Below are 62,157 nucleotides of genomic sequence, written 5' to 3'. Positions count from 1 at the left end.
CAATTTTGCATTTGTTTATTTTTTTCTATTTTTTCATAAGTTCAATAGTTCATAACTATATGTTAATGTCAATATAACATAAATTTCAAATAATATTTCAGCCTTTTCAGGTGCAAACTTTTGAAGTGCAGAGTCTGACCGGGGACCTGTGGTGTTGTATCTGTATGCTGTGTGACTAAAGAGTGAAGACTGAAATCCGAATCTATGTGGTGCAAGTGTGAGAATTCAGTCAATTGACTCAATTCAATATGGTACTTATTTAGTTATTTAACTTATTTAACAATTATGAATTAACATCATCTCTTGCTTATCTAAGTTATCTTGTTAGTTGCTGTCTGCTGCCTTATGCCATGTTTTGTTGCCTATATGATTAAATCTATCAGATTATCACTAATATGATTTTTCATTTTTTAATATTTTGTATGTCGTGTCCAAGTACCCGTGTCCGAATTTTGGACACTTTTATTCCGTGTCCCCATGTCTTATAATTGAATAGATTGGTGGATCCGACCTCTAGACACGTACCCAAGTCCAGGTAACATAGATGTGAACTAGCACCACGGTCAACACACACAACTTTGGTCAATTAAACAAAAACTCGTCTTTAAAACCATAATCACAAAATAGCCTAAAAATAATTGCAAGTAGGTCCCTCCTTTAAATATCTTGCAAACTTAATTACAAAGTGGTCCTCAAGACAAAAATAAGTACTTTAAGTAATTACACAAAAACTCCAAAAATCAATAATGTTTCTAAGAAACCATGCATTCATACCATTTTTACGAAAGAGTAAGTAACTAGCATACTTTTCTACAAAAGTAAAAATACACATAGCACGGAATTTAAATATTGTGGGTGCATGCAAAACTGGAATCAAATCCGAACACGAAAAGTGAGGTTGTGCCAACAAAGTGACAAACGGGAAAAAAACGAAAAGTGAATAGTGTCCAAAAAATAAAAATGTGGAAAAGACTCGGTCCTTAAAGGAAGTTGTCAATCCAAAGGAAAGAGTCTCAGAAATCATTTCTGAATACTCGAGACAACACCAAGTGACAAAAAACCAAACGCCGAAAAGAAAAGACAACGGAAAAACAAATATCCGTAAAAATCTAAGAAAAAGGAAATGAAGAAAAATGACCGGGTCATTACAACCTTTCCACCTTAAAGGGATTTCATCCCCGAAATCCAGCCCAACAAAACAAAAGGCAAAACCAGGATAACTATGGAGTACATCTCCGAGTATCCCATACAACATGCTACGAAAGCAATCCCAAAACTGAAAGACAACGTACAAACCAATGTCATTCGTACCCACGTATTCACAACAGGACAGCCTATGATACCCCTCGATTCTAGAGCCACGGGTGATCAAGTCCGAGCACAGATCCGAAGGTTACCAACTGTTAATATGTAAGCAAGCAGGAATACAAAACAAAATAATAAAAAATAAATAATAAGCTGAGTAGAAATCTAAATACGAAAATCTCCAAATAAAAGTTTAATAAAATTTAAACCTTTAATTCCGTACAACTCGGGAATCCAACTAGTGGACCCCTAATAATCCCAAATGATAAAACTTTACAAAATTAAAATCCAAAACTAAAGTCAGAAAGAAAATTCTATTTAGTCGGAAGAGTGAGTGACTGTATCTGCATCCCCATGAACAAGCTTTAAACCTGGTACTGTTAAACACCTGAAAAATAAGGGTGGGTCAGGCCCACATGCAAGTTTCATGCTACTACAATCCATATATAAACCCGATACGCAGATATATCATAGATAGCTCAACAATAGCTAAAGTAGTCCATATAGATACAAGTACACACTATAGGACGTTCACCAACCCACATAATCCGCCTCAACCCAGTAGAACAACAAGGGAAACATCATCAGGCCTGGTTATCAATCCTAGGCGATATACGCACCATAACCATGATCAGGAGACTCAAGCTCGTATCACGGCACCATAAGTATATATTTAAATCCTTCCTAATACAGAAATATAAAGCAACTATCCATTATATCGTTCAACTGTTTTAGTTGACAGGACATGCATCCATGTAGGAGTTAACTGTTTTAGTTAATCCATTCCATATGTATGAAGGGGTAGGACTTAGCTTTTTGTTCTAATCCATCCCTGATATGTCACCGTCCCATACCGGTACATATAATGCAAATGATCCATAAATGATGCACACTCAATTGAATATCAAATACATCCAAAGACAAACATAATAGAAATCAGATATTTGTATGAGTCTATTATACATCTAGTATATGATTAATATCACGAACATTCGTTCAAATTGCTAGAATAATGATAAACAATTTAAACCATCCATTACCCATATAATTGATAGAACAGGAAGTATATTAGTTCAGCAATTAACATCCATAACATGATATAATGATTTTCAGAATTCTAAACTGACCACATTATATTAAAATTCCCAACCGATATTTCCATACTAGCCCGTTTGAATTACTGAAACAAAGGCTAGTAAACACACCCTCCTATCTCCTTGACGGCATGCATGTTAATCTTTAAATCTCATGACGTCATGTAACCCTCAAATATAACTCCAGAGCATAATATATTGATACACAGAAGTATAAACTGAACACATTATATTTGAATGCCAAAACCACCTCCATACTAGTCCGTTTAGTTTTCTAAAGCGAAACTAGCAATTACAACTTCCACTCTTCCTGACAACATATAATTTAGTATCTAAATTTCATGATGTCTATAACTATAGTAGGAACCAACATTCCTGTGACTTAATAATGTTATATAAGTTATTGATATAAAATCCCATAATTACCTTTCAATTCAGTCTACTTAATTTATTAAAACAACTAGCAATTTAAATCTTCCTCCTTCTTTGACAGCATGCATATTATTTTTCTATATTTCATCATGTCTATTCCCATAGCCTACACCAATAATCCTAGGTCTTTAAGGTGTTATAAACATCATTTAAGAACCCCCATCCAAGTTTAAACTAGCCTTTTAACCCCTGGAGTAACAAAAATCCACGTACTGGGCACTTTATAAAATTGGAGCCGCCTCAACATCTTGTGGAGCCGGCTCTACTTCAATGGAGCAGCCTCCATTGAAGGGTGGAGCCGCCTCCATTTTCCCAGCCTCCGTTTTTCCTTCTCTGCTTCCTCTGTTCTTCGTCTTTGTTTCCGGCGAAAACTCCAACTGTCTGTTCTAAGTTTCTTAAGGATTTTAAGGGTTCACTTTAAGCCCTAATACTCCTAAAAACTCCTTTGTTTCCACTACCAATTATTTGTCAAAAACTAAAAACAAGAACAGAACAATTTATGCCAAAACAAGTTACAATTACAAAACATAAGACAGTTTCAGTTACAAAAGTTCCAACTGTATGTTCTAAGTTTCTTAAAGATTTTAAGGGTTCAATTTATGTCCTAACCATCCTAGAAACTCCTTAACTTCCATTACAAATTAATTTTCAGAAGTTTAAATCATAACCAAAACAGTTTATGCAAAACAAAACAAATTAATGGTTACAATCTCGTCAGACAGTTTTCAACCTATCTATCATGCATAAATCTCAGTTTTAAATTAAATTAGATTCCTAGAGGCTATATAGAATGCACAGAACACAAGTTTACAGGAAAGAGATAGAATAAAACTTGCCTTAGAGATTTTTGAATTAAAAATCTCTACGCCGTCTTCCTAGACTTTTCGGCGATCACGCACTGTTCTAACTTCTCTGTTTCCTCCTTGGTTCCTCACACGAACAACACTCCTTCTATCCTTCCTTGGTTCAACCCACAGTCCATGGCTGAAATCCCATCTGGTGGTTCTCTCAGTCTCAAGCTCCCCTCTGTTTTTCCCTCAAACACCATTACATGCCTCTGTATCTCTCTATCTCACAATACGTGAATAGGGTTTTGTTTTTCCTAACCCTAGCAAACGTAAAAGATTATATATATATAAGCACTTACTAAGACCTAATTTTTAATTCCCAGCTAACTATAAGTCGGCTACCACAACCTCCTAAAATAAAACCCTAACTCTAAATTAAATATACGACACATAAAAAAAAAAAATAACAAACAATTAAATGAAAACAAATAGACAATTACAATTAAGCGCAAAACCAAATAATCACATTATAACAAACAATTAAATTAAAACAAATAGACAATTACAATTAAGCACAACACCAAATAATCACATTATAACAAACAATTAAATTAAAACAAATAGACAATTACAATTAAGCGTAAAACCAAATAATCACATTTAAATGTATATAAACCAAATAATCCACATCATTAAATAAAAATGAAACAAAATTCAAAGAAAATTTAATTTAAATTACAACTATATCCTTTTTAAATATTAGGGGTTTTACATTCTTCCCCCCCTAACAAAAGAAATTCCGTCCTCGGAATTCACGAATCTCTGAATTCTTTTATTTTAAATTCAGTTCCATTCCGTAGTGGATTCTGCCGCTATGTACGGGCTCCACCAAATTCCAAATCCTTATCAAAAATTTTATGGTACCGTTAGTTAAGAAATACCAAATTTACACATAAGTTGTATTGCACAGCTAAGCATCCGTACCCAATACTTATAGTAGGGTACAAGTCCATAGTCCTCTAAGTGCCATAAAAGATAGCACAAACAAAATTGCCGATGCATGCAGCGCTTAACAAGTTGGGAACACTGAACTATAGGCTACTGCCTAAATCGACAAATAAAAGCCTAGAAAAGTCAGTGTAATACGTGAAACTGACCTTCCTCCAAAACATTGCTTTCAAATACAGAAAGCATCCCAAACAACCATTTCCTGATAGAAAACTCCTATGTACGAGTTCAACTATCTCCAACCTCTGACTGCCGCCTCCAACCCTCGCGCAATCATTACCAAGAGAGAGTTTTTTTTTTTTTCCTCCGATGTATCCTTAAAGAAGACAAAGTCCTAATACATAACCTCACTTCCATGCCAGACCAACTCGTGAGAGATCTGTACAACATACTATCCAACATTAGCACAGATAATAACCGAAAAGCTAAGTAATGCTTTCAATTACTCATGCAACTTATGATCAATATCTGAAGCATATTCTCTATGATCAAATATAATATTTTGATCAAATTTCCCGTCTAGTAATGCAATGCATACTTGTTGCTTCAATACTGTCAAAAACTCCATTGACATAGGAGTGTTTTACTCCTATAAGAGCTAACCACATACTATAACTCTGTTATCAGTGCAATATAGAACTGACACGACACTCTAACATGCATAAATCTCAGTTTTAAATTAAATTAGATTCCTAGAGGCTATATAGAATGCACAGAACACAAGTTTATAGGAAAGAGATAGAATGAAACTTGCCTTCGAGATTTTCGAATTAAAAATTTCTACGCCGTCTTCCTAGATTTTTCGGCGATCACGCACTGTTCTAACTTCTCTGTTTCCTCCTTGGTTCCTCACATGAACAACACTCCTTCTATCCTTCCTTGGTTCAACCCACAGTCCATGGCTGAAATCCTATCTGGTGGTTATCTCAGTCTTAAGCTCCCCTCTGTTTTTCCCTCAAACACCATTACATGCCTCTGTATCTCTCTATCTCACAATACGTGAATAGGGTTTTGTTTTTCCTAACCCTAGCAAACGTAAAAGATTATATATATATAAGCACTTACTAAGACCTAATTTTTAATTCCCAGCTAACTATAAGTCGGCTACCACAACCTCCTAAAATAAAACCCTAACTCTAAATTAAATATACGACACATAAAAAAAAAAATAACAAACAATTAAATCAAAACAAATAGACAATTACAATTAAGCACAACACCAAATAATAACATTATAACAAACAATTAAATTAAAACAAATAGACAATTACAATTAAGCACAAAACTAAATAATCACATTTAAATGTACATAAACCAAATAATCCACATCATTAAATAAAAATGAAACAAAATTCAAAGAAAATTTAATTTAAATTCCAACTATATCCTTTTTAAATATTAGGGGTTTTACATTCTTCCCCCCTAACAAAAGGAATTCCGTCCTCGGAATTCACGAATCTCTGAATTCTTTTATTTTAAATTCAGTTCCATTCCGTAGTGGATTCCGCTGCTATGTACGGGCTCCACCAAATTCCAAATCCTTATCAAAAATTTTATGGTACCGTTAGTTAAGAAATACCAAATCTACACATAAGTTGTATTGCACAGCTAAGCATCCGTACCCAATACTTATAGCAGGGTACAAGTCCATAGTCCTCTAAGTGCCATAAAAGATAGCACAAACAAAATTGCCGATGCATCCAGCGCTTAACAAGTTGGGAACACTGAACTATAGGCTACTGCCTAAATCGACAAATAAAAGCCTAGAAAAGTCAGTGTAATACGTGAAACTGACCTTCCTCCAAAACATTACTTTCAAATACAGAAAGCATCCTAAACAACCATTTCCTGATAGAAAACTCCTATGTACAAGTTCAACTATCTCCAACCTCCGACTGCCGCCTCCAACCCTCGCGCAATAATTACCAAAAGAGAGTTTTTTTTTTCCTCCGATGTATCCTTAAAGAAGACAAAGTCCTATTACATAACCTCACTTCCATGCCAAACCAACCTGTGAGAGATCTGTACAACATACTATCCAACATTAGCACAGATAATAACCGAAAAGCTAAGTAATGCTTTCAATTACTCATGCAACTTATGATCAATATCCGAAGCATATTCTCTATGATCAAATATAATATGTTGATCAAATTTCCCGTCTAGTAATGCAATGCATACTTGTTGCTTCAATACTGTCAAAAACTCCATTGACATAGGAGTGTTTTACTCCTATAAGAGCTAACCACATACTATAACTCTGTTATCAGTGCAATATAGAACTGACACGACACTCTAACACAAACCCGACTAACAATGATGTCCACAATCGAACTTGCGTGATCCACGACTCGTAATCCATATGGAATTAAAATTCCAACCAATGTCGGTATTGTCTACCGACCGTCCACCTTCTGATTAGTCCTACTTCCCTGTTGATATAGGAAGTGACTAAGACCTCCAATGATATCCAAGTATCAACTTGCCACCTTGTTAATAGGTGACACTTGGAGACAGTGATATACATGACTCTATCCGTACCGGCTCACCAAGACGAACCTGGTAAGTCGTGCTGTAACTCCTATCCATTTGGCTGCACTGTAAGATTTATGAATTTTACATCGTAGTCACTCCAACGTTCCTAGAATCAGAAAATAACTACCAATCCTCCTTCAGTACCTTAAACGTATTTAAGTAAGATACTACCTCCGGTGGGGTCAGCTTAAATATTCCAAGTTGACCGCCTTCATTTCCCCGGTAATAGCAAGTGTTATTATTTTCACGTGTTAAAATGCAACATATTACGCAATAACCACCGCAGGTTCAATTACCATTACAGTTGATATGATCATCCTCCTCCCTATTACTTCCACCAGACGAAACTTAATGCAAAGTATGACTCACCACATCTATTCATCTAAGCCGTCACGTGATCCGTGCTATTCATAAGAACTAATATCTTACTAGTTCCAAAATAGACAAAGTGAAACTGATTTAATTTTATCAAGCAAACAATATCCCAACTAGAATCCTGACCCTTGTGTAAAATCAGCAATCCTTCATCGAGATCCGTGGAAACTACTCTATCAGTCCCGCTTGAGTTTAAGAAGTTGCTGCAAGGATCTGCTGATCTCTGACAGGCCATCTAGATTATCTACTAGATATCAGACTTTGAGACAAACCACTATGTCCCTCCTCCGACCTACCTCCAAACATCTGCTTCCCCCTGTGAAGCATCATGTTTCCTCCAGAACAAATAAAGACCAAGAGTTGTGAACCTCAGTCTTCACCTCCTCCTTCCAATTTGTCTAACGAAAGTATCATTAGTTTGGTAGCACCAGTTTCCATCTTTAGATGTTCGGCCTTACCTTCAAGTCTTTGACATCCTACTTCTCTAACACAAGTAAGTGTCTACTAGACTTCCTGTTTAACTTCAAATACGTATGGAATTTTCCCATTCCCCAAACAGTCAACAATTCCCGAGCAACAACCATTTGTTGCGAACTTTGAAAAAAAAAAAATTCCATATTATTTGTGCAAATGAAGTGACTTGCTTCCTCCTCGATATGTAACTCCAGCAACTCCTCTTAATGACACCCCCTCACGAGATAAAAGTTTTGATTAAGAATTGACGGATGACTAGTTAGTCCGTCTACCATCCTCAGTCTTTGTCATTCTAATAAGTACTTAAACCAGTACAAAATCCTCCTGTTGACTTGGGACTACCTCTTTTTAAAATTTCCTAGAAGATATTCAGCTAAGCGAGTTCCTCCGATAAACCATCGTGACGTTATAGTTTATCAAATGAATCTATATCATTTGACTCGAACTGCCAGTTTACTTACCCCATTTTGAAAGCGTACTATAACCTCGCATGTCGAGGTTCATCAGATTGACTAAAAGTTAGGTAGACTTACCAGTTCCTGCGACCACATGCCCAAAACCCTAGCGTAATTAATGCTATTCCTCCAAAATGGTAGTTGACTGATCACCCACTTGTGTCCTCAACTAAATCGTATTCCCATTCCAGACTAATTAACAAAAACGAAACACATAAAGCACACACAATCACACACAATAAAAAAAAAAAAAAAAATCTGCGTAAAACAGCGTTCCTCCTGACAAAGAAAATCTTCTTCAGGAATCCACTTTACTTGATTGGTTCACAATCATTTTTTTCCCCTAGTTCCGGAGGTAATCAACCAACCTTGAAACATAAGCTCAAATTATAGCTTAAAAATAAAATCCATTTGCCTCAGCAAATTCCAAAGGCTTAACCCTCATCTTCCTTATTCACGGAATGCAAACCGTCTAATGTAGCTCTAAGAAAGCAATTTAGACCGTCACAACCTAATCCCCATATTCCTCGGACTGTGATATAAAATCATTGCTGCGTTCTAATAAAAACTCCATCCGATCCTAAACGCCTGCGGAGTTCTCCTTATCTACCACTTATAAGGTAATATGAAAGGTTAATTATATGTAGGTTGATCCATACCAAGTCTACAAGTATCATTCACTATACTATTAGCGAACAAAATTACCCTCGCGCGATCCTTGATTTCCAAGATTCGATACCCTCTTTCTTGAGTATGTTGAAATCTCCTCCACTAGAAACCTCTTCGGACTCCTATTCCTCGGTTGTCTCCTTTATGAGAACAACTGAAATCAAGCAGGTCCCTTTATGCGGTGACCAAAAATGCATTCCTATATACCTCATTGGCTTATACTTCTAAAAGTAGCGCCAACCGGAACTAAACCTTCAATTCCAAGTTCTGCTTCCGATAGAGAACTAGATAACGTACTCCTCCACTCCTTCTAGTGTTAACCATTCCATAGTTATGAAATATAATTGACATTAGTTGCTCTTCCTAAATTGTAAAAGAGTACAACGAATCCTAATATGGCTCTAAGTTTTTAAGAGACGCAACGCGGAAGACTCCTAACGAAAGACACTCCTAAGGACACTAGAACCTAGAGTGCTCTAATACCAACTGTGATACCCCTCGATTCTAGAGCCACAGGTGATCAAGTACGAGCATAGATCCAACGGATACCAACTGTCAATATGTAAACAACCAGGAATACAAAACGAAATAAAAGAAAATAAATAATAAACTAAGTAGAAATCTAAATACGAAAAACCTCCAAATAAAAGTTTAATAAAATTTAAACCTTTAATTCCGTACAACTCGGGAATCCAACTAGTGGACCCCTAATAATCCCAAATAATAAAACTTTACAGAATTAAAATCCAAAAGTAAAGTCAAAAAGAAAATTCTATTTAGTCGGAAGAGTGAGTGACTGTATCTGCATCCCCACGAACAAGCTCTAAACCTGATACTGTCAAACACCTGAAAAATAAGGGTGGGTCAGGCCCACATGCAAGTTCCATACTACAACAATCCATACATAAACCTGATACGCAGATACATCCTAGATAGCTCAACAATAGCTAAAGTAGTCCATATAGATATCGGTACACACTATAGGACGTTCACCAGCCCACATAATCCGTCTCAACCCGAGTAGAACAACCAGGGAAACATCATCAGGCCTGGTTATCAATCCTAGGCGATATACGCACCTTAACCGTGATCAGGAGACTCAAGCTTGTATCACGGCACCATAAGTATATATTTAAATCCTTCCTAATACAGAAAAATAAAGCAACCATCCATTATGTCGTTCAACTGTTTTAATTGACAGGACATGCATCCATGTAGGAGTTAACTATTTTAGTTAATCCATTTCATATGTATGAAGGGATAGGACTTAACTTTTTGTTCTAATCCATCCCTGATATGTCACCGTCCCATACCGGTACATATAATGCAAATGATCCATAAATGATGCACACTCAATTGAACATCAAATACATCCAAAGACAAACATAATAGTAATTAGATATTTGTATGATTCTATTATACATCCAGTATATGATTAATATCACGAACATTCTTTCAAATTGCTACAGTAATGATAAACAATTTAAACCATCCATTCCCCATATAATTGATAGAACAGGAAGTATATTAGTTCAGCAATTAACATCCATAACATGATATAATGATTTTCAGAATTCTAAACTGACCACAATATATTAAAATTCCCAACCGATATTTACATACTAGCCCGTTTAAATTACTGAAACAAAGGCTAGTAAACACACCCTCATATCTCCTTGACGGCATGCATGTTAATATTTAAATCTCATGACGTCATTTAATCCTCAAATATAACTCCAGAGCATAATATATTGATACACAAAAGTATAAACTGAACACATTATATTTGAATGCCAAAACCACCTCCATACTAGTCCGTTTAGTTTTCTAAAGCGAAACTAACAATTACAACTTCCACTCCTCCTGACAACATATAATTTAGTATCTAAATTTCATGGTGTCTATAACTATAGTAGGAACCAACATTCCTAAGACTTAATAATGTTATATAAGTTATTGATATAAAATCCCATAATTACCTTTCAATTCAGTCTACATAATTTGTTAAAACAATTAGCAATTTAAATCTTCCTTCTTCTTTGACAACATGCATATTATTTTTCTATATTTCGTGATGTCCATTCCCATAGCCTACACCAATAATCCTAGGTCTTTAAGGTGTTATAAACATCATTTAAGAACCCCCATCCAAGTTCAAACTTGCCTTTTAACCCCTGGAGCAACAAAGTCCACGTACTGGGCACTTTATAAAATTGGAGCCGCCTCCAATTTTAGGTTGAGCCGGCTTTACCCATATTGGAGCCGCCTCAACACCTTGTGGAGCCAGCTCCTCTTCAATGGAGCCACCTCCATTGAAGGGTGGAGCCGCCTCCACTTTCCTAGCCTCCGTTTTTCCTTCTCTGCTTCCTCTGTTGTTCGTCTTTGCTTCCGACGAAAACTCCAACTGTCTGTTTTAAGTTTCTCAAGGATTTTAAGGGTTCACTTTAATCCCTAATACTCCTAAAAACTCCTTTGTTTCCACTACCAATTATTTGTCAAAAACTAAAAACAAGAACAGAACAATTTATGCCAAAACAAGTTATAGTTACAAAACATAAGACAGTTTCAGTTACAGAAGTTCCAACTGTATGTTCTAAGTTTCTTAAAGATTTTAAGGGTTCAATTTATGTCCTAACCATCCTAGAAACTCCTTAAATTCCATTACAAATTAATTTTCAGAAGTTTAAATCATAACCAAAATAGTTTATGCAAAACAAAACAAATTAACAGTTACAATCTCGTCAGACAATTTTCAGCCTATCTATCATGCATAAATCTCAGTTTTAAATTAAATTAGATTCCTAGAGGCTATATAGAATGCACAGAACACAAGTTTACATGAAAGAGATAGAATGAAACTTACCTTCGAGATTTTTGAATTAAAAATCTCTACGCCGTCTTCTTAGATTTTCCGGCGATCACGCACTGTTCTAACTTTTCTGTTTCCTCTTTGGTTCCTCACACGAACAACACTCCTTCAATCCTTCCTTGGTTCAACCCACAGTCCATGGCTGAAATCCCATCTGGTGGTTCTCTCAGTCTCAAGCTCCCCTCTGTTTTTCCCTCAAACACCATTACATGCCTCTGTATCTCTCTATCTCACAATACATGAATAGGGTTTTGTTTTTCCTAACCCTAGCAAACGTAAAAGATTATATATATAAGCACTTACTAAGACCTAATTTTTAATTCCTAGCTAACTATAAGTCGGCTACCACAACTTTCTAAAATAAAACCCTAACTCTAAATTAAATATACGGCACATAAAAAAAAATAACAAACAATTAAATCAAAATAACCAGACAATTACAATTAAGCACAAAGCTAAATAATCACATTATAACAAACAATTAAATTAAAACAAATAGACAATTACAATTAAGCGCAAAACCAAATAGTCACATTTAAATGTACATAAACCAAATAATCCACATCGTTATATAAAAATGCAACAAAATTCAAAGAAATTTTAATTAAATTCCAACTATATCCTTTTTAAATATTAGGAGTATTACACAGCCCCTCAAAAGAAAAGTGACCATACGGCCACGCCACAAGTCAAAACTCACACATAGAACCCAAGGTCAAACAAAGGAACGGAAGACCACAACCGTAAGCATCCCTCTTGACAAACCATCATACCGATCCTAAAACAACCACCAAAAGAACTCCAAAATCACCACATATCAAATCAGGGTACCGAACAAAGATGATGTGGCAGTACGAATAATGACCAAAAGCCGCCCACGACGTACTCAAATGTGTGGTGGCAATGACAGTGCCTAGTGCCCACCCACACTTACTCGTCAGTAAGGTAACATTGACGCCAACTAGCACTCGCCCACAACACATAACTTGTACGGTAGCATGACAGTATAAGGCATTAGTTCATAACCTGCCCCCCACTAGGTTTACCCACGAAACCTCTTGAAACAAATGACATTAATGTCAAAAATGATCATTACCACAAACACTACGGAGACCAACATTTTGTGAGAGCTGAGATATGGTCCAAAGATGTCTGGCCGGACCATTCTGGCTAATCCCAAAACTCTGACAACAATTAATGCCATAGGTATCGCCACACTTAAGACCTTAATTCCTCAATACAACAAAACCAACAACTCCAACGTCTTAAAACACTACTATCAACAACATCAATCACGAATCCAAAACCTGACAAGCAAAACAGCGTCTCCAAAATCCTAGATATCATCATAAAACAGATCAACTATAAGACTATTCACCGCAATCAAACATCGGATCAACATCCCTATCACGGATAACTAAATCCTTGAAAAATAAGTCCACCACGTGGCACACACATCAAAATTCCGACAACCAAGGTCACAAAACAATCTCTCGAAACCGTGCTTGGCATTACTAAGCCAAATCAAAATTCCTCAATTTCAATCCATAAATAATCACTGGAACTACAATTCCTCAAAACTACACCTAGCCATAACTAGGACGAGAAAACTCCACAAATAAGCCATATCCTACAGCTACCCTCCAAAACTTCTCCTAAGAGTCAACAACATCCAAGTCTCCTAAACTGAAACAAGTCTCCAAAAGACATTCTCAAAAGAGCATCGAGTTAACCTTACGAATCAAACAAATCCTCAATGATACGGACACAAGTCTCCGTGAAATGATCTCACACCAATCAACTCACTCTGAGCACAGCAAACTCCGTCAACAACCACGGCAAAACTCCCCAAGGGAAGACACGAAAGGAAGGAAACCACTAGTCCTAAGAAGGACAACACCATGACTCAGTCTCTGAAACGAAAGACAACAAGGTGAAAGACTTCACCCCCTACATGGAAGTAAGTTGACCAAAATCCATCAAATCCTCACCAAGGACTCAAGACAACAATGGTGATCCTCATGGACCGACCAACCCCAAAACCATGCACAAGGTGACGAAGAGAAGAGACTCACTCCTTGTGAAGCCCCAAACACGAACCAAGAAAAGGATGAGAAACCCTATTCTCTCACAGTGGCAACACGACGAATACGAAAATGGAGCATTCTTCCCACCTTAGGGAAGTGGACAGCTTAAGACAAAACAAATGTGACAACTCCTCTACAAGGAATTTCACAACAAAACCATCGCAGAAACCAGCATACAAACTACGTACGACCGAGGGAAACAAAGGGAAAACCAAACATAGAAGTCATGCATATGACAAGGAATGCAACTACCAAATAAGTACATTTACTCACATAGATAAAATCAATGGTACATGCATCACGTCTCCACATAAACACAAAAGCATGTCATTAAAACACAGTAATAACATGACATCTCTAAGCATATATGTAAGGCATGCTAAAGTCACACAACAAGAAGACAAATATGGATACACTTTCATCTACTCATGCATCACAATATCATAAACCATACTACTAATATGGTAGCAAACGAAACTGTAGAAAATAAAATGATGCAACAATGAACCCTAGGGACATCGTGTCCTAGAGTGTCTAAGTAAAAGGAAAGACCAGTCCTAGCCATAATCTGACTCCAAAAACCAACACGACAACGACCTGTCCCAAAACAAATGTGAGCCCTTACCACAATGGTAAGACTCTGACAATCCATCTCTGACTCTAAAGGTGACACTACAAGTGACACTAACAATGCAATGCTCTCACTAATCCGAAACATCGATCAATCGACTCGACCACAAAAGCGTCATCACGCAAGGAGAATGTAATACCCCTAATTTTAAAAGGATAGTCTCGGTCTTTAATTAATTGTTTTAATGGATTTTTCTTTGCTTAATTGCTTATTTAATTGAATTCGTTGTTTAATTGGTTATTTTGTTAAATTATTTGTTTAATTGTTATTATTTAATTGAGTGTTGTTTTAATTATTTACTTTCATTAATGTATGCTTATGTGGTAAATGAATAAATTGTCTTGTTTATTTTATTTGAAATTAATGGGTTTGTTTAATTACATTAGTTTTAATTGTTTTAATTATTTACTAGGGTTTTGTTCTCTTTAAGGTATCACGTTTTTATAGAGCCGCCTTAGATATATAATGAACGGTTTGTTTTCCATTTCTAAAAATTAAATTAGAATTAGGGTTGATTTTGTTTAAACCTATAAATATAACAGTAGAGGTCTGCCAAGGGTTTTGTTAGATCCCTATTTCACGTACTGGAGGTAGAGAGAAACAGAGAGGGGCTTGAAAGGAAAACAGAGAGGACCAAGGAGGTTGATTGTGGATTAGAGCCGGAGTAGTAGGAGGCTTGGCGGTATTCAGTAATTGCCGAAAACTTAGAGACGACGCCGAGATTTCATAACTGAAATCACAGGCAAGTTCTTTTTTTTCTCTCTCCCATTGGCCTGTGTTCTGTGCATACCTAGATAGTCTCTAGGGTTTTAATGGATCATTAACTGAATCTTACATGCTTATTATATGTTAAATTGATCATCTGTATGTGTTGAATTAACTCTATTACAGTCTTGCAAGTTTAGGTTTCTGTGTTTGTTTTCTTAAGCATGTTTAATCAGTGAGTGTTCTAAGGTTCTTAATAATGCAAACTGATTTAAGTAATGGTCTGGGATGTTACTAGGCACACTTAGGACTCTTAGGAACAGTTTTGAAAACAAACCTAAAGTGGTCGGAGTCGAAGCAAATGGTCAGAAACGGAGCTGGAACGGACCAGAGGCTCTCAGAGAGGGAGAGAGCCGGCTCCCACCCCTTTTGAGCCGGCTCCAAGAGGCATGGAGCCGACTCCATGCTTTAGGGAGCCTGCTCCCAAGTCCAGAGAGCAGGCTCTCTCCTGTTGCGCGTTCTGGAATTATTTTTTTTGGCATTGTTTGAGCGTTTGGATTTTTTTGATGGTTTTGGGACTTCACAGAAGGTTTAAATATTTAACTTAGATGTTATTAAGACCTCTAATTGCCTAAGTTATCCGTTAAAGTAATTGAATGAACAGTGTGAAATAAAACCACTTTGCATGCTGATTAACGGTTGGAGGGAAATTAATCGCTTAGTTTAATTTGGCGATTTAACGGATTATAGCATGAGTTTAAATCTTGTTTTAAATGCACAGTAGGATCATTTAATTATCAGATTTAACCTATGCATGCTCTGGATTTTAAATTGCTGAAATATTAGTTTTCTGCAATTACATGAGTTGAGAATTGGAATTAATTGCTAGGATATTATATACTATTTTGCAATTAACTGGATTATGGTTTTGAACTGGATTATGGTTTTGAATTTTAATTGTTGAAATATCATACACTATTCTGCAATTAACTGGATTATGGTTTCAAAATTTTAATTGCTGAAATTCCACACACTATTCTGCAATTACCTGGATTATGGTTTTGAACTTGATTATGGTTTTAGACTTTAATTGCTGAACTGTTATTTAGGTTCTGTAATTTACATGGATGTGGTGGATGGTATACACCGGTATAGGACGGTGGAATACTAGGGATGGTTTAGCTCAGAACGCTAAGACCTACTCTATTGGAATAAGGGAATGGATTGTAAACATTGAATCCTACTTATATTTAGGTCAGATCAATTGAGTAAGTTGAGTGACTACATAGATTAACTGTTGTTTGTAGTTAAGTCATATCAACTGAATAAGTTGATTGACTAACTGGATTATAAATCGTATGTCAGATCAATATATAATTGAATGACATACTCTGGTTGTGGACGGACTTTAGATATATGGTTATGGTACCACGAGATGAGCTTGAGTCTCAGGCTCGTTGGTTAGGGTGCGTATATGCAGTGGATGCGTAGCTGGCTATGATAGGTTGAGGTGTACCCTGTTAGGTCTAGGTATTCATGCCCACTTTTGGGTGTGTTTTTGCATGTTGCCTTCTATACAGGTTGAGGCCCCCTTTGTAGTCCAGTGAATGTCCCTTAGTGTGGATATATATATATATATATATATTTATGGACTAGATAAATATTGTGAGATATCTAGGATGTATCTGCGTATTGGGTCATCGTATGGATTGCAATTAAATTAGAACTTGTTCGTGGGCCTGACCCATTCTTATATTTTTCAGGTATCGGATGGTTCCAGTCTTAGGGCTTGTTCGGGCTGAGCAGAGATGGTCATTCACTCTACCGACGACGTAGGATTTCATTCCATGTTTTAAATTTGGTTTTATTTCCAGTTATTTTATGTTCAATTGGGATTTTGTTGAGGGGTCCACTAGATAGATTCCCGAGTTGTACTCTTGGAGGTTTTGGAGAGTTGGATTTACTTAATCTTTAACTTTGGAGGATTTTATATTTAATAATTCTTTCAGCTTTATTATGAAATTCTTAAATCTTTTTATATTCTGTGTTTGTTTATATATTAATTGTTTGATATTTCCCTCGGGTTTGGGCCTGATCAACCCATGTCTCCGATTCGAGGGTATCACAGAGAACTCAAACGAAATGGCCACTCTCGCCATACAGTCAGATAACCGAATTAATCTCAAGAATCGTCCCTAAACCGACTATCAATCACTGACCAAAAAGGACTACGCCTATCAGAACAAAGACAAATGCTGATTCCATCCGAACTGCGCTCGTAGCTAGCCAGTATGATAGCATTACAGTGCCATGCACCTGCCACAAACGTACCCACCCACGAAAATTACAATCTCAGAGGAACCTTCCCAAATAAACAAGAAGCCTAAGAGGTCCATAACCTTATCATGGCCCAAAACCAACAAATCCAGCACCACTGTTACGCCTAATGGCTCACCTCACAAAAGCCCAAACAAAAGGTGACCCTCCACCTATCCAAAGTCAACGCTAGGCCAACCAACGACCTAAACTACCGTAAAACTATGTGGACAATCACCAACAACCTCAAAGAAAAGTGCCTAAATGAAACCAAACACACCAACCATCGCACTAAGTGCAAACTTACCAAACAACTCAATCTCAACTCCAACATCCTATGACTAATCTCAAGTCCTGTCAAGTATGCAAAACAATCATACATATACAAATCAAATCTAGCATACATCACATGTCATGCTCTTGACAATAGAATTAAATCATGCTAAACAAATGGTATACCACATGTAGCACATAAACATGTTATTAAACCAAAACATGTTATCATGAAGTATATAAACACATAGAGCATGATATACACGTAAAACCCGTCGTCCTAAGGTTTTCGAACCTAGGAGCTCAGATACCACCTGTGACAGCCCTGGTTTTTAGGTCAGTGCGTCCTGTGATGAACCGAACGTAAATTCAATAACGAATCCAAAATGCGAAAGTAAGAAACAAGACAACGGTCTCCCAAGGCACAACACACCTCTAGCACCTTAAGATAACCTTCCATGAAGTCACGAAACCCAAAGGAATAAGGTGCGGAAGTAAGAGATCGGAAAAATAACAATTAAGCCCCCAGGGGCAAAATAGTCATTTCTGAAAATATAGATTCGGGTGCCATCTTGCACACCATTGGAAACACAACAAAAAATTAGCAAAGATGGACTCAAGAATCACTTGATTTGAAGTCCGGATGACAAAGATATGAAGATAGAACAAGGAGGCATCATCCGATTAGGAGATACCACAACCCTATCTCACTAAAACCATCATAACTCTCACTACAGTTGGAGTTTCAGTATGTAGTTGATTCCATTGGAAAGCTGACTTCAAGCTCTTGAATTTAGACTTAAGAATGACCTAATTTGGACCTCGGATGAGCAAGTTATGACCATTTGAAGACAGGTCATCATGGCAGCCAAACTGAGTCGACTCAGTTGGCAACTGAGTTGGCTCTTTTAGGCCAAAAGCACCAAAAATGACCAAAATGAGGCATGAATTAACCCAGTCGGCTCCTTTGAGAATTGTGTCAGCTGGGTTAGGCTGAGAGCATGCAAAATGAGAAAAATGATGCCCAGATGAACCGAGTCAGCTCCTTTGTGAACTGAGTCGGCTCTTTTAAAACCGAGTTGGCTCTTTTGGGCCGAGGGCATGCTGCAATAGTTTTTCTTGGAAAAAAAATGTAGAAACAGAAAACTGAAATGGATTTGGGATTTTCGAGGCCGAGACGACATTTTCTGGAAAAATGTCATGAAGAAATTACCCCTAAAATCACATTTTCTATGTGACGGAGTCAAGACCGAAATTTATTTCCTGAAGGAAAATCCCAAAATGCCCTTAAACTAGAATATGGGAGAAAATTGAAAAATGATTCCATAGAAGGCTCATTTCACCAAGGAGAGGGTTTTTTCCGGAAACGATCATGCGCGCAGACGTAACTTACCTATTAAGACGCGCTACAATGATCCACGACTTAAAAATATTGCCGATGCAAAATATGACCTCTCAAACCTCTATTTTTCATAAAATTGCTTGAAAATGCAATAAATGAAATCAAAATGCAAAACTTAAAACAAAATGGTGTTTGGCCCTTGGCTACACCTCATACATGGTTAATGAGATCCTATGAAAGAATAAAAATGGAATTCCCACACCCGATATAAATATGGCGAAGTAATGACTTGACATTTTTCATTATTTCTATATTAAACCTTGAAAGTGAAAATGCATAGAATACAAATTAGATATCATTGGACTATGACGTCAACTCATACATGTCAAATACATTACAAAAGGTGTACTTATGTACACTTTACATATATGGAATCAAGGATACACATTTTGATATACAAGGCTACAAAATGACATTTCATGCTAACGTTTGCATGAAATGGAAACTTAAAAGTTACAAGTCATCCAAGGAATGATGAGCATCGCGAACCAAGTCTTCGTACCTAAAAAATATCCCCGGTAACTTTGGGGTGAGTAACATAAAGTTACTCATAGGAGATGAGCATGCATAGATCTAGCATTTTACAAAATTATCACCTTAAGGTGAAACAAGTCAAAGGGGCTCATGCCACCTAACGTCTATGTTAAGATGAGACTCAGGGAGCATCCTAAGCTATCTTAGATCATTCCTAGCATAAATCATATCATACATGCAATTCAAATAACGTAAAAGCATGTTAAACGAAACAACAAGATACAGATTCTCAAAGCCATTAACTTGAAATATAAAACACGAAAACAACTAGGGTAGATCATGCCACCTAACGTCTATGTTCCAAATGAATCTATAGAATCATTCCTAAGCTATATTAGAACATCAAAACACAAATCACAATATCGATGCCATTAACCAACATTAGAACCTCCAATACAACGCATAAAGCATTATTTCTCAAAGTATACATCTTGAAACTTAAAACGGAAAATCAATTAGGGAACAACAAGTTACAACATCATCTAGTTATCAACTTGAAATGAAAAGCGAAATCAGACAAGGTGGATACTCGAACATCACGCCGGATCAGACGGACAACGTGGTTTCTTTAGGGTTACTAGCCCATGAGTAACCTCCCTATGTGTGTACTAGGCTATAGAGGGACAAACCCCCGTACTAGAACTATGTCCTAGCCGTAGTGAAACAACGACATCCCCAAGTTTCCAAAATCAACAAGTTATGCAACAACGTATATATCAACATGTATATACAAGATAATCAACTATCTACCACGCATAACCAAATTTGGAAACACATACAATACATGCTCTAAGTCCACAACTACTATGGCATGAAAAATGTGAAAAACCAAGCGTGCAACTCATTACACAAGACAACAATATATTCAATAAAGAAAACATGTTCTCATGAATATAAATATAACAACTATGTTGTCCAATGCTCAAAACATAACCAAGTGAATATGCAATAAGTCTATGTTTATGATTTAAACATAGAAACAACTTCTAGAATACAATAAAATCTATAGAGCAATTAGATAGAATTTAATTAAACAAAATAATTAAATTATCTAGATTTCAAATCAATTCCAAATAATCTCAAATTAATATATATTAAACAACATAGCATGGTCATTACATATATCTAATCAAAAGTGCAAAATGAGCAAGACATCATTATGTAGAATTTAATTAATTTAAATTAATTAAATCTCTAGATTTCAAAGGCTGTTCAAATGATCCAAAATTAATATATATCAAGGATTAAGCCATGGCCATGTCATATATCAAGTTTAAAATGGAATACAAACAAAATACAATTAAGTAGAATTTAAATCAAATTAAATTCATTAAATCTCTAGATTTGAAAACTCATTTAAATCATCCCAAATTAATATACAACAAAAATCAAGTCATGGCCATGTCATATATCAAGTCTAAAATGAGTTATATGCAAACTACAATTAGTCATTAATTTATCAAATTAATAAAACAAATGCATACAACTTATATTTCACTACAAAAGCAAGTAAAATCTTTAGATAATAAACTATAACACCCCCTACCTCACTAGGAAAGTGTCTCTCTAGAATCCAAGGCAAGCAAGCTCAAAACGGTAAACCCTTCTAGGGTTATGAAGAGGAGGATGAGGAGAACAAAAAGTATTCCCAAGGTTAAGCTTGGAAATCAATGGAAGGCTCTCAAAAATCAAAGTTAGAGCTTAAGGCTTTAAGCTTCATCTATGGAGGCTAGGGTTCTTTCAAGAGAGGGATAAGATAAAATGGTGAAAATGAAATGTGAGTGGAGGATATAAAGATCCTCCATTCACTATGTGAACTAGCACCATGGTCAACACACACAACTTTGGTCAATTACACAGAAACCCCTCTTTAAAACCATAATCCCAAAATAGCCCAAAAATAATTGCAAGTAGGTTCCTCCTCTAAATATATTGCAAACTTAATTGCAAAATGGTCCTCAAGGCAAAAATAATTACTTTAAGTAATTACACAAAAACCCCAAAAATCAAGAATGTTTCTAAGAAACCATACATTCATGCCCTTTTACGAAAAAGTAAGCAACTAGCATGCTTTTCTACAAAAGTAAAAATATACATAGCATAGAATTTAAATATCGTGGTGCATGCAAAATCGGAATCAAATCCGAACACGAAAAGTGAGGTTGTGCCAACAAAGTGACAAACGGGAAAAAAACGAAAAGTGAATAGTGTCCAAAAAGTAAAAATGTGGAAAAGACTCGGTCCTTAAAAGAAATTGTCAATCCAAAGGAAAGAGTCTAAGAAATCATTTCTGAGCACTCGAGACGACCCCAAGTGATGAAAAACCGAACACCGAAAAGAAAAGACAACGAAAAAAAATTATCCGTAAAAATCTGAGAAAAAGAAAATGAAGAAAAATGACCAGGTCATTACATTACCTATTTATCTATTTTTTATGAGTTTTTTAATAAAAGAAATTCTAATTAGCCAATAATTATTTATATAAAAAATATTTATTAATTGATATAAAAAATAAAATAATTTCTCTAAAACTCTACGTCAAATTACCTTTTGTTATGAGTTTTTTAATAAAAGAAAATCTAATTAGACAATGATATATTTAAAGAAAATAAAATAATTTCTATAAAAGTCTAACACAAATTAAAATTTTATTTTCAATAAAATTCTATCACATTAGACAAGGATATGTTTAAAGAGTTTCTATAAAACTCTAACACAAATTACCTATTTATTTATTTATTATGAGTTTTTTAAGAAAAAAAATCTAATTAGACAACAATTAGTAATATAAAAAAATATTTATTAATTGATATAAAAATAGTTTTTAAAAGAGTTTTTATAAAACTCTAACACAAATTACCTATTTATCTATTTATTATGAGTTTTTAATAAAAGAAAATATAATTAGATAAGAATTATTAATATAAAAAATATTTATTAATTGATATAAAAAATTAAATAATTTTTCTAAAACTCTACCACAAATTACTTATTATTATGACTTTTTTAATAAAAGGAAATCCAATTAGACAAGAATTATTAATATAAAAAATAGTCTATAAAACTATACCACAAATTAGCTATTTTGTTTTCTTTTAGTATTTTAGTATTTATTTATTAATAAAAAAATATTTATTAATTTATATAAAATGAATTAAAATAAAAGAGTTTCTATGAATAAAATGAATTAAAATAAAAGATTTCAAATCATTATTAAAACAACTAAAGTAATAGTTTAATAAAATAATTTACCAAATAATAAAATAAGTTACAAAACATTCATCACGTGCATTGCACGTGCCTTTCCTAGTAATTATTTAAAGTGCAAAGAGTTTCAGTACTATTTTAGTACTTCAGTATTTTAGCATTTTAGTATTTATTTATTAATATAAAAAAAATATTTATTAATTGATATAAAAAGAGTTTTTCTAAAAAGAGATATTTATTAATTGATATAAAATGAATTTTTTTTATATCAAAAGAAGAATGATACTAATTAGACAATAATGATACTCAAACTCAATTTATTAATTGATATAAAAAGAAGAATGATACTTTCAACTCAAACTCAATTACCTAATAAAATTCAATTCAAACTCAATCACTACTTTCAAATTACGTAATAAAATTAAAATTACAAATTACCAAATAAAATTCAAATTACCTATTTATCTATTTGTTTCTAAAAAAATTTTATTAATTACCTAATAAAATTCAAATAAATGGAAATCTAATTAGACAATGATATATTTAAAGAAAATAAAATAATTTCTACAAAGCTCTACCACAAATTACCTATTTTATTTTCTATAAAACTCTATCACATATAACATATCGGGCTTTTGTTGTGCATATTTTTTCTTTTCTCTTTATAATTGGTGTTGAATAGGTGATATAACGCATGATGAAAAGGGATTAATAGTTGTTATTGATCTGGTAAGTTTAACTTGGATTGTTAATTTTTTTATTTACTTTTTCTTTTTTATAAGCATTTTTTTTTCTTTTGTTTTATTTTTATTTTTCTCTTTCTGATTGATGTTTAGAATTAGTTGATTTGTTTTATTTATTTTTTTTCTTTCTAATTGATGTTTAGAAGTGATTGATTTGGTAAGTTTACTTTGGATTGTGATTTTTTTTTCTTCTTTTTTTTATTTTTTATTTTTGGTTCATTCATAATTTATTATTATTTTGAGTCATTTTTGTTATTTTTTTTCTTTACTTTTTATTTTTCAGAAGTATCATTCTTCTTTTTTTCTTTTTTCTTTTGTTTTTATTTTTATTTTACTCTTTATAAGTTTTCTTTGGATTGTAATTTTTTTCTCAAGTTTTTATTTTTTATTTTTGGTTCATTCTTAATATATTATTTTGAGTCGGGTTTCAATGTTTACTTTGGATTGTGATTTTTTTTCTTCATTTTTTTATTTTTTATTTTTGGTTCATTCATAATTTATTATTATTTTGAGTCATTTTTGCTATTTTTTTAATAACTTTTTATTTTTAAGAAGTATCATTCTTCTTTTTCCGTTTTTCTTTTGTTTTTATTTTTATTTTACTCTTAGTGTAAGTTTTCTTTGGATTGTAATTTTTTTCTCCAGTTTTTATTTTTTTATTTTTGGTTCATTCTTAATATAGGGTTTCAATGTTTTTTTATTTTCTGTTGATTTTGAATTGAATTTGTTGCTTAAAATTTTTTGTATGTTAATTTTTTTTTTCTTCAGTCTTAATTTATTGTTTCGAGTCTTGTTGGTATGGAAAAATTTTGAATTTTTTGTTGCTAAATTTTTTTTTTCAATTATTATTATTATTATTATTATTGGTTCAATCTTAATTTATTGTTTTGAGTCTTGTTGGTATGTAAAAATTTTGAATTTTTTTCCATTTTTTATTTTTTATTTTTGGTGCATTCTTAAATATAAAGATATTTATTAATTAATATAAAAAAGGTTTTTATAAGTTTTTCTATAAAACTCTAACAAAAATTACCTATTTATTATGGTTTTTTTTTTTAATTAGTATAAGATGTAATAAGAGTTTCTATAAAACTCAAATCACCTATTTATTATAAGTTTTTTAATAAAAAAAAAAACCTAATTAGACAAGAAAATATATAAAAAACATTAAATAATTTAGTTTCTCTAATTTGACGATAAATATATCTACTTGTGAATATTACATACAAATAGAGTCCACTATCATTTGAACCAATAATTTTTACCCAAATTCACTCACGGTTGGACTCTTTAATTTTATAAGTGAACAATGTCTCGATTTATATTTTTCAAAATTTTAAATTCAACAAAAAAATTTGGATTATGAACCATTAGTTTTGGAGTAGGTAACATCAAAAAAAAAAAAAAAAATTATTCCCTCATTGAACAATCTGCATTCAAAATCAGAGGAACAATATGAGTTTTGGCAGCTTGGTCAAGACTCATGAGTTCGGTATTGTTTATGTGGAGGGTTGCAGTGGGTTAAAATTGAAGAAGGGTAAAAACGTGTCATTTTGTGATTAAATAAAGGTTAAAGTAGGTAATATAAATTTATAGTCTAATCACTCATTCTTTTATTCACTTCCTCCCTTCCTTTTCTACCTTTCAACAAAACAAGACAAGCCTACGCATGGATTAAAATTTTTTAAGTTCGATACGCGGTTCGTATCGATCCGGTTATACAAGTCCATTACTGATTTAGCTTTGTGGTGGCAGTTCGATTTTTCACGACTCTGCAGGTTGTGTCTTGCATATGGCAACAGTCTTTTTGCAGAATGTTGTATGTACGGAGGTGGCAAAAGCCATGATTCTTAGACAGGGCTTGAAAAAATTGTTGGAAGGTGTTTTAAAATATATGGTCCGTTTTAGAAAGATTTTCAAAATATTCTTTAAATATATTAGTTCATTTTTTTATTGTACAAACAGCAAATTGCCTAGTTCGAGGTTCAATGGCCACATTTTAGAAAGATTTTCAAAATATTCTTTAAATATATTAATTCATTAAAAATTGACTGCCCAACCACAGTTTGACCGTGGATGAGAAACACCACTGTGAGCCACCTCATCTTACAAATTAGGCTACCAACAGTCGTCATTCATTGAGCGAGAAAGTCCAATTTTAAGACTGACCTCTTCCGATAGATGAGAGAAAACAGTAAAACACAGAAAAATAATAAAAACGGCATTATCGAGACATTTTGTCAAAAATCATCTAGTTTTGATAAACAGTTTAATGTTGCTGGACAGAATGATATTGGCATTCTGCCATCATTTCTCGAAAGAGTTCACCTAGTACACCATTTTTTTCCCTTTCTTGAAAAGAAGGTATTTCCAAGGCATGATTAGTGCAGCATCTGCCCACAGCAGCCCAGATCAATTGCATCTTACGGCTACATTTTGTCGGGAAAATTGGCAGATATTGCAGCAATTCCACAACAAAGTTCCTTTGAAACTCAAATTAAAAAAAGAAAAAGAAAAAAGATGTCTACGGATCAAAGAAATGAAGAATGTATTGATTTGGGTACAAACATCTAATCATTTCAGTTTTTGATCCATCGTCTCCCTCGTCTGTGATCCCTGATCCACTTTGTGGCTACCCATTTCTCCCCTTTGATTACCGGACAGCTCCCGTGCAGTGACATCTGCAGTAGCATACAATAACGGCAACAATCAGAAGCCAATAAAGTAGTGGTGAATATAGAAATGAACCATGTTTATCATAAATCTCCAGAACAAGATTGCAACTCTTGCAAATCTAGATGTCCAGAACATTTCCAAAGTAACACTAGTGATATGCTCTCACTGTCGAAAATTATACTTATCATCGACTCATTTTTATATACAGATGCACAAAACAGAAAAAAGCATAAGATATGTTCTTTCCTCATGCGTCTCTAGTGTATGAACTTTCAATGAAATTTTAAAAGATAAATTTCGACTATAATATCGGGTGGATGTATTTATACAGCAGTCACTTGACTGACACTTTGATCAGCTCTTCAAGCAGACTCAACTCATGCCAACTTACATCTTACAGTGCTATCATTAGTCTTCTCTCCATATGACACAAACTATTTAGATTGGAATCACCACGTCTATTCAAATCTATCTTATTCAATAATCCTCACTCAGTTTGCACCTCAATTTTTGATGTAACTATTCCTATCTTCATTATCCGTGCCTTCGTCCTCTGTATGGATGAAATCAGTCACATAAATTCTCCATTACCATTTTTTTCTATTATATACTATGTATCCTCTAAAATATAATGTTTCAAAATCATTTATAATTTACTTCATCCTAGGTAAGTTTTGGTCGGCTCCTATGTCAATTACCTTCTATGCAAACAATTCTTCCTCTTCTTACCGGTGCATTTTCAAATTTACGTTGTATATTATCATACCACTTAAGTCTACTTTCTCTAATTATATCATAGGCATTATTCTTAGTTTCACCCTATTGTTTTTCATTTTTCAACACCAAACACCCTACTCCATACAATATAGCTGGACTAATAACCATAAAACATAATTGGGCACGTCAATGTAAATATTCCTCTCAGTGACCAGATCATTTATTGTTTGTCCAACTTTCTTCTCCATAAAACATAACTGGACATGTTGATCTATCATTTTTGCTCACAAATATTATCATCATCCATGCCTTGGTCCCATTTGATTGGGGTCAGCCAAGTTTTGCTTGCAAGTATAAATCGAAAAACTCATATCTCACACACACAAAATCAATTACCTTCTCTAAGACCACAAGAGTTGTAGCTTAGAAGTACTTCCTCACCTTCCAAATTAGAAGGTTGAGGGTTAAGTCCCCCAAAAGGACAAAAGTGGGTGTATGAGTTTCTTGACAGGGTAAAAGAAAAAATAAATGAATAAATAAAATCACCTTTGCTAAGGAAATTTACAGGGCAATGCTCTGGTTGGTGAAGAACTAACTTGTGACACAATACCTATTTTCGCCTCACTTTATTGCATCCGCTCCATGCGAACGCAAGGCTACGTACATTTGACCCTCCAATGGTGGGAGTCTCGTGCTCTAGGCTAGCCCTTATATATTTCACAGTTTTCTCCATTCACAGAGATTGCAACAAGGGTCATGATCATTCACTTTGGATTTATACAAACCTACTGGTATAATTCAAAAGGTTGCCAACTAGTTATCAACTAATCATTTACGGAGTATATATTATTTGGCCAATTTGCATTTTTTATTATTATGTATTCAGATAAAGAGGATGATACTAGCTTTTTTTGATAGCGAGAAGAAACACTCACCCGATCAATTGTACCATTTGGAAACAGTGAATAGAAAAGAAGCCCATCCCCTTGGCGCGGCTTCACTTTCATACCAATACACTTGTGAAAATCGTAGTTTCCATACATGTGAAATCCATTCTGCAAAAAAAGGATATGGTGACCGTCTTTTATTTGAACACATGTTCTTGCCCACATACATAAACACATCCTCATGGAAAATGAAAAAGAAAAAAAAGAAAAAAAAAATTGGGAAATAAGGGTCCAGTCCTACCTTATAAGGGAACATTGTTTCTCCACCTTCTTCAACATCAGATAAATATAACAAGAAAGAAGCAATCTGCATCAAAGTAAAATTGAGTTTGATGTTAGAAATCTGCAGCAATCAATGGCTCATTAGTACTGTGTTTAAATCATCAAAAAGAACTATTATGACAACTTCTACAATTCTATCAATGAGTTTTACCCCATTAGTTGACCGTTCAAATTAGTGATCCTAAAGGAAGGTTAACACAAGAAAATGCAAATATATCAAACAATTTAGTCTCTTAGCAACATTAATTTTTTATTTTTTTTTCTCGTCTCAAGACGAACTATAAAGATAGAACCGAACATCATATTACATAATACTTACTGGAAAAAACAATGGACTTACAATAACAATAATTATCTTATCTGATTGGTTACCTAGAAAATATAAAAAGGAACTTAGAAAATATATATATAAAGGAGATAAAAACAAAGTACTTCATTTACTGCTATATGGTTTACCTTGTTGGATGAAAGAAAAAAGTTTCAATATCATTGAACTGAGGAGAGAGACAATCAAGGTCAAGGATATATGAATATGATGATGCATTACACATTGCAATGATTTTTTTTGATAAGTAATTACACATTGCAATGATAATCATCAAATGTCGCAGTAAATTGAGTTTGTTTGAGATGATTACTGTTATTGTCACCAGAGTAGATAGTAAACCTTAGGAATGGAATACTCCTTCACAATTATATTGAAAACAACTATTTTCATTGTAAATCTCCAAGCAAAGCATCAGGAAACATATTGTCAGAATTATCATATGGTTCCAGGCTTCCTAAAATTTTTCATAGAATCGGTGTGTGGATTATATAACTTGCAAGCTTCCCCATCCAATCTTTTTTTTTTTTTTTTTGATAAGTTAGAATTTTATAAAAAGCGCTCAAAAGGGGAGCGCATCCCAAGGGAACAAAAACAGGCCAAAACAGCCATCACATTTTCAAAGAGGCCAAAAAATCAACAATTTCATCTAAAGATCTATAATCTCTACCTGAGACCCAACAAAAAAGAGTGGAAACAATAGAGAACTTAAGAAAAGAAATAGGCCTCTCCTTCCCCTCAAAATATCTCCTATTCCTCTCAAGCCAAATACACCATCACACACAGAGAGGAGTAGCCCTCCAAGCATCACGAACTTGGCCCGCCACAAAACACCCTCTCCAAGCCTCAACCAGCTCTCTAGCGGAATGAGGCATGACCCACTGGAACCCAAACAAGCCAAGCATCAAATCCCAACAATCCTTAGCCATGGAGCAATGCAAAAGAAGATGGTCCCCATCCAATCTTGAATATCAAAAAGACAAAAGTACTCAGTGACAAGCAAAAAAATGTTATAGATAATATGAATATATATATATACACACACATATATTTTCTAAGCCAACTTTTATAAACCAAACAATAATATGAATATTTAACAATGTCCATGTGTCCTTCTGTTCAAGAATTTAATATGTCTAGCTCTTGGATAGAATACCAGAACCTAGGGATGACAATTTCTTCCACTCTAACGGGTTTCCGCCCCTCCCCACCCCTAATGGTACCAGTATGGGAATCATTTTGTCCCATAGGGACGGGTATGAGATATAGCAACAAAACCCGTATCAAGTTCGTGTTTTGTTTAGCCCGCCCAATTATATGACAGTATTACAGTTTTACCCGTATACCTATTAACAATTACTAAATTATCCCTATATATATAAGAAGGAACTAGGGTTCTAACATTTCATCACAGCCGCTCAGCCGCATTTCTCACTATCTCATCCTCATCTCGCACTATTTCATTATCATCTCACATGATCAACCTCATCTATCAGTCCTTCGCACAACCATACATATCACTGTTCCTTACCACTCAATCCCAGACGATCAGCTAACGTTGTTGACCGTGGACCAGACGATTGGTGACAATCTTCCTCTCTCTTTGTTGAGTTTTTTATCCTGATGTTACAGAGCACCTGGATGTTGTGTATTATTTTGTGTTTTTTCTTTTATTCTTTTTCAATCTGAAATTGTGCCATACCTATTTTCTTCTTTCTCCTCACCACATTGACAATAGCTTTTACAGGGTTAACTAACTCTTCCATTTATAAATGAGGATGGGTTGCGAGAAGGAATCCGGGACGGGACAGTGTTTTGCTAAACGGAGCGGGGTAGGGTTTAGGGAAACCCAACCCATTGCCATCCCTACCAGAACCTGAAAGACATATCCAAGTCCAGCTAGCATAGTATGGGATGCCTGCGCCGATACAACACATGACAAAGTATGGGATGTGCCCAACACACTAACCCAAATTGAAGAAACAAAAACTCAAATTTGATAGCGAAGGAGAATTTCTATTCCTAAATAGATAGAAACCCCAACCACATGCCATTAAATTAAAAACAACAATATTTCAAACGTTACACTACTTATATAATACATATGTATTCAAATGCATAGTACATGTCTACATACCTGTATCCAACTTTTGGACACATTTTATCATGTCCTAGGATTTGGAATTAAGGGATGTCCAACACTTGGACACACATTTGCACCCAATTTTCGTACCCAAATCCATGTAACATAATAGTTTTTATAAGACAAATTTCCACATGCAGTAAACAAATGATTTATTTTTATAGGAAAATTTCTACGATCAGTAAATACACAATCACTCAAAAAGTATCTATAATTTTAATTAACGTGTACCCTTTGGCTTTGTTGTTTGTCAACAGGACTGAATGTATCATAATGACAGCTAAACTTCTGCCCAACCTCGTAGCTCAAGACAATGAATTCCTGAAACATGATGATATCCTCAAAATTTAAATTACTCGTAAAAAAAATTAGAATCCCCTGAAATGAAAGGTTAACTAATTCAATTGAAAAGACAGTAATATAATTACATATTTAGCAACAAAAAAAAAAACTATGGAAAACACTCGGGTGAATGCAATTCATGGCATTGATTATTTAGAAAACGGGCATGGTTTTTTTTCCTGGAACTGAACCGCATATGGCTTTACTATTTAGAATGCAATAAGATGTGTTAGAAAATATGAATATTTAACATATACCCTCTCTAACAATGTAGACTATTAAAGGAGTTAGTTGATAACATGGTATTAGAACCCAATGGCTTTCCCTCAGGGGAGTTGTATTCAATATGAAAAAGGGCTACAACAAGGCTTGCCCTTAATTAGATGTTTGTCCTTGAGAACAATACTTATAAAATCGTAAATAAGATAGATGGTGGAATATCAGGCACATCAACCTTTTAGGTCTCTCTTCTTCTCCTTTTATGTTTGCTTGTACAAGTTTACATGCATTTTGTTTACCTGTCTAATTGCTTCAACGCGTGCAAGATGAGGTCATACATGAAGCAGAGTATGAGAGCTTGAAATATATAAAATTTGGAGCATTTCTTAACAGCTTAAGCTTTTGGACAGCTGGTTGTCTAACATGGCATCAGAGGAGGACAACTGGTTGTCTAACATGGCATTAGAGCAAGGTCTCCAACATGAATCTCATCGCTTGAATCTCATCCTACCATGATGGATATGATTGATACACATGCTTCACCTACTCATGTTAGTTCTGATCATATGTTGGGTGGCGTTTTAGATGATATAAGCAATTAAGCTACAACTTTTGTAACCACATAAACTTTGGGGGGAGTTGGTGCTCAACAAGAAGCATTGTTGACACCATAAACTGAGATATGCTCCATGTTTCCAACAGCAACTGTGATTCAAATGCTTACTGCAAATATAAACTCCATAGCGCAAAAATTGACAGGAACAGACATTTAAATGCATTTCCTTTACTCCATTTCATGAGAGTAACTTTGCTATGTATGGAAAAGAGATCACAACATAGGGAAAAATTTCCAGAAAATTAATCTTGACCTAAATATCATGTGATAGACAATCACCATGGACAAAAAAATCCCATTCCTCTTCAAATTGACCACTGAAGTAGACGAATGACTTGAGGCTTGTGAACAAATTTCTATGAGAAACACGTTCAATAGAATATTTTTACGTAAGATTTGTTGGTTCTCATTTTCTCCCTATAAAAACAGCATACTAAATTTTAATTTAAATATAAGAGACATTTACATAGTTATTTTTTATATGCAATTGAATGATTAACAAAACATAGGTTGCTTGAGGGGTTCCCACCCTGCCATTTGGAAATGCTCTTTCCTTGTCATCTTGGTCAACGCCCATTGGCATGTGCCAAAGCCCTAGCCATGCTATCACGAGCACTACTTGGAACTTGTAGAGGTGTCCAACCCCTCGTGCAACATAAAATTACATAATTTAGTGCATAATACCAAAGCTCATTGTTAATGCCATACATCAAGTCAGGATAATTGCAAAAAAAACTTGGGCGTGGGGGGGTCTCAAGTTTGCAACAATTTGTTATATTAAGTTATGGAGGAAAATGCAATTTTTAGGTGTTGCTTGATATTAAGTAGTGAAAACTGAAACTGGTAGTTCCTAGATTAAGTACGTATGGAAATGCATAATTAGCTGCCATTTAAACTGGAAATTGTACATAAAGATAATCCGAATGGTAAGAGATCAATCCATCACCGAGTAATGAACAAATTCAGTGGAAGATGCTATTAGTTTTAAATCTTAACATACAAATATACGTTTAAAGTTTTCAGTTCTGAAAATCAGCAACTCTAATTAGTAATTCAACTTGAAGTTTCTCATTGCCGAATTTTCATTTTTATCAACAGCACCTAAGTCCTGGCAGTAGGTTTATTTTCTTTCTTACACTGCATTTACAAGGAGCAAGTGTCATGCTGGTATGTTTTTACTTTCTTACTCGGGGTTTACAATGACCACGTTGTGTGAAGGTCGCTCTGGTTGTGCATCTTTGATCAAGGATGTGGCACTTTGACTAAACAGCATATGAAATTGCATGCAAGTTATGTTTGACAGCAAATATGAACTTATAAAAGCATCCTGACATTTTTTTTTTTTGCGATGAACTCATATAAAGGAAAAATAAATATTGTAACCTATATCTAAATCAGGGAGAAAAAGAAGTGGGAGAGCGGAAAGATAATTATTAACTAAACAATAAAAAGTACCTCTCCATGGCTTCTGGGAATCATTGTGGCCCTTGCAATTTTCTCCTCGATGACATTTAAAATCCCACTTTTGTCTTCAGATGCCCTTATAAACATGCCAGAGCTGATTGAAAAGAGAGGTAAGAGCTAATAGTATTGAATATCTATCTTAAATAGGTTACTTGGAGAAAATGAATTGAGTAAACACATTTAGTGCAAGAATATTTTTCCATCACACAAGTATTCTAAAGAAAAAAAGATAGAAGTACTTTGTGTGTGCACCTGTGTGCATTTATTTACTGTGTAGGAGATCATATGAAAACATTATGTACCTTGTCCTGATTCCCTGGTTAGTTTCTACTATTTGTCCCTCACGTAATACCACGGCCGATGGTGTAAGGCGGTTCTTTGCCATTTTAATTATGCTTTGGCATTGTTCTGCAGTTGCAAAATCAGGAAAGTACACTGCACGTGGTTTCCAGCTCAAAACCTACATAAGGGGGAAAAATTTTGAAGATGGAGAAGTAAGTAAATATATATATATCTAAACCCCCTCCAACCAGTGAGGGAGCCAGGAATTTATATCAGGGGGCACATTGAACATAATAGTTTTTTTTTTTTTTTCCAAAACAAACAGTGTAGCAAGACAGCAAGCCATAAAATAGAAGTACAGTAACAAAGCAGTAATCAAGATTCAAACAGAATGTCACAATTCACAAAAAATTGCATCAAATAAAAATTCAAAATAATAAATACAGACATTAAGTTCATAAATTGTAGTATAAATTTGAAGAGGAAAAAGAGGGAAAAAATAAAAAAGCAGAAAATTATGAAGGCTGAAAGCTGTTCTTGTAATGAGAAGGAAGCTGTAAAGATAGTCTTTAAAGGCAATGAAAGCTGTAGGACAAGAGAAACATTATATATTTTTTAGGCCTAAGCAAGGGCATGAGAGAGAAAAATCTTGTTTCCGGGCATATCGATGGGAATAAGAGTAGGTGGTATGTGAGGCAATTACTTCCGGTAGTGGATGCTCGTGGATCAGAGTCAAAACTCTCTTTTTGGAAGCGAAGTCGTAATTTATACCATCCAAAAGGTGCTCCAGCCCAAATGAATAAATAGAGAGAACCGTTCTTTCCTTGCGTTTATGGTAAGCAAGTGTATTAGTTCAGAACACTTTTAAAAAACGTCAAATAACTGGCGAGCATGAGAGATGCACATATATCATACATGAGAGCAAGAAAAAGAAATTTTAAGAAGAAAAGAAAAATGCAAGAATTTGGGGAAGGGTGGGGGGTAATCAAGGTTTGACTAAAGAAGGGGAATACAAAATTATTTTAAGGGAAATGAAGAAACTTGAAGAACAAGAAGAAGAAAGAGTAAAAAGGAAAAGAAAGGGAGAGCTGGGGAAATTTTGAGAAAAGGGAGATTTTCGGGCATTCTAAAAAATTTCACAAATTACATACATACAATATAAAAAATTCAAGGGGCTAGCTGCAAAAAATCTTGAGCACCACCTCAACACCCGCACCCCCCCCCCCCCCCCCCCCCCCACACCCAAAAGCTGGTTCCATCAGTGCCTCGAATAGTAATTTTTTTTGCAGAGAGTTCCGCGTGGCAAGTTAGCAAAACGAATTTAGTTTAAACTGCATAAAAGGGTACCATATGGACAAATATTTGGCACTGGAATACATCTGAAGAGATCAGATCATATAACCACAATTATATCACTATACTTGTAAGTTGTAACGAATCAAAGAAATGGCATTCTCTCTCTACAATCCCATTTATTAGTTATTTTTTAACTTGGCCAAATTTCAAACAAGTTGAATCTTTTTTAATGGACTCAAATCAGTAGAAGTATTTATATCATGAAAATGATCTTTAATGTTTTAAAGCAGCATTCAAATTTCAAAAAGTGTGAAGAGCATAGAGAGAGTGAGGACGGAAGTTAAAATACAGAATCAACAGTTCTAAATGAATATCTGAAAATTGCATTGAAATGCAAAGAAAAAAAAAATGGTGTTTGCTACATCTGTTATAACTTAAATATTATGTTTTGTGAGAAGGAAGACGGGAGAAGGAGTGAGGAGAGGAAGAATGGAGTAGCTTCCATTGTTTGTTTGGTAGATGTCACACCCCTAATCTCAAAGATCTGGTTAATGAGAAAAGAAGGAAAATAAAATAAAGGAAACGAATCCGAATTTGGAACCGAACATCTCAATACGGAAGCAACCTCACACCGTCAACCCCTAAGGTTAACAAGATCCCAAGCCTCACCATGGTGGTGAACACCAACATTCCATTTTAACCCCACAAACATTTCTATAACAAATGAAAGGATATAAATCGAACAATTTCACACATTAATCCGTTCCGCCCTTTTTATAGAATGGAAAGAAGAGGAAAGGAAGTAAGAATGTAACTTGGTACTCCACACGTCTAAAAGAACCCCTAATCATGATTATTGACACCATTACTAAAATACATTTGATATCAATTAAAACGAAAATGATAGCATATTTCCAAATAAGGTAAAACAAGTTGCAATTTATCAGGAAAGACAAAAAAGAAAAAAAGGAAAGGAGACCAAATCTCGTTTCCAAACACCCCTTTTATGCCCTCAATCATGCCCAAGATAACCCATTTTAAGTCCCTTAGGAGCCACCCAAACAGCCCCTAAGCAATCACCTTGCAAAACTATTCAAAATAGTTCAAACAAATATTAGCCCCACTTGGACCGGTCCATTTAGGGTGGTTTCAACATCATGTACACAACATACCCCAGTGGATGGGTCCATTATTTTTGGACCGGTTCATTTAGGGCAGTTTGTTTTAAACACTTAGAAAATTTCCAGAATTCTGCCTTCAAGCACCATGGACATGATCTGATGGCCCAAAATGAACATTAACAACCCCAAAATACATAGGAAACATGATGAACATGAATTTAAACAAATCCCAGAAGATGATACCCCAAATTAAAAGCATTAATCCAAGGAAAAATGACCAATTCTCATACTCTTGACTTGAAATTTAAGGTATGCGAAGAGATTGGCAGGATGGAAGAAGCAATACTTGTCTAGGGGGGGGAAAGTTACGCTTATAAAGAGCACTTTATCGAGCCTTCCCACATATTTTTTATCTATGTTCCAAACTCCATGCTCTGTTGCTGCTAGGATTGAAAAAATTCAAAGGGATTTCCTTTGGGGCGGAAGGGGCGAAGTGTTTAAGTATCACCTTGTCAAATGGGAACAAGTTTGCAAGCCCATGAAGTTGGGTGGTCTTGGTATCAGAAGATTGGTTCCCTTTAATCAAGCTCTCTTGGGTAAATGGCTGTGGCGGTACGGGAGGGAATGACATCTCCCTTGGTGAAGACTTGTCTCTTGCCGATAAGGGGAAGAGAGTGGTGGTTGGTCTACCCGTCTAGTTTCTCTCGTGGGAGGAGTAGGGGCGTGGAAATCCATTCGGAAGGGATGGGTTGCTTTCTCTTCTCACATCAGATTAAAAATTCGTGATGGCAGATGTGTTCGTTTCTGGGAGGATCTTTGGTGTGGAGACTAGCCTTTATCTAGTACATTTCCCAGATTATACAGTATTGCAGTTGATAGACATGCCTACGTAATTGACTATTATCAGCTTGATAGTAGTGGGATTACGTGGGACATGCATTTTCGGCGTTCTTTTCAAGATTGGGAGTTAAACAAGGTATGTGTTTTTTTGGATTTGCTGCATCGACAGGAGGCAGTTGGCAGAGGTAGTGACGATTTGACATGGATTCCCTCTTCCCATGGTTGCTTCGAAGTTCATTCCTTATTCTTATGTCTATCTAATTTTGATATTGTTGATTTTCCGTGGAAGACCATCTGGCGTTCTATGGCTCCAACTATGGTGACATTCTTTGTATGGACTGTTGTATGGGGTAAGATCCTGACAATTGATAATCTAAGGAAAGGGGCAACTGTTTTGTTAACTGGTGTTGCCTATGCAAACAAGATGGTGAGTCAGTTGATCATATTCTCATGCATTGTCATGTGGTGAGCAACTGTTGGAATCTTATTTTTGGTGTGTTTGGTATGCGTTGGGTTATGCCTCATTATTCTAAGGATTTGATTCATGCTTGGAGAGGATGCTGTGTGAGAAGTGGTGTTCGCGATTACTGGAGAATTGTTCCACATTGTGTTTGGTGGTGCATATGGAAGGAGAGGAAAAGTAGAATGTTCGAAGGGAAAGAGTCATCCACGGCGATGCTGAAACTTCACATCATTCGCTCTCTTTTCAGTTACGTGAAGAGGAAGTCATGTTCCTCTTCCGACGATTTAATCATTTTTTTGGATTCTTTGGGGCCTTAGACCCCGGTTCCAGTTTTGTATAAGGGACGCGTTCCTCAGTTGAACGCCTTCTTATTTAATTATTACTTATCAAAAAAAATTAGGGTACAACTTAGGAAATTAAAATACTTGACTCTAATGCACAAAACCAACTTAAGTATGATAGATAAACCTGCTAGCACCTCATTATCTTTAGGTACTCAAAATTGAAAATATATGCATATACATCCCTTTACCAAATTCAAACGTCTAAATATCACTAATCACATTCAGTCATACTAGGTTCATGAACCAACATTCCTATTCATCATAATTGACTTAAAATACCATTTAAAACATACCATTGCATCATTAAACAAGTTTCCACCAAGGGGAGCATGAAAACAAGAATCGGTTCATAGCGATCATAGCTCCATTTACATATTCGTATGTGACAACAAAAGAGAAGGAAAAGAGTAGGCTTACTATTTATAGAGGGGTGGAGGACAAGTACAACCTGAAGAATCCAGCTGTGAAGAGGATTCTACAGGAGGTCAAGGAGATGCAGTCAAACCCTTCCGATGATTTCATGAGCCTCCCTCTCGAGGTTCTTCGTTCTATATATACAAAACCCTAACTTTTTATTCTTTGTAATTCCATTCGACTTGATCCTTTAGGGTTATAATTCAAGATCTCAAATTTACATTCCTTAATTTCACATTGAATTGAATTAGCTGTAAGGATTACGGGCAATGAAAGTGGTAGGGCAGAAGAAACATTATATCTTTTATAGGCTTAAGGAAAGGGCATGAGAGAAAGAAAAATCTTGTTTCCGGGCATATCGATGGGAATAAGAGTAGGCGGTACGTCAGGCAATTCCTTTCGGTAGTGGATGCTGGTGGATCAGAGTCAACACTCACTTTTTGGAAGCGAACTCGTAATTTGTACCATCCAAAAGGCGCTCCAGCCCAAATGAATAAATAAAAAGAACGGTTCTTTCCTTGCGTTTATGGTAAGCAACTGTATTAGTGCAGAACACTCTTCATGAAAGGTGAAATACTGGTAAGAGTGATGCACATATATCATACGAGTGTAAGAAGAAATTTTAAGAGGGAAAGACAAATGTGAGGATTTTTTTTTTTTTTTTTTTCGGGGGTTGGGGTGGGGTTTGGAGGGGGAGGAGGGAATCAAGGTTGTGAGATAGGAGCTTGAATTTCGCGGCCTTTAAACAAATCAGTAGCCCTTGAACAAGAAACTGCATTTAAACCCTCAGCAATGGTGTAGTTTGAAGGCAGATCCACCACTACATCCCATGTTGGAGTTTCCAAGAAATCAGCTAGAGGTGAATCATCATGAGACCCATGATAATACTGGAAAGATTATGAGGAACTTAAGTGATGGAAATTGCAGCACTCGAACAGCAACAATGCAGCCAAATGATGGATCAAAACCATCTTTATCTAACATGGCTGACCCTGAAGGAAAGAGTGCTATGGCTAGCAAGGTTAATGAGAACCTGCTTGGAACCTACAATACTGATGATCTAAAAGAGGACGAAGATAATGTTCCATCCATCTCTATTGCGAGACAGATCCTTGAAGACCCTAAAGTTGATGGCGAAGATGGGCGACTCACATCTAATTTTCAGATGCAATTTCTTTGTGGAAACCAATCTCAGAAGCCTATTATTGATGGCAGTGGCAGCCCAAATGTTGTCTCCACAGCCATGGTTAAGCATCTCAAACTCTCCACAGCCCAAATCCTTGAAGACCCTGAAGTTGAAGACGAAGATGGGCAGCTTAACTCTAATTTTCAGATGCAAGTTCATTGTGGAAACCAAGCTCGTAAGTATATTATTGATGGCGGTGGCAGCCCAAATGATGTCTCCACAGCCATGGCGGTGGCAGCCCAAATGATGTCTCCACAGCCATGGTTAAGCGTCTCAAATTTTTCATCAAACCATATCCACAACCATTCAAAGCGGCTTGGATAGATAGTACTTCTATTCCCAATCTGCCAAAAGATGCGGCTATTGGAGTAGATACTTGGTGTATATTAGTGGGCACTGCAAAGAAATGGGAGCATGCTTGTGCCAAGAAGTAACAGAAGCTGGTTCAAATATCCACCAACTTGGTAGAAGAGGTCTGGAAAAACCAACTGCCAGAAGAAACTACTCCTGTAAGTGATGAGCTAGAGGGGTCTCGCGCATCAAAAGAGCATTTTAGAGGGTTAAGTTTTCCTACTATTTCCTCAGTTCGTCCTAATGCAGCAATTATACATTATAAACTAGAGGAGAAAACATGTTTAGGACTTGATCCAAACAGCATTTGTCCATTCGATTCGGGAACAGAGTACCTAGATGGAACCAACTAGGTTGCTCTTTATGTTCTTGCTCGAATACATTCGTAGAAGGATAGCCTTGATTTTCGACGTGGTACTGGCCATGGGGTTGGTATCAGAGGTGATGGGTCAGAATTTAGGGATGGCAAATTCCCCATCCCCGCCGGGGCCTCGCCCCGTCTATAGAGGGGATGGGGATCCTTTTAGCTAAACGGGGACGGGGATGGGGGCAAGTTATGAATCCCTGCTGCGGCCGGGGGAGGGGGCGGGGATGGGGTAAACCCGCCCCGCCCCGATTAAGTGTGAAGTTACTAATATATCCTTACATATAATAATTTATTACTAAATTAAAATAAGAAAAAATGTGTTTTTTTTTTTAATAAAAAAAATTATGGGGCCGGGGTCGGGACCGGGATAAGGAGTCGGGGTCGGGGGCGGGGGCGGGTATGGGGATGGTGGCGAAATTTTAAGCGGGGATGGGGATGGGGATGGGGAATGGAATCCCCGCCCCGCCCCGTTGCCATCCCTAGGTCAGATGCTGATTTTGTTCTGGGGTTGCCTAGAATTAGTCGAGGGCGTGGTGCTATAATCATTGTTCTGGATCATTTTTCGAAAAAGGTGCATTTCCTTCTGTGTTCTAAGACTTCCAATGCTATCCACGATGCCAAACCTTATTTTCAAGAAGTTGTCTGACTTCATGGGTTGCACAACACTATTATTTCTAATCGAGCTCTAAAGTTTATGTGTTGTTTTTTGGTGCAAATTATGGAAATTGCTGAATACAAGACTGAAATTTTCTTGCTCTTTTCACACTTATGAGCAATTTCATCCCTTTAACTCATCAGAGTCGAGTTTTTCCAAGCCGGAGAGAATTGGTAGAGAACAGTGGCAGTAAGTAGAGGACAGTGAAGCAGACTTTTAAAATGTATAAAAGGCGTGGGAAAGAGGATCCTAGAGCTCAAGCCTTGATTTGGTATTGTTAGGTGAAGTGGGGTCCACTTGCAGTCTTGCATAATTGGGGGGATTGGGTCAAATTACATAATTTTGGTAAATTGCATCAATTATGGTGAAATTGCATTATTGTGGTAAAGTGCATCAATTAGATCAAATTACATCAATTAAGTTATTTGTTACTTTTATTATGCTAGAGTCAACTTTTGATTACCTCAATTGTAGGGTAATCCAAGGGTCATCAGTTGTTATAAAAAGGATACCATGTAACTCTCATCATTAAGTCAATGAATGAATAAAAAATATCTTTTGAGATTCTTTGTGAGTGATTCACAAATTCTGAGGTTGTGAGGCCTTCCCTAGGTGTGATGCCTATACCCTATTGGTGTGATTCCAATAGGTTTTTGTTTTCTGTTAGTGTGATGCCAATAGGCTTTTTCTATTAGTTTTCTGTTGGTGTGATGCAAAGAGACAGCTCTTATTCTATTCTCCTTGATTTCCTACATTTCTACTATCAAGCCTCCAAATTTCAGAATTTTCAGACTCTGAATTCTTTGAGTTCCCACCCTTGTCCTACATCAACTGGTCAAATTTTTAGAAAAGGGAGATTTTAGGCATTCTCAAAAATTTCACATGGCAAGTTATCAAATCGAACAGGGACTGTTTCAGTTTAAACACGTAATGGGATAAAAGAGTACCATATAGACAACCATTTGGCACTAGAATACATAAGAAGAGATAAGATCATGTAACCACAATTAGATCATTGTACTTGTAAATTGTAACGAATCAGAGAAATGGCATTCTCTCTACAATCCCATCTATTAGTAATTTCTTAACTTTGCCAAATTTCAAACAAGTTGAAGCTTGTTTAATGGACTAAAATCAGTAGAAGTATTTATATCATGAAAATGATCTTTAATGTTTTAAAGCAGCATTCAATTTTCAAAAAGTGTGAAGAGCATAGAGAGTGAGGAGGGAAGTTAAAATGCAGAGTTAACTGTTCTAAATGAATATCTGAAAGTTACATTGAAATGCAAAGAAAAAAAATATGGTGTTACATATGTGGGTAACTTAAATATTATGTTTTGTGGGAGGGAAGAAAGGGGAAAGAGGAGAGGGAGGAATGAGAGGATACAAGTCATCTTTCTGTCACCGCCAATTTGCTTATTTCCAAAACTCAAAGGAGAGGAAAGAAAAATCAGGATGTTTATCGGATAAAATCGGAAAGACATACTTATTCGTGAGTTACCTAATTTCATATGAATTGATACAGGAATTTAAAGCATATAAAGTATCACCCTTTTGAATATGCCATTCGATCTGCCGGCTTCTTTTAGTTCAAATGAAGAAAGGTTCGACGGAGGTTCATTCTCTATTGTTTATCAATTATGCCTTATATAGCTTGGGGTGTGATGGTAAAACAATATTCAAAACCTCCTATTTCTTTCCCTCCTACCAAATATGGAACATGTCACCTGTTTTCTTTCCTTCCAGCCACTTTTTTCCCTCTAACCAAAGGGACTACTACCAAGTACCAATTAGCATAATAGTCCCTGCAAGGAACTTTATTGTTGCGAACAAGCATCTCCATGTAAGAGCTACTTGAACACATAGTGGACAATAGCTTTAAGGAAGCATACATTATGATGAAGTCATAGGAGATCATTTAAAAGACAAGGCAATTGCGCAATGGGCTAGTTAAATTTCAAATATCGAACATGTTGAACTGCAAAACTGTTGAATAGGCATGTTGGAGTGCAAAATGAAAACAATTAACCAATCTTTCTAAGCAATGAGCACTTTTGACATAAGTTCTTGCAATGATAATGGATATGTAACAATAAAAAGGGAGGTTGGGGTGTGGGGACAATGCATTTTTAGAACCAACCACAAAGTTACAATTTTGTCACAATTGATCATATGGTACTACACAATCAAAACAAGCCGAGAGCTTTAGCATGCAATCAAGAAGCCCACAGAACAATGTCATAGACCAATGACATGAAAGAAACAAGAAAACACTGCTTTTTTTTTTTTCTTATTATTATTTCCCTTTGTAGCTTGATTTCAACTAATATTCAGGGGGAAAAAAAATGCCAACTAATAATTCGCGGCATAAATTAACTTGATATCAATGTTTGATTGTAGTTTTTCTCTAAATCCACTTCAAGAATAGTTTAACACTGTGCTCTTCTCGCTGAGATAGATCATGGTTTGTTAAAAAATTACACTCGTTCAAATTACATAAGAACTGTATACAATAATTTTGGTATCGGGTAATATTTAATGATAAAATGTGATACAAGTACTAGGCTAAACTGCAAAACTAAACAGCGGATTTCTAGCGCGAGCATTGCTGTATCTAATAATTCTACATTTGCCACACTCTTGAAACATAAAATAGGACTCACAAACCACTTGAACTCAGCATACAACAATCCAATACTTACAAACCATTCATTCCTACCAAACCACAAGTACACAATAAAACATATCATATATGTATGTAAATATATGTGTGTGTTGCTGTCTCGAATAATTCTACATTTGCCACACTCTTAAAACATAAAATAGCGCACACAACCCATTTGAACTAAGCATAAAACAATCCGGTACTTACAAATCATTCATTCCTACCAAACCACAAGTTTAGAACAAAACCCATCATATATATATATATATAACTGAAGAGATCAAAATCAAATACCTGAAATGGGATTGATGTAATCGAATCATCTCCGCTCTCACCGTGAGGCACCGGAGAGAAATGTCTCACCTCATCGGCAGATTCCTGTTCAACGTGAGGCAACGGATCGAAATGTCGATCATCATTGACCAATTTCTGTAACCTTGGCCTCGGCCGCAAATTATAGCCATGCTGTCAATCAATTCAATAACCAAACAATAGAGATTATATACACACAACTAGATACATAGAGAGAGAAACAGCAATGCATTTGAAATCGGTCGATGAGGAGAGACATTTGGATCCATCCTCAACAATCTAATCATTCTATGATGAATACTTCAATTTATAAATCGAAATTTCAGCCACAATTTAGTGAAATAATGGTGATAACTCAATTTAGCGGAAGAGTAAGCAAAATTGCTGGACCTACTGGTTATTAATGCATGAGATAATGCAGAATTGCTGAACCTACATTATGAACGATTTAAAAATTTACATCTACCTCCCTTAAAAATAAAACTAATCTACGCAGACCTATTTTGCTAGTACGGACCATCAAATAAATTAACTGAACTGTTTAATTTATTAAAATACTCTTAAGTTATTATAATAAATAATTGAACTACCTATATTCCTTTAAATATATATATATAGAAATGCTAAATTTGACGACAATTTTTCAACCCGACTCAGAATCGACCGACGTCGAATGCGTAAGTGGCTCAATCTCTCTCTCTCATACTCGGTTCTCTCGCTATTCTCTGAACTATTTCTCCATCCCTAATTTCTCAATTCTCTAAGAAAAAAAAAACATATCAATTCTATGAACTCTTTCATTCTCACTCCATTCCCAAATCTTTCGCAAAAATTTGGAGCCGCCATTCAGACCTGTCATTTGTATACCAGCAAACCCAGGGCGACCCTCTCTCACTACTCTCTCTGTATACATAGATATATATACTAAATAAAACCACGTGCAATACACGTAATTATAACTTAATTATATTTCGAGATAGTAAAATAACTCAAGTGAAAAATAAAAATAATTTGGAAATCAAATGGAAAAAGAAAAAATTAAAATAAAATTAAAAATAATTGATGATAACTTGCAAATAAAAGTGCTTAATTAATTTGGTTTATGCATTTTTATAATTTTAGAGTAAAATAAGTTCAAAATTTTAAGTTATCAATCATTATTCGAGCACTATTTGATTAATTGACTATTAATCTCTAAGATAAATAAGAATTAAAACTCACTAAGTCAATCATTAATCTTAATATTCTTGTGGTATTTGTAACCGAACAATTGAATAATATAATTTTATTTCGCAAAGTAATGAAAAAGCTATTGAATCAATTATACAAGAGATTTATTATATCAAATCATATGACGTATTAAAATATAACAATAACGTTTATAAATACTATATATTTTCATATCAATAGATTTCAAAACTTTCAATAAAAATTAAATAATTATATCTGCACGTCTTATATCTATTATTATTATTATTATTATTATTATTATTATTATTATTATTTTGTTTTATATGATTGAAAAGAATACAATATACATGATAACATATTATATAGAGACCTATAAATTTGTTTAGACACACCGGAATTTATTTTCCAAACTATTAAAATTCATCGATAGTACGTAAATAGATTTTTGTGAAAGAAAAGTATATAAGAGGCTAAAAATAGATGATATAAAATAAGTATTATGATTTATTCATAAATTAATAGACAACTACAATTTGTCTGGAGAACATATAAAAGGGTTGTAGATTTTTGTGAAAGGAAAGAACATGAAAAGCTTAAAAAAAAATAGATGAAAGAGATTGTATAGTCACAGTTAAATTTATTTGTAAATTGAAAAATTTTATTTACAAGAATGTTATGAGCTTTTTATTGCGTTGGTTGAATAAACACAACTTTTAGATTTTAATTTAGATAGACGTTTATTAATTTATTATTAATATTGGTAATTTATTATTCAAAGAGAGTGTTTAGTCTAGGATTGTAAAACTTCTCTCAAATTACGAAAGAATCTAGCAAAAATTTGTTTTTGCACTGCTTGATGCAGCATAGAGTTTAAATTTAGTCAATCAGTCTTAGCAGTAAAGAAAAAGAGTGAAAAAAGAAAAAGAGTTTTAGTTTATGACACTTTCTTTAAAAAAAAAACGTGACTTTCATGTGAGTTTCTATTAGAAGAATATGATGTATTGGGATGAAATAATTTTTCGTTAATGGAAGATGATATTCATGATTTTTTTTTTTTTTTTATAAAAAAAATCAATAGAAGTAAATACAAATTAGCTTTTGATGATATATATACACACATATATATGTATATGTAATACGCATATTACAAATATATATACATATATATATATATATATATTAATTTGGTCGAACTAAATACCCTTTTTTTCTAAATTTAACTCTAAAGAGTTTCTTAATTTTTCAATATTCTTAATCCTAAATCTTCATGAAACATACTTCCAAAAATCTTCATGGAAGAGACTTCCAAATATAAATAATGGAATCATAAGAATTAGGCAAAGCATATAAAAGAACAAATATCTTAAAAAATTAAACATGAAAGGAACGAGTTAAACAGAAAAGCAACACGGAATAATAAACACATTATATAAGCTGGGAATGAGAATTTTTTAATTAAATATAATCAGAATGAAGTTAAACCGAAACATCTAGTTATAGCATAATATAAATACTATAAATAAAGCATTAAAAAATAATAATAATAGTTCAATAAAATATCAATAAAAATATATTAAAATAAGAGAGAGTAAGAAACTTCTAGCATGTTGGAGAGTCTGGACTATGAAATGCTTCAAAATTGTCACATTCATTGAAGAATATTTATCAAGTCTTCCATTATTATGTTGCCCATAAATTCAAGATAAATATATATCTCGAGATAGTATATTGTTTGCATGGACGAGGGAAGTTAGGTTAGAAAATTATTGGATTACTCTACTATTTATAGGCCATTGCACACCTATTCATGAAAGGATATGTCTTTTCCAGTTTTACTGTTAACTTTTTGAAAACCAATTTGATGCACACTAATCAAGGACGTGATTCCAACAAAAGCGGTTCAAAGGTGACCCTGAATAAAACATCTAATAATTTTTCACAAAAAAATTTGCATAGAAAGATGAAAAGAGAGAGATAGAAAGTGTATAATTTAGGGCGTTGAAATATCCGTTACTTTTTTTATATGATCGACCCATACTTTCAATAGTTTTGAAGAATCAAAGCACGTACTTTTTCAAAATAATAATAATAATAAATATAAAATAATTTAAATTGAGAGGTGATATATTTTAACAGGACAACAACTCTTCCTGAAAGAAAATATGTTTAATATAAAAAGTATTTGAGTTTGAAAGAAACTCAAAATATATAAAAGTCTGAAGAATTTTTTTTTCCTTTTTACAAACCAGTGCTAGTAGTTAAAAAGTGTATTTTTAAGGAATATGTTGAAATCGTAAACGGTGCAACATTTTGGAATAAAAAAGTGTATAACAACGTAGACGGAAATTGAAAAGTCACGTAATAATATTTTTTAGTTAGATTAAGTGTTTTAAAATGTATATAAATATTGTAAATTGAATATGCTTTTATAGGGTATATAGGTATAGGCACACACACATGTGAGATATATATATTGTAATTGGCAATTTTAGATGAAATTTTTTTTCGCAATTTTAGATGTCAAAACAAGTTATGATCGAGTTGTAATTTCAAATTACCATATCAAGATCGACATCGACTGCGAAATTTGGAAGATTGTTCGAAGATGAAATACTGAGATTATCGAAACAGGAAAGAACAACACATTTAGGAAGTCATTTCCCACTTAGGACATAATACCTACATGGTATGTTTTTCGAAATTACCAAAAACAGAGTTTTCCAAGTCATATTAGAATTCTGTCAAGTGGGAACTGGCACCAACATTTGGGAACCGGTTCAAGAACAAGGGATTCGAATAACACCATTATGTCCATTTGGAACCAGTTCCACATATTGGTTACTGGCACCACTGCTGTTTCAGATTAAGGTAATTTTGTCATGTTCTGTTTCAAACTTCCTAGTTGGTTTAGAATATTACCAAAAGTCCTATGCACGAGTTTTCCTTTATTTTATGAAGGATTGGGTCTTTGAATATTCTACATAAACCTTCATATATATCTAGGTTTAGTAACCCTTAGGAATATTATTTTTGTAGAAAATCCAAGTTGATTTCTCTGTCAGTCTTTCTAGAACATACACATAAACACAAGAGTGAGTTCAGAGTGTTGTTCAAATCCTAATCGTGATCAAAGTCTTCCATCTACAACTATCAGAGAAAAACATATCTACTTCTACATTAAATTCAGATATTAAAGAACAAAAGTAAAACGATCACACTTTGAAAGGGTCAAAGCATTCGAGGAGTGTTATTTGATCTACCTGTAACCTTTTTACAAAGATCAAGAATAAGTATGAGGTCAAGTGTTGTTAGACTGGACGTCGCAAAGCTAGAGGATTGTCAGTGATTGGTGTTTGGTAGAACAATAGGGTGTGAGCCTGAGTTAAAATTCAGTGTACTTTGTTTCAAACATAGTGGATCGGTTTACTTTGGACTGCACAATCTACGAGGTTTTTCTCACGCAAACAATTGGTTTATTTTACCAATTAGGGTTTCCTCACTAAAAATCTAACTCGGCAATAAATTTCGGCGAACCACCACCATAACAGTGATGAGACGAAACTTACCTTGCTCTCCATCTTCAAAACCGTTGCCGCCATATCTCAACCACCACCCACCAACGAACCACTACCATCAATTTGGAACCGTTGACATATATTCACAAGGTATCATTACTCCAACCTAGAATAAGAACATGTAAACATATATTCACTAGGTATCATTACTCAATCAGTAAACACTAAGCACATCACGAGTTTCGTAACTGTTTAGGTTTTGTTTGTTGCAATTTGATTAACTAGGGTTTTCTGATTTGCGAAATTAAATTTGGTTTAATATATCTGGGTTGCTATTATTTGTACAATTTGGTTAAATGATGCAATCTGCATGTTTGTATACTCTCAATCAGTAAACACTATGCAGATCATGAGCTTCAAGATTGATTTAGGGTTTTTTGGTTGAAAGTTCATTAGCTAAGGTTTGTTGATTTGCTAAATTAAAATTGGTTTAATCTATTTGGGTTTTTATTATTTGTGCAATTTGCTGAAAGTGATGCAATGTTGCATGTTTGGAAACTTAATCAGTAAAGTAGTAAACACTAAATAGATCATAAGCTTCATAACTGATTTATCTTTATTTATGTAATGACCCGGTCATTTTCCTTCCTTTCATTTTCTCAGATTTTCATGGATATTTTTTTTTTCTGTTGATATTTTTTTTTCTGAGTTAAGTTTCTTGTCACATAATGTCGTCTTGAGTGCTTCGAAATGATTTCCGAGACTCTTTTCCTTGGATTGACTACTTTTTTTGAGGACCGCGTCATTTTCATATTTTCATTTTTCGGACGCTATTCATTTTTCATCATTTTTCCTATTTCGACTTTTCCCCGTTTGTCACTTTGTTGGCATAACCACACTTTTTGTGTTCAGAGTTGGTTTTTGACTTCACGTATCTTCATTTTAAGTGGTTTTCACGAAATACGTATCTTTACTTTTGCAGTAAAGTACTCTGGTTGCTCCTGGTGTCCGTAAGGGTATAGATGCACGGTTCTTCAGAAACATTTTCTTTTCTTGGTGTGTTTTTTGGTAAATATCTTTTGAAGATATTTTATTTTAGGGGTTTTTAAGAAAATATTTTGGAAAGATATTTTCATTCTGGGTTATTAGTCCAATTTTCACTTTTTGGAGGGGCCATTGTGCAATTAATGAAAGTTATTGTTAAATGTCTTGTGTTTGAGCCTGAATTCTCGTACGGAATTCATTTTCACTTTTCATCGAGTCGTGTACTCTTAGAATTTCCTTTTGGTCGTTTTTCTCCAATTTCAGGGTTTCTGACCCTAGTTGTCGCCAAACTTGTTTGGGGCATATCTCTCTGCTCGGGACTCGGTTTTCGACGCCATTTCTTCCGTTGTTCATTTTTTCTCATTTTGGTTCTTTTTCGTTCACGAAGTTTTTCTGTTTGAGCTCGTCTGGGCGAATTTCACTTTTCCTGACCTAGCGGGGCCCGTTCGAGGCACTTTTTGAGTTTTTCTATAAATAGGGGGTCTTTAAGTGAAAAATCAGATTTCACTCTCTCTCTCCCCTCTCTTAGCCGGATTCCATGGTAACCAAGGGCTGCCACCTTCTCTCTCCTCTTTTGAACCTCTTCCCCTCAGTAAAACGCCGTAGTGCCTTAGTGTTTTATGTTCGCCTTGGCGAGGCCTTCGATTCCACTGATTGGAATCTCATTTTGGCCATTTCTTGAGTTCGAGTTTGAAGTCAAGTTGTGATTTTGATGGGGCTTCCTTGGGGTTCTTATTCACCGTGTTGTCCCCGACAAAACCTAGAAGTTTCGTCGGATCCAGAGCGGTTTCATTTCGGTGGGAATTTGAGATTTCATCTCAAATAGAGGTAGGGGGTGTTTTAGGATTTTTGTATGAGTTATATTGAGTGTTTTCCATGATTATACAACTTGTTTGCATGCCTTGTATCAAATCTAGAATATTAGTAATATTTATTTCTTTGTATAAGATTTAATCTACAAGGATGTATATAGCTTAGAATTGAATTGTGGCATGATGATAAATTATACTTTGATATGTTTGTTAACATATATTAAATTAGAATTATTTGAATAAAAATAACACTTTTTATTTAATAATTATCTTTTATGAAAGTTAAATTCTCATGGATGTACCTTACATGAAATTAACTTGTAACATGCTTTTAAATTAAGTTTTGGCATGTTCTTTAACATATTTTAATTTGAGAGCATTTGGATAAGTATGAAAATCTAAAGATTTTAATTAAAAGGATTAATTAAAATCTATTTTAAAGGTTCCATTGACTTAATTGTGTTTTAATTTGATATTTGTGATGACTAGGACTTGTATACTAGCATATGTTAATTTGAGACCATTTGATGTTATTTTAGAAGTTAGGGATTTGATCATCATGATTTAATTAAATTCTGTTTTATTGTTCGAATGGCCTAATTAAGTTTTTGATTTGGTATATGCAGTGACCATGCTGTGTTGTATAACATGTATTAATTAGGGACCATTTGGTTGAGATTGAAACTTAGAGAAATTAATTAGTTTACTTGACTAATTTCCGTTTCTATTGCGTTATTGATTTAAATCATGTGTTTGACATTGGTATTATGTTTAAAGCATAATTTTAGACTTGTAATGGATTTATGAGTTTATGTTTTCAATATTGGATTATATTGTTATAGCGTGTAACGAATCGCATACTGAAGATTCGACATGTGATGTTATTATAGCGTGTAACGAATCGCACTCTAAAGATTCGACATTGTCATCCTATAGTAGTTGTGGATTTAGAACATGTATTGTGTGGTTTCAACCTACTTGTGCATGAAGGTAGTTTCGTGTACCATTTAATACATATAAAAGTTGTTAACTTATTATTTTGGAGTCACTTGGGACATTGTTACTATGATATGGCTAGAGTTTGGCTATAGTGCGGGAGGTATGAGTTCTCCCAATTGAGATAATGCGTACTAGGGTGGTCTTCCCAGCGGGTTAACGCCCGGAATAACCGTTGAGGTCTCGGAAGAATTCCGAGCGTGATGTCCAAGTCTTCCACTATTTGATTTTGTACTTTTAGATTTCTAGTTGATAACCTAGAGAATCTATGTCTTGATGTGTGGTATTAGAAATTCTAATTATATTAAATTGCTATATTTAGTTGTTTTCGCACTTTTAGATTTCAAGTTGATGACTTTAAGAATCTATATCTTATTGTTTTGTATAGCATGCTTCTATGTTAGTTAAATTGCATAGATATTGTGATTCGTATTTTGTTGTTCAAATGTTGCTTAGGAATGATCCTATAGATTCATTTGGAACATAGACGTTAGGTGGCATGACCCACTTTTGTCTTTTTCGTACTTTAGATTTCAAGTTGATAACTTTGAAAATCTATATCTTGTTGTTTTGTATAGCATGCTTCTATGTGGTTTGAATTACATGGATGATGTGATTTATGCTAGAAATGATCTAGGGTAGTTTAGGATGCTCCCTGAGTCTCACCCTTGACATATACGTTAGGTGGCATGAGCCCTTTAACATGTTTCACCTTAAGGTAATAAAATTATAAAATGTTAGGTCGATGTATGCTCATTTTCTACGAGTAACTTTATATTACTCACCCACGTAGTATGGACATTTTTCAGGTATAGGATCCAAGATTCTGAGATTTGCACTTGCCTTGGGTGGTTGGGAGATTTGAAGTTTCTTTTAAAGTGTTCTTGTTCATATGCAAGTGTTAGCATGTTTAAGTTTTACTTTTGATGTTGTAATACTTAGTTAGGTTCAATTATGTCATTTTTGCCTTATGATATGTAAAGTGTACTTAGATACACAATTTGGAACCTATTTGATATGTATGATTTGAGGCCGAAGGCCACAAACTTTAAAGTCAAGTGCATGCTTTTAAATTTCAAGTCTTGTCTTTGAAATGTAATTTTCCTAACTTTGAGATTTGGCATGTCAAATTTTGTAAATGAAATGTAATGAAGCCGTAGGCCATTATAGCATGTTTAAAATACTATTTTACATTTGCGTGTATGTTCACATGCTTAATCTCCCTTTAAAGGAATCAGTTTTTGACTTATCCATGTGGGTGGAATGAATCCTATAGGTCCACTTGCAAATCTCACATGTTTAGTAGAGTTTTCAGCAGGATTCGAGGAGTTTTGGTCGTCCGAAACTCCATTTTGATCGACCGATGGCTTTAGGAAACTTTAATGAACAGTAAAACACTCATTCCAGTAGCCATTTTCACCGTTTGTGCCTAGTTCGGTCGACCGATGGTTTATTTCGGTCTACCGAAACAACCTCCCTTCAAAAATATGTTTTCAGACTGGTTTTTGCCTAGTTCGATCGTCCGAAACTCCAGTTCGGTCAACCGAAATAGCCCTCATTCAGCTGTCTTTTCAGTTTTGTTTCAACACTATTATTCCAACTTCAAAAGGTCATAACTCTTTCATTTCTACTCCAAATAGGGTGATTCTTGGGCCTAAATTCTTAGATTTTGAATCAGATTTCCGATGGTATCAATGCCATTCTCAGATTCAAATCACAGTGGGAGTTATTCAAGTTTTAGTGAGGTAGTGTCGGTTTTCGCTTTAACCGGGAAAGGGCATTTTTGTAGGATTCTTGGCCAATGTTCTTGAAACCTCTTGGAATGTTGTGATATGATTAGATTAAGTTGTATTCCCCTTATTTGACTTGTTTTGAGTCAATTTTCTCCTTTTATTTGTAAATTAACCATTTTGCCCCTTGGTTAAGAGATTTTATCCGTTTTGACCTTTGTTTCCGCTTTCGTTTCCTTTGAGTTACGTGACTTCATGGAAGGTCACCTTAGTGTCTTAGGGATGATTTATATCTCTATAGACTTGGTTTTATCTTTTGCTTCCGCATTTTGGATCCGTTATCGAATCAACTTTCAGTTCAACACTAACGCACCGGGTTGAAAAACTTGGGCCATCACAAATAGTATCAGAGCTCCTAGGTTTGAATACCTTGGACGACGGGTTTTGGGTACATTTCATGCTTTTGTTGATTTGCTTTGATGTGTTCACATGCTTTTTGATAGCATGTTTACGTGTATTTTGATAACATGCTTAGGGTGATGACATATTTTATGTACTTATGTGCTTATGTGTTTAAAAACATCCTAGTTGATACGTGCTTATGTGTTTAAGTACCTAGAAGTTTTCATTATCTGTTTAGCATGTTGTATACGTTTATCTGCTTATTCATAATTGTATGTTGCATACATTAACGTGCTATTTTTTTGATGCATTCACTGAGCGAGTTGCATTTGATCATAATAACTTGTGTTGTTATTGATCTCGTTTCCTTTTCACGCATATAGTGTCACATTCTTGACTTGCAGAGAGTCTTCTTGTTAGGGCTTAGGTGAATGCAGGGTTGTAGTCTCCGTCTAGCGAGATGAGACGTGGGCCACGGAGGCACCGGTTCGTCTCATTTCCTTTTTTCTCTTCGTGATGTAGTCATGGTAGTGTTAGAGGTGCCGGTGTCATCTCTTAGGACTTCCTAGTGGTCTTGGCATCATGATGTCATTGAGGTCTTTGTTTCTAGCGTCATGGGACGATGAGTCAGGATTGACTCGAATCCTTCCTTTGGGAGTCGGGAGTTGCTTTGTAAGCCTCAGGGCGAGGTTCTCACGTCTTGCTTTCTTAGGGTGATGTTTTCGGGATTTGGATAGGTGTGTTGACCCAGAATCCTTCTTGTATTGCCTTGGACAACTCATACGAGCTACGGTTGGGATGTGAACAGTTTCGTGTAATTAATTGCACAGGTGAAATTAATTACTCTCCTTTGTCCTTAGAGACTTGGGGCATTGTGTTTGGGTTCTGGTAGAATCCTGTAGAGTTCCTATCGAACTCGTTGGCATCTTGGTTTGGGGAATGGTTCCTTTCCTCGTAGTGAGGGATTAGACTCATCCAGGTTTTGTGTTGCATTTTCTACATGGTGTCTTTTGAGAGGCATTCCATTCATTTCTTTTGATTTTGCGAACTTGCTATTTGTATGATCACTTTTACATGTTTACGAGCCACATTGTTTTCAGGCATGCATTAGAAACATGTTTACATGTTTAGGATATATGACTATATGGTAGTTTGTGTGAGGATGTAGATGATACGTTTTCATATACAGTATCTGCTTACCATGTTAGTGTCGTTGGTGGTGTATAGCGTATCACTATTTAATTGAACCCTATATGATAGGTGGTTTATTTGGTTTACCTTATGTGTACTGTGCTTAGTACTAATATATTATTTGATTATGTCATTTAATTTTTGCGAGCATATACTATGTGAGTATTTTGTTTATACTATTTCATATTTCCTGCACTTATGTTGGGGTTTTGTGACCATGGTTGTCGGGATTGTCATGTGTGAGCTACGTAGTAGACTTGTGTTTTGAGGTTTTAGTTGTCCAATATAGGGATTTTGACCCAGCATTTTGTCTTCTATATGTAGCCTTACGGTGGGTCTACTTCAGATCTATGCTTAGGTTTTCGGTTTTATGGGTCCAATCCATTGGCTTGAGGGCACAGACTTGTTAGGCTGTGGATTCGGGACTGGGGTTGTTGTTTTGGCATTTTCAGATGTGGGAGTCGTTAGGTACGCCAGCCTTAGGGATTTAAGGCCTTAAGCGTAACGGTGCCTATGGCATTGTTCCTAGAATTTTGGGATTAGCTACCCCAATTGTAATACCTCTAATTTTAAAAGAACAGTTCTGAAATTTATTTATTTTATTTAATTGCATTTTTATTAAGTTAATTGTAGTTTTTCCTGTTTATTTGGATTTACTTATTTTATTTGTTAATTTAGTGTAATTGTTTTATTATTACTTAATTGTTTTATTGTTATTTATTTAATTATTGTTACTTATTTGTTAATTAACTCAATTGATGTCACGGTTATTTTTAAAAAAAAGAATAAATGGCCTTAAGTGAGTTAGGTTAGAATACGTAAATTCTTTAGGATTTAGGTGGTTGAGGGTTTTGTTTTAGCCGACATAGATTTCATGGGCCGGTTAGGATTGGAATTAGGGCTTAGTCTCTAATTATACATGGATTAGGGTTATCATGATTCACCTATAAATATAAGCAATACGGTGGTTTAGGGTTTTAGAAAACTAAGCCAAATTTTGTAAAAACAGAGAGACCGTGAGATACAGAGAGCAACTGAATCTGTTTTGTGAGACAAAATACAGAGAGAACTTTAATAAATTAAAGGAGGGATTCAAGGAGGAGTTCGGGACTGAATTAGGAGCAGCAGAGGTAGTTTAACACAACCGACATTGCCGGAGTTGATAGAGACGATAGTTAGAGATTTTAATCCAAAGTCTCAAGGCAAGTCTCTCTGTTCTTCTCTTTCCCGTTAATTCGTATTCTGTGCATACCTAGTTAGACTCCAGGGATTAAAACAATGATAAAATGGACTTAAATAAACTTTATAACAAGTTTTATATGCATGTATGAATTTCGTTTACTCTCGTGAATTAACTGTTTTGCAAAAATTGTTGATATTCTGCTATTTGTTCTTGTTGTGGTTTACGGTTAATCGCTATTTTAATTGAGATTAGTAGGATGTTTGGATGCCTTGTAATCACTCTAGGACTAAGTTTGAACTCTAAAACAAGTGCTTGGAACATTATTTAATTTCACTAAATCACTCTGAATTAAATCTGTTGTAATTTGCTTAAAAATTTCTAACGGAGGTTCTGTAAACGTGGCTTTAAAACTTGTGTTCCTACACATGTTAGGATTGGATCTCAGTGGTTTAAACTTATCTAGGACTAAGATTGAACCTAGAACAAGGATTTAAAAGTACTACAGAGGACTGGTACTCACAGAAATCGGAGAAGACGAAGATGAAACGGACGTAGGCTGCTAAGGGGAGGGAGAGCAAGCTCCCAATTTCCTTAGAGCTGGCTCCTAGGAAGGTGGAGCCGGCTCTTGGTGTACTGGAGCAGGCTCTAAAGAGTCTAGAGCTGGCTCTAGATGGAAAAAAGCAGGCTCCAATTTTTCTAGAGCCTGTTCTCTTTTAAAACGCACAGTTTTATTTATTTTAAAGGCTGTTTGGGCTAAACTGGATTCTGCACTTTGTTTAAATGGTTTAAAGTGATGTGTAGGACTATATAAGATTTGTATTATGATGGGAAAATATAAATTCATAATTGGATTGAAGAATAGAGCAAGAAGAACCTAAGAGAAAACTGGTAGGTTGCACATTGTCTTGTTGGTTTTAATTACTGAAATCTGGTAAGGTTTTTATATGTGATCTAAATATGTATAATTGAATATTATTCCAGTATTATAAGTATTTTGAATTACTTATATTTAACTATACCTAGTTTGGGTTTAAATTGGATACTCAAATTGTTATCATTGTATCGATTTATTGACTGTTTTGAACATTAAACTATGTACTGGAGTTTGGAATTTCTGTATTACATAATTTATTGTTTAATTATATTTAAACAGAAGTATAAGAATAGTAAGTGCTTGAAATCATCTATTCTTGATTGGGAATAAATTTAAGGATTTTATCAATTTAAGGATTCTATGGAGGATTGGAATATTATGACTTGCATTAGCATTTTAAATGATTAAAATGTGACGTTTGGATTCTGTAATAATTCCTATTGACTTGTTATATGTATTAAATGGTATTTATGCATATTATGGATGATGGTTGATGATTATTTAATATTGTTTGTCAACTATGTTAACTGGAAGGTTGTATGTATCGGTATGGGACGGTGACATACTAAGTATGGATTAGTTCAAGCACTAAATCCTACCTAATTTGGAATGAGTTGGTTTAATCATAAAAGGGTTAAGTCCTACTTATATGGATATATATGAACCGGTATGGGACAGTGTCATATTAGGGATGGCTTAGTTCAAAACACTAAGACTTACCTATATTGAGAATGGATTAGTTCAAAATACTAAGTCCTACCTAATTTGGATTAAGGTATGGATTAACCATAAAGGTTAAGTCCATCACCTACTTATGTCATGTCAATCAAATAAATTGAATGACCTATTATAGTTTCAGAATGGATTTGTTATACATATATCAGACTACTATACAGATGGATGATATTTTGTATTAGGAGTACGAACTTTATATATTTATTATATGTGCCATGGTATGAGCTTGAGTCTCAGGACAATGGATAGGACGTGTATATCGCCTAGGATGGATAACTGGACATAGGTGTTGTTCCCTGGTAGGTCTAAGTACTCATGCCCACCTTCGGGTGCATATTCGCATGTTGCCTTCTATTCAGGCTGAGACAGACCTACTGGACTAGCGAGCGTCCTATAGTGTGTACTATATATACGTATATAGACTACTCTACATATTGTTGAGTCTTTCTAGGATGTATCTGCGTATCGGATTACTGTTTAGATCGTAGTAGATCAGGACTTGCATGTAGGTCTGACCCACTCCTTTATTTTTCAGGTGCTCGGCAGTTCTAGAATTAGAAGTTGATCGTGCAGAGCAGATACAGACTTCCATTTCACCGACTACGTAGGACCATTCTCTATGTTTAGCTTTATGTTTTATTTTCAGTTCGAGACTTTTTATTAGGGGTCCTCTAGAAGGATTCCCGAGTTGTATGGATTGGTGGTTTGGATTATCAGATTTAAAATATTTATAATTCAAGGTTTATTAATTTAGTTTCTTCTAGCTATTTAATTTTATTTCTTATTTCACTTTGTATTCCGTGTTCGATTTAAAATACTTTAATTGTTTGATATCCCTCGGGTTTGGGCTCGGACCTGACCAACCTGCGTCTCGGATCCGAGGGGTATCACACCAACTCTCGCAAATGCCTGGTTCCCGTAGTACTTTTGGTAATGATCATATTCGACATTAATGTCATTGTATCGAAAAGTTTCTTTTTGGGTTGACCTGTTAAAGAAAATATTTTGGGAAGATATTTTCATTCTGGGTCATTAGTGCAGTTTTCACTTTTTGGAGGGGCCATTGTGCAATTAATGAAAGTTATTGCTAAATGTCTTGTTTTGAGCCTGAATTCTCGTATGAGATTCATTTTCACTTTTCGTCGAGTCGTGTACTCTTAGAATTTCCTTCTAGTCGTTTTTCTCCAGTTTCAGGGTTTTTGGCCCTAGTTGCCGCCAAACTTGTTTGGGGCATATCTCTCTACTCGGAACTCGGTTTTCAACGTTGTTTCTTCTATTGTTCATATTTTCTCATTTCAGTTCTTTTTCATTCACTGAGTTTTTCCTTTTAAGCTCATCTGCATGAATTCCACTTTTCTTGACCCGGCAGGGCCCGTTCGGGGCACTTTTTGAGTTTTTCAATAAATAGGGGGTCTTTAAGTAAAAAATCAGATTTCACTCTCTCTTTCCCCTCTCTTGGCCAGATTCCATGGTAGCCAAGGGCTTCCACCTTCTCTCTCCTCTTTTGAACCTCTTCCCCTTAGTAAAACGCTGTAGTGCTTTAGTGTTTTATGTTCGCCTTGGCGAGGCCTTCGATTCCACCGATTGGAATCTCGTTTTGGCCATTTCTTGAGTTCGGGTTTGAAGTCAAGTTGTGATTTTGATGAGGCTTCCTTGGGGTTCTCGTTCACCGTGTTGTCCCCGACAAACCTAGAAGTTTCGTCGGATTCGGAGAGGTTTCATTTATGTGGGGATTTGAGACTTCATCTCAAATAGAGGTAGGGGGTGTTTTAGGATTTTGTATGTGTTGTATTGAGTGTTTTCCATAATTATACAACTTGTTTACATGCCTTGTATCGACTTTAGAATATTAGTAATATTTATTTTTTTGTATAAGATTTAATCTCCAAGGAACTATATAGCTTAGAATTGAATTGTGGCATGATAATAAATTATACTTTGATATATTTGTTAACATGTATTAAATTAGAATTTGAATAAGAATAGCACTTTTTATTTAATAATTATCTTTTATGAAAGTTAAATTCTCATGGATGTACCTTGTATGAAATTAACTTGTAATATACTTTTAAATTAAGTATTGGCATGTTCTTTAACATACTTTAATTTGAGAGCATTTGGATAAGTATGAAAATCTAGAGATTTTAATTAAAATGATAAATTAAAATATATTTTAAAGGTTCCATTGACTTAATTGTGTTTTAACTTGATATTTGTGATGACTAGGACTTGTATACTAGCATATGTTAATTTGGGACCATTTGATGTTGTTTTAGAAATTAGGGATTTGATCATTATGATTTAATTAAATTCTATTTCATTGTTAAAATGTTTTAATTAAGTTTTTGATTTGGTATATGCAATGACCATGTTATGTTGTATAACATGTATTAATTAGAGACCATTTGGTTGAGATAGAAACTTAGAGAAATTAATTAGTTTACTTGATTAATTTCCGTTTCTATTGCGTTATTAATTTAAATCATGTGTTTGACATTGGTATTATGTTTAAAGCATAATTTTAAACTTGTAATGGATTTATGAGTTTATGTTTTTAATATTGGATTATATTGTTATAGCGTGTAACGAATCGCACACTGAAGATTCGACATGTGATGTTATTATAGCGTGTAACGAATCGCACTCTAAAAATTCGACATTGTCATCCTATAGTAGTTGTGGATTTAGAACATGTATTGTGTGGTTTCAACCTACTTGTGCATGAAGGTAGTTTCGTGTATCATTTAAGACATATATAAGTTGTTAACTTATTATTTTGGAGTCACTTGGGATATTGTTACTGTGATATGGCTAGAGTTTGGCTATAGTGCAGGAGGTATGAGTTCTCCCCGTTGAGATAGTGCGCACTAGGGTGGTCTTCTCAGCGGGTTAATGCCCGGAATAACTGTTGAGGTCTCGGCAGAATTCCGAGCGTAATGTCCAAGTCTTCCACTATTTTATTTCGCACTTTTAGATTTCTAGTTGATAACCTAGAGAATCTATGTCTTAATGTGTGGTATTAGAAATTTTAATTATACTAAATTGCTATATTTAGTTGTTTTCTCACTTTTAGATTTCAAGTTGATGACTTTGAAAATCTATATTTTATTGTTTTATATAGCATGCTTCTATATTGGTTAAATTGCATAGATATTGTGATTCGTGTTTTGTTATTCAAATGTAGCTTAGGAATGATCCTATAGATTCATTTGGAACTTAAACGTTAGGTGGCATGACCCACTTTTGTCGTTTTGGTACTTTACATTTGGAACATAAACGTTAGGTGGCATGACCCACTTTTGTCGTTTTCGTACTTTAGATTTCAAGTTGATAACTTTGAGAATCTGTATCTTGTTGCTTTGTATAGCATGCTTTTATTTGGTTGGAATTGCATAGATGATATGATTTATGCTAGAAATGATCTAGGGTAACTTAGAATGCTCCCTGAGTCTCACCCTTGACATAGATGTTAGGTGGCATAAGACCTTTAACATGTTTCACCTTAAGGTGATAAAATTGTAAAATGGTAGGTCGATGCATGCTCATTTTCTACGAGTAGCTTTATGTTACTCACCCACGTAGTGGGGACATTTTTCAGGTACAGGATCTAAGATTCTGAGATTTGCACTTGCCTTGGGTGGTTTGGAGATTTGAAGTTTCTTTTAAAGTGTTCTTGTTCACATGCAAGTGTTAGCATGTTTAAGTTTTACTTTTGATGTTGTAATACTTAGTTAAGTTCAATTATGTCATTTTTGCCTTATGATATGTAAAGTATACTTGGATACATTATTTGGAACCTATTTGATATGTATGATTTGAGGCTAAAGGCCACAAACTTTAAAGTTCAAGTGCATGCTTTTAAATTCCAAGTCTTGTCTTTGAAATGTAATTTTCCTAAATTTGAGGTTTGGCATATTAAATTTTGTAAATGAAATGTAATGAGGCCGTAGGCCATTGTAGCATGTTTAAAATACTATTTTACACTTGCGTGTATGTTCACATGCTCAATCTCCCTTAAAAAGAATCAGTTTTTAACCTATGCATGTGGGTGGAATGAATCCTATAGGTCCCCTTGCAAATCTCACATGTTTAGTAGAGTTTTTAGCAGGATTCGAGGAGTTTCGATTGTCCGAAACTCCATTTCGGTCAACCGATGGCTTTAGGAAACTTCAATGAACAGTAAAACACTCATTCCAGTAGCCATTTTCACCGTTTGTGCCCAGTTCGGTCGACTGATGGTTCATTTCGGTCTATCAAAACAACCTCCCTTCAAAAATATGTTTTCAAGCTGGTTTTTGCCCAGTTCATTCGTCCGAAACTCCAGTTCGGTCGACCGAAATAGCCCTCATTCAACTATCTCTTCAGTTTTGTTTTAGCACTGTTGTTCCGACTTCAAACTATCATAACTCTTTCATTTCTAATCCAAATGGGGTGATTCTTAAGCCTAAATTCATGGATTTTGAGTCAACTTTCCGATGGTACCAATGCTATTCTCTGATTCAAATCACAGTAGGAGTTATTCAAGTTTAGTGAGATAGTGTCGGTTTTCGCTTTA

General features: G+C 34.7%; 1 protein-coding gene across 1 annotated transcript; it reads right to left on the bottom strand.

Moving 5' to 3' along the window:
• Positions 1–26,127: 26,127 nt before the first annotated feature.
• On the bottom strand, positions 26,128–48,719 carry LOC132316545 (probable prolyl 4-hydroxylase 9). Its single transcript, XM_059815021.1, has 8 exons — positions 48,687–48,719; positions 43,912–44,085; positions 33,936–34,093; positions 33,625–33,727; positions 31,224–31,313; positions 28,484–28,549; positions 28,231–28,350; positions 26,128–26,583 (listed from the first exon to the last, which is right to left on the bottom strand). The coding sequence occupies exons 1-8, from the start codon at positions 48,717–48,719 to the stop codon at positions 26,482–26,484; spliced, it is 846 nt and encodes a 281-aa protein (XP_059671004.1). The 3' UTR covers positions 26,128–26,481.
• Between the last annotated feature and the right edge of the window lie 13,438 nt (positions 48,720–62,157).

The sequence above is a fragment of the Cornus florida genome, unplaced genomic scaffold (genome assembly GCF_030987335.1).
Source record: "Cornus florida cultivar Cherokee Brave unplaced genomic scaffold, ASM3098733v1 CherokeeBrave_3.0.0_Hap2_Chr07, whole genome shotgun sequence".
Classification (NCBI taxonomy): domain Eukaryota; kingdom Viridiplantae; phylum Streptophyta; class Magnoliopsida; order Cornales; family Cornaceae; genus Cornus; species Cornus florida.
Note: the sequence above shows the minus strand (reverse complement) of the source record. Positions and strands in the feature narration are given on the sequence as shown.

Excerpts from the sequence above, each read along its gene's own strand:
- LOC132316545 (XM_059815021.1), bottom strand. The coding sequence starts at position 48,719 with ATGGCGGCAACGGTTTTGAAGATGGAGAGCAAG. Across the intron at positions 34,094-43,911 it reads TTACATCAATCCCATTTCAG|GTTTTGAGCTGGAAACCACG; the intron begins GTATTTGATTTT and ends CCCCTTATGTAG. Across the intron at positions 28,550-31,223 it reads ACAAACAACAAAGCCAAAGG|ATTGCTTCTTTCTTGTTATA; the intron begins GTACACGTTAAT and ends ACTTTGATGCAG.